This window comes from Betta splendens, chromosome 4 (assembly GCF_900634795.4).
Source record: "Betta splendens chromosome 4, fBetSpl5.4, whole genome shotgun sequence".
NCBI lineage: Eukaryota > Metazoa > Chordata > Actinopteri > Anabantiformes > Osphronemidae > Betta > Betta splendens.
In genome coordinates this window covers 3,113,199-3,181,971 of record NC_040884.2, presented here as the reverse complement: position 1 = coordinate 3,181,971, position 68,773 = coordinate 3,113,199, and the positions used below count along the sequence as shown (strand labels likewise).

Below are 68,773 nucleotides of genomic sequence, written 5' to 3'. Positions count from 1 at the left end.
CACTAAACTCCTCGAGCTTCTCCGTCTCCATTCTGCTGTGAAGAGTCCATCCATTAGCCTTGCACCTCATTGCACCCAGCACCTGACCCAGAAACCGTGGGGGGGGGGGGGGGGGGGGCAGCCGCGGTCTCACAGCGTCCGCGGCCGTTCATTCAATCAGTGCACGGCTGCGGCGCCGGTGCCAGTTATTGGCTTTTAGGCAACGTGCCTGCTCTGCTTTGTGTTATTGATGAGATTTAAATTATACCCAGGGACCATGTTTTATGCTTTAGCGAGTCAGGAGTTAGTTGGCTGTGAGCAACGCCAAGCTACTTTACAGGGACCACGCATTACACAACAAAAGTTTGGGCAGCGAGCGAGGACGCGTTAGCGCCGATATCCTGCACAGGTAGAAGTCTGTTAACGAGCGCCTCCTCAGTCCCTCACCTCATCTCATCCACACGTCCAGCACATCTCCAGCTGACATTATGCAGCGCTGAAGAGGGCGGAGGGGACGCTGATGAAGATGCAGTTCAGCTGAATCCAGTTTGAAGAGCGCTGAGCTGATACTGAAGCTGTGCAGTAACACAAACAGTCTGAGGAACCCGAGGCCCAACCATTAATCATCGGCTCCACGGAAGCAGTTTTCAATCTTGCCCACGAATATAAAGCAGCAAATGGGTTCTTCTAAAACCGTTGTTACATGTTACATCAGCAGACTGAGACCAAGATCAAACCATTCGTCACTTAAAGGAGGAGGAGGAGCAAAACACAAACAGGCGTCATTGCTTCATTTGTTCATGTTCCTCAACCTGAGGACCTCTCGACACCGAGGTGAAAACACTGAGAGCTTTTTACACATTTAATGTCCATCACACATAATATCTGTGTGTATTCTTATTTCCGTCTTATTGACGTCTTCGCTAATGACCACTGACCCACAAAAGGGAAATGTAGCTTCCACCTCCAACACGGCTCATAGATGTGAAGAGCAGAGTCGTGGCCATTAGCGAACGCGTCAATAGAGCTGAGCTGATGGACGGACTGAGAGTTAAACTCCATAGAGCTGCAATGCGTTAGCAAATGATCAGGACAGTCTGATCAATACACGAGGCTTCACCTCGGCCCATCTGTTTGCTCTGAGGCACATGTCTGGGCCCGGCTGCTCCTCATTCACGGGGCACGGGAGGCGTCGCTGCTTGGATGAATTGACTTGTTTAGGAAACTCATTACAGTACTTCAGTTCTGTGCTCAAGATGGAGACTTCACGTCGCCCGCCGCGCGGTGGCTTTGACATGTTATTCTCCAGAGGTTAACAGCTCTCAAGGAGAACCATATTGGATGCCGGCATAACAGCAGTGCAATCCGGATTGGTATTTAAAAGATAATGGTCAGGCAAAAACCAATTAGCTTTGTGCTCTGTGCCTGTCCAGTACTCACAGCTGTTGTCAGTGCAATTACTGGGTCACTGCTGAGACCAGGTGTAAGCCTGCGCCTCCACTTGGCTTAATTCTGTAGCAAAGCTAATTATAAAGATGATTTTTGCTGTGGATTATGGAGGTTTGTCGTATGTCGACCGGACCGAGGACAGAACGACTTCAACGCTTTAATGATTTTACTCTCTTTACCTGAGTGTGTAGTTCCAATGATTGGAAGGTTTGAGTGATGTCTTGTATGTGCCTTTGCAGAGGAGAGGAGAGTGGATGAAGGACAGCGCCCACTGAACGCCCAGCGCGTTCAGTGGCTCAGAACCCGCCGCTGCCTCAGGCTGACAGGCTCTGCGATAGAAAGCGACGGCCTCTGAGCTGGAACCCGACCTGACAGACAGCGCGGCGTGAACTTCCTCCCGGTGCGACACTGAGCCGGACAGTCCATCATTAACCATGTGACAGCTTAATTAAAGGAATCGGGAGACGATGGCTGGAACGCGGCCGGACATTTTAACTGCTCCTTTAACGGCGTCATTATATGAAGCCGAGGACGCGTCTCTCGCAGCTTCGCTTCCTGTTTCCGTGCACGTTTCTGTACTTCGCCTCCACCTGCAGTGCAGTGCATGCTGTACTGTATGCCAGCAGCAGCAGCAGGGGCGTCCGCGGTGGTTCCACCTGTCATCCTGAAGCTGCACGCGGCCTCGGAGCGGCCTCGGACCCTGGCGGCGGCGCTGACGAGCGGCCGCGATGGCGGCGTCTCCGTGGACGGCACCGTCGGAGTCATGGCTCCGGCAGCAGACACCGTTACGGCCGCGGGGCCTGTCTGCAGGCGGCTGAGCTCGCCTCCGACGGCCCCGTTTGCTTCTTAAGCAAAGTCAAATATGTGTTATTGACGTCGCGAAGGCTGCCAGAAGAGCTGAACGTAAAAAATTAGAAGTGTAATCAGGGAGAAAAGGCCTTTTTATGCTGTTGAATTCAGCTTCGCACGTTTAAAGTTCAGCCTCAGCACATTTTTCAGTGATTACATTTTATGGCTTTCCGCTGTAATTCATTATGTTTTAGGGTCATAACATTTAGGCTCCGCTGCTGTGGGCCCTCTTTGTATTCATGACGAGAGGCTCAGGCTGTTTTCATACTTAGTGTTGGATTTTTATGCTCTGGACGTTCATTCTGCTTCGTGACTGTGACTCCTCTATTCATCACATCTGAGGGTCCATCCTGCACGCGTCTCCAACTGCCTCCTCTTCGTCCTCACTCTGATTGTAAATCCGATGCTCCATCTCTTTGCATCACAACTTAACGATTTTGCAACAAAAAAGAAACGATTACAGTTGCAGTTTAGTTGCATACTGTAAGTGTGTAATTTCAAGGAGACGGGTGTCACAGTGACAAATGACAAACAGTGACACACAGAGTCTCAGTGCAGGTACCCGTCAAACCAAATACAATGTTCTCCCAATCCCACCTGTTGTACAAGAAGCACATTGTGTTTCTGCTGCGTGAAGGATCCCTGTCTCTGCAGCCGCTACCTTTTGATTTTTTTACACACATGTGTATATATATATATATATATATATATATATATATATATATATATATATATATATATATATATATATATATATATATATATATATATATATATATATATATATCCATAGCTTCTGTCTAAGTCCTTCTTTATCATTCTAAGTCTGCATCGCTCTGTTGCTGATGTGAATTTTTCATCACAATCCTGGCTTTTCTCTTGCACACACAGCAAACAGATTTCAGGCCTGTTTGCATGATGTCTATTCAGAGAACGCCAGCGCCTTTGGATTAAAAATGAGTGGTTGTAAAACATGTCTGTGACTGAAAGGCATAAATCCTGAGTGGATGAAAGAAAGTCGAGAACTTATTGACCTTGTAGAGATATTATAGTATGTGTCATTATCTCACATTTACTCTGAAGCAACTTGAGCCTGATACAACTTGATGAAGGCCACTTACTGTACATCATCATCCTCCGTATGGGTTAGTTTGATTTTCAGCCAGACCTGAATATGCGTGAACACACAGAGAGGACGTGGTCAGGTTAGAATCCTCTGACCTTCTGGGTGTGAGGCAGCAAAGCAATCAGCTCATCAATAAGTCAGTACCTCGTTGATTTCCAGACATTTAATCATCTCCATAAATAAACGAGCCCGTTGCTGTGAGGCTCCGCTGCTGTTTCCAGTTTCTACAGGTCACAACTGACAGGAATGTCGTAGCTTGGCTAATGCACAGCGAGCGCTTCAGGGCACGCAACAAAGCAGAGGACACTATTCATCCGGCACAAATGGAGCTAAAGATTTTAGAGTTTCTGGCAGGAGACGTGAAGGAGAAGGCGAAAGGAAAGGTCGTCCTCTGGCGTATTTATACCTTTGGGTTGCATCAAGGTCAAGGCTCCCATTCTTTCCCTCTGTCAAATTTATTTTATTAGATGTACTGATATGTAAGGACTTTTTCTTTTGGCCTGGAGGAGTTCAAAAAGGACTATAAATGTTTAGAAATGTTCAATTCCATACATTGTGAGGAAAAAGAAGCGCAGAGCTGCACACGTGAGCAGACGCTCCGCTGCTCTGATCTCTGAAACACGGAAAACGTGTCGGAGGCGAATGACGGAGCTGAGGTCTGTTTTATTCACAAAACAGAAAAGCAGGTTATTTGAAAGAGCTGGCACGCTTTTTATTCCTACGCCGGATGTTCCAGCGGCTGAGCCCTCGTTCCCACGTTCATTCATCCTAACTGGCCTCGACAGCCTCCGTTACGCGGGTCTCTGATAGACGGCTCCACACAGAATGTGACTGAAAACAACACAGAATGCGTTCATGCACACCCGCACAGAGGCTGCGCTGCTTCTGGAGTCCCAACAACCGGACGGTTCCGGTTCCAGTGGCCACAATGAGGAAGCTCCGCCTCTGGCTCTGCTTGTGATGAGCGACACAACACGCAGCGTCACAGCTACACACAACAAACGTTGGGCATCAGTCCTTCACACTCATTAAACTCCAAAGCCCTGAGTTAATTCACTTTGTTATTGAATCAATTGAAACAAGATTAGGATTGAGGTCGACGGTAACAACACTGCGCTCATCTGTAAAACTGAAGAGGTTCTCCAGCCTGATGCCAGAGGAACCGCTGCCTGGTTCTTCAAAGGTTCATCTTTAGAAGATCGTTCTTTGAAGAAGAAGTGTTGGAGTTTTTTCTGGTGGGGTTAAAGATTAATAAGCGAGTTGTGTCATTTTTAGTTTTTCATTTCTCGTGACTGGCTCTGGATCCGTTGACTCAGTGTCTGCGCCCCAGGGTCGGTGTGTCCTGGATGCGTGATGAAGCCCGGTAGCTGCGCCATCGTCTACGTGCAACTCTTCAAAAACAAGAGGCTCAATAAAGTGTGTCGCCATTATTAATATTATCAAACAGATGAAAACGAAATCTGCGCTTCTTTGAAGATCACTGAGAAAATGAAACAACAATTAATTATCATGTTTTCAGCAGCTGCAAACAACAGCAGTGGGATTCCACCCTGACAATCCCAGAATGCAACACTCTGTTTACAGCCTCCCACCAGTGTGAATTAGGACAATAACCCCTCAGAAATGATTCAATTACACTTTTGATAATTGTCTCTACATAATTTCAAATACATTCCTGATCCCAGTTTCTCACATATGATGATTATTTTGCATTTGTTTCAAATAAAACACGTATGTTGTGACTTGAGTGAGGACTTTAATAGCTTTTTACTTATTCAGCAGTGAAAATGAGTCAAACCCCCTGAACAATGTGAACAGACGCGTGTCGCTGTGTCCCAGGACGTGTGCTCGTGCGTTGCCCTGACGATGCCCCGTGCTCCTGCTCCGCTCCACTCTGTTTGATCCTCCTGTCTGCAGCCTCGCTCCTGTGACTGTAGCATCACAGCTGACGTGGCCCCGGCCCGTCTCCTCCTCTGATCTGCTTTGACCTTGGACTCTGTTGTCTCACTCACGAAGATCACGGTGTTGGCAGCGCTCCGGGTTTAATCTCCTCGTCTTTAGAAAGGCTTTTAGATTCGCTATCGGCACCAGACAGACTCAGACTCTTTCTGAAGTCAATTCATTTTTGCAGAGGACAAGAGCATAATGTGAGGAAAAAAAGAAAACAGAGTTTCCCTCTAGCTGAGCTGCGTGAAAGACTACACTTGATGTTAAAAAGGTGCAAAGCTGTGGATTTTAATATTTGCACTTAAATTTAAGCTTTACTCCATCTGTCATGGAACACGGCCCACGTCATGTTCTCACTGGAGCGGCTGAGGTTCCTAACGCTGCACAGAAGGAACCACAGCTGAGCTCCAGCGCTAACAGCGTGTCCACACTCAAAGGACACAGTTTGAGGATAACGACGTCCACGTTTTGGACAGAGATTAAAGCGGTTGGAGGGAGAGGTCAGGGGGTCTCACATTCATCAAGCTGCCCTTTCAACTGTCCCAGGGAAATGCAAGAACGCGTGCGAGTCCACGAGGGAGGACGCGGCATCGACCTGGGAAGGAGCTAGGACGGGTTACAGGAGGTCTGACTTCCACCGCTTCCAGACCAACGAGTCCTGAACTACGTCTGACACCACACGTTTTCATCGCGAGGACTTTTACCAAGGTCACATGAAGGTTAACGTCTGGGCTTAAAAGCACGTCTGCTCCACTCAGTGCGTGTGTTTCCACAGCGGTGTAGTGTGTAATAAATGGACACAATATGATACCATTACCTTTTAAATTACACTTGCATTGATTGTGGGAGATGTATGTGGTTCACACAGACACATATTGACACCGGTTCGTTTTCACACCTGCATTATTCTCACGTGGTGCCGTTACATCATAGGATCGCTTTGCTTTTACTTCTATATAATTACAGCCTGGCTGGTTGAGTGAATGGTGGACTGCACTTACAGTTCATTTTAATGGGCAGTGTGTCTGTGGGTCAAAAAAACTGGAAACAAACTGAAAATCCTTTGAGACTGTGGAATGATTGAATCCAGTTCTCAGTTTTAACGAACAAAATACAGTGAGAAAACACCAAGACGTCCAGAGTTTTTGTTGCCAGTTTATTACTGGAATGATGATGATGCGACAGTCACTTCTCTCTCAGGAGCTTGGCTTTTTGCATCTCATAATATTAATATTTTATTTTATCAAAAGGGTTTTAATCGGACTAAACTGATGCACGTGTGTATAACTGAAAATTATTATCCATATTAAAAGGAATCTTATATCAATATAATCAATATATGTTGCTGTCGAAATACAGGTCAAGGTTGACAGATGGAGACCAACACTAAACCCACAACAATGTTATAGGAGCACTTACGATGTGGCTTAAGCCTCATACAGCATTTCACTTTAATAATATATGAACAATAATGTGTAAACTTTCTTTACACAAAATTTACTAAAAGGTTTTGGGAGATATAGATGAATGAAGTCCATCATTGCTTTAAACTCACTCCATCCCCTTACATCTATAACACATCTCCTTTGTCTATAAACTATAAATCATTCATATTTGCTATTTGCATTAAATTAGTATGAAATTGTGTTTTATGTTTGACTGGGTTTCGTATTTCTGAAACATCACATTTGCCTCAGGGTAAATATTTTCCATTTTTAAAGAAACCCACTGCTCATGTTTTGCTCCCATGGGGCAAAATACGTCCCAATATTATGATTGAGTTTAATTTGAAACTTTGTGTGATGGACACATCCTTATTAGAGGCTGTGTTGATGAATGACTACCTATGATACAAATGCTGACACATAAGACGTGGTCACAGTCTGTGGACGACAGAAATTGCTGCCTCCTTCGCTTCCGGCTCTCAGTCCCCACAGTTTCCCCTCCGCTCTCTGCTCGGCTCCATTTTTCACGTTCTCTTCTCAGCTGCAGCGTCCGGCGGAGCTTCTCTGTGTCAATTAGGCTTTTAATTCTGGGGAAACAATCCATTCTGGAGCAGCCATGTCCCCTTCACTGCATATTACCCCTGACCCGTCCCTGCCGCACAGCTCTGCTGCCGCCGCCGTCTGGGCTGAGCGGGCCGGACCTAACGGGCTCCTGGTTGAGCCTCGGGAGACGGACGGAACAAGAAGGAGATGCTGGATTTGACATCTCGGTCGTGATGGAAGGGAATTACTTCCTCGCTGTGAAGCAGGATTTGATTTACATAAAAAGTTCAGGGCTTAAGTGGGTTTTGTTGCCTTTGAGCAGAGTCGCAGCGGTTTGTTGATGTTACACAAAGAGGAGGAGGAAAGAGGAGAGGTGCCGCCGGCAGCGTGACGAAGCTCATCAGTAATCAAGAAACGTCGTCAGCATTAAAAGCGCACGTTCCATCAGCCTTGTTAGCAGGAAGCAACAGGGTGACGGGATGCTGTTATTCAAGAGTTAAAATTGCCATGACGTGAAGCTTTCATTGAAGAATATGAGTTTTTCATTGTGCACAAAGAGGTGACAAATCAATTTTTTTTTTCAAAATTCAACCCACAACACAATGTCGCAGCCGCGCGAACACACGGACGCTGGAGCGAGAGCGTAATTACGCCAAATAATGTGCAATCACGCCAAGCTCCTCTCTCCCTGTTAAGACCACACTAAATCAGTTTTGTATGAATGTGTAATTATTTTCCGCCGCACAGAGAGAAAAACAATTGGCATCCTGCAATCTGCGTCCTCGTCGGAGGCGCGAGCGTCGGCGCGCGAGCGTCGGCCGCCGGCGCCAAACGCTGGCACGTCGCTGCGTTTCTTCTCCCGACGTCTGTGGGTTCTGCTGCGTTTCAGCTCACACACAATTTGGCAGGAGAAATAATTACACTGGTCTTTAGGTGTGGGATTTTTCATATCGCTGCTGTTTAGGTGTCTCTCTATAACCGTGAGCGGGTCAACGTTTACTATGATATGATTTACTTATATGTAATAGCACAGCTCTGAGGACATTACCACAAATTGTCAGTCTCACATCAGTTCATTCCAATATTTGATAAAGCGCATCTAGGCTGATTAGATCTAGGCTCATGTCAGAGGGAAGGAGCAGTGACTATCAGGGCCTCGTGAACGGACATGACAGGAAAAAGGAGCATGAAACAATATGAGTCAAATATAATCAAATGAAAAGCTGTCAGAAAGTATTCACCTTCTCATCCATCCCATAATAGCCAATATAATAAGCAAGTGATAACAAAACACCCCTGTGGGACGGGTTCAGGCCTGCACTATTTGCAGCATATGAAATGTGACACGACTTTTCATTCTCGTATCATATTTTAAGCCACGATTTCAATTTCACTTCTCCACAATGTGACCGTGCTGTGTAATATATTCATCATGAGGTTATTACAAGGCAAAAGCAGTCGTGGTCCAGACACGGAGAAGATCGTCACCCCGGGCGAAGTCCTTGGACGGTGTTGTGCAAAGACCTGCCTTATACATCACAATAACACATAGAATGGAGCACTTAAATAGGCAGGACTCAGAAACTACAAACACTGTTACCATCGCTGAGCTCACTTCCTGTTCCAGCTTTTATTTTGGCAGTGTACTTCCTGTCCCCTACATGGTCTGAGACTCTCCAGCTTTACAGACTGGCCTCTGGTCTCCTGCTCACCTTGCTCCAGCTTTTCTTATCCTGTTTATTCTTGGATTGTCAGATATCGGACCTTCTTTGTGTTTTCGGACCTGTCTACTCAGCCTCAGGCCCTGAAAGGTCAGTGACATATATCTTGTCTCTTGAGTTTTTCACCTTTCTTCACTCCTTGGTTCCTGCCATGGTTTTGGACGTGTCTCTGCCTCTGTCTGGATTCTAACACCTCTTTGCTTGAACCTCTGGTATATGTCTCTCTCCTTTGCTTTGATTTTTAAGGAACACAAACATAATCTGTGGTTTCTTGTGCATTTCTGTAGGCAAATAAAAAGATTTCTCATCATTGGTTTCCTACTTGGATCATTTTTTTCTTTTGAATACTTCAGCAAATTAACAATTTTATTATGTTTTATTATATAGTTTAAGAATGTTTCACATTTACTGAGTCTGGGTCTGTGGCCACTTGCTGTTGTTATTCACTCGCTGTTGCAGACCTGTGTCTGAAGCGCTGTCCAATCACTTAAGCAGAGAAACCAGTGTGGTTAAGCTTTTCAGCCCCAGCCTAATTTCTGGGGGGCTTCTGGAAAATGGCATAGTTACATTCAGTGTAGTGTTCGTTTGCAAAGAGACTGAGAGTTTTACATGTTTAGTCCATATCACAGTGATGTGAAAGCCTGAAATTACTATTCTACACTACAATAAAAATATACTGAAACAGGTGGAAAATAGACATAAAATAGCTGTCTAACAACACTTTCACCAAGATTCATATAAAAACGTGAATATAAATAAAAGTCACTACAATTAAACTGGCACTAAACATAAAAGGAATTCAAATTGCTCTGCCTGAAGCTGCTTAGCCTTAATACACAATTCATAATTCTAACACCTTTTAAACTCATTAATGAGCTACTGGCAGATTTCAACTCAATCTAATTCCTTTGTCTCGACAGCTGAACTTTTGCTCCAGCGTTGTTCCACTGGATCAGTTCTTTTCTTTTCTCCAGTGGTGAATCAACTGTTACTTCCTTCTGTCTTCCAGCTGAGGCCACAACGAGCAAACGGATCCAGCAAAGCTTGTCTTATAACACACAGAGTTACATTCCTCTAATAAAGGTGAGTAGATGTGGACTGAGATACCATTAAGGTCTCCTTGCACGCTTTTGATTAATTAAACATCCCAAGATAATTCAATTATAGCAGCACACTTTTAAATAATATTTTATGAACATGCTTATGAGGTGGAGTCCACACACACACACACACACACACGCACGCATGCACGCACGCACGCACACACACACACACACACACACACACACACACACACACACACACACACACACACACACACCATCTGGAAAATCCTGGCAAATGTCAGAAGGTCTGCTCTGGGCTGCAGCTTGCATCAAATCTCTTGGCAAATTGATAAATAGGCAAATATTTGAGAAAGAATATGAAAGCAGGCGAGCGCAGCCATTTCGCCGGCTACAACATTATCAGCTGCTGAAATAAATGGAACCAGGACTCGAGTACACACGCAGGTAAGAGATTCACTGGTCCTCAGCCGAGAACGCTGAACACTAGCAGAATTTAAATCCCAAAGTCAGAGAACATCAGAGATCGATCAGAATCATAAAGCCCAAATAGCTAATGTGAGAAAGAGAAGGGCTGGATCAGACCCAGAGGTGAAGATCCCTCCATAAGCCAGACACCAGCACCAGAATCCAGAACCAGGGTCAAAGCAGGACGGTCAGAACCAGACTCACAGCTCTGGACCGATCCAACAGGGTCATGGCACAAGTTCACCCCCAGTTCAGGTGAAGGAACACAGTGAGTCAGAGGTTGGCCCAGAAAGGAGGAACCCGCCAAAATAAAACGCTGCCAATTTGGAAGTCAAACACAAATAGGGTTCTGTTGCCCTGAGAAGACACAAGTAAGTGTCCGGCTGCAGTGCGATGCCAGACGCCCGACCTTGATGAAGTCAGCTCTCGTGCTCTCTACGTAGCATACGTGCAGCAGATCTCTCATCATCTGACCATCTGAACGGCGGTGAGATCTATTGTTCCTTTTTCATCAACTTTTTCTTTTTTACCTTCCTTGTTTTAACACACTCCACAAATGCCAGGCTTTCAATTTAATGCATTATAAGCTACTGCTGTTTTTTTTTTTCAATTAATATGCAAAACAAGGTAGCAGGGCTCTACCTGTGTTCTCCGTGGGAGGTCTGAGCATTTGAAGTCTCCATTGTTGTTGCTTTATTATGTTTACACTCGTGATGACACCCTCATGTCCTATTTCATTACTATTTCTGTGGATATGAGGATAAAGGCGTAAACAATATATGGAATACCAGCAGCTGACGGCGGCTGTGTTCCCTGAGGCGATCGTTTGTGGCGCAGCAATAAACACACAACTGTTCACGCCTTTCTATTTAATTACTGTCGTGTTTGCAAATTTGCGCCTCGTAACAGAGACAAGCAGTCAGAGAAGCGTCTGCGCCTCCTGTAGAGTCACTCGAAGACTCGCGAACTGTAAGTTGTCATCCTGATAAAACGTATTAAACCACTGCTTTCAGCAGACGTGGAGCGAGTGGAGTCTGATATCATCTAACAAGCACAGACACGAGTGTTACACGAGGAGGACGTATCAGAACCGAGTAATTATTCTCTCATTATTCCCACTTTTTGGACGCAGAAATTATGGTGATGGGTGCCAGACGTTTCCTCCTGAAGCTGAAGGATCCTGCTGAGACGTTGGGACGACTTGCAGCGGAGTGTTGACATGTCAGAAAATTGATTAGGAATCCATATTTTCATATTGAGCAGCTGCGCGAGTCAGAGCTGATCTGAGTTCAAGTTTGAGGAAGCAGAAAGAGGAAAAACACGAGCCGGGAGGACGATAACTTCCCCGCGATCCCCGGAGAGGGAAGCAAACTGATTGTGTTATTCCCGACTGTTGGCATTCACTTTAATAGAATGCTATAAAACAAAACACAGCGGGAAGTTTATGCACCATGGGAAGATACTTGATGATCACCATTCTGAGAGGAATGTATGCAGAGAGTTAGTGCTCGGTCTGCACCCCCCCCCAGCTGAGGCCTCTGGACTGAGAAGCCCCAACAACGCAGGGATGTGATGTCACACAGCAACCTGAGGGACGGAGCCCTGACCTCCCACCAACGCAAAGGTCCAACCCGCTGCATCTAAGAATATTGATCTTTGACTGACACTAAATCAGTTCTCTGTTGATAATTACAACATTTCTATTTAAAAAGAGCTCAGTCCTGAGACATTGTGATCATGAGTGGGGAATAGGTTAAATTTTAGTCACATGTGAGTTTATACCTACATAAACCACATACTTTGTGTTGTTTGTACATTCTAATAATCAAACATAATCATGCTTATGCTTTTTTTAAAAATATTATATTGAATAATTTTAATGATCTGTAAAATAAAAGTAAACAACATAACAAGGCGCATTTTTGGTGGAAAGAAACCGGAACACAGGACTATGAACATCTTCCGAGAAGCAACAGTGTTTTGTGGACGCCTTTGTGTCCTGCTCCTCAGCGTTTCAGCATGGCAGCGGTGGAGCGGTCTGGCATGTTCTGAGGGGTAATCAGGAACCTGGCTCTCCTCCCACCAGAGCTGCGAATGCAGTCAAACAGGGACCGTATCACACCCTATTAACCAGAATGACCCAGAACCCAGGTGGTGGAGTACTTATTCATCTCGCTGCTTCTTATGCAGCGCGGTGTAAACTCTGCAAAAGCTGTTATTAAAACACTTCCTGGGGACATAATTGAGCACAGGCCGGTGGATGTGGAGAAAGGCCAGCGCGTTTAGAATCCATTCTGCTGCGCGGAAGCCACCGCGAGAAAGCAACTGTAATTGCTACAACAACCTCTGAACCTCTTTAATTTCCCTACATCCTGAAGGAGCGGCGTTTGCCCCGAGCGCGGCGCCGGCGCCGGCGTGTGTGGGCGGTTCCGGGAGGACCGCGCCGGCCCGTGGGACCGGTCCGTGGATGAAATACGATTTGAATGCCCACGCGGAAATGGGAAATATCACATTAGACGCACGCAGTATATGTCAGCGTGGCCTGGAGACACGGCAGCAGCTGTGATGTATCTGATGGCGGTTCACTGGTTATTGTCGTGGACTCTCCCGCCGCCGTGACGCGTGCATTCATATCACACAGGCTCAGTGTTTTTCCCTCCCAATCCACGCGTAGCGCGGGCGAGGGGAGCCTCGTTCGTCTTCCTCCGCCGCTCCCCTGGTCAAGAGCGAAGCGGCGGCTGTGTCGCTGTTCTTTGTGGGATTTTCTCCAATTTGAAAGACAGGGGAAATCGCTGTTCTCCCCCTTTTTTCCAGCGGAGATGTGGCTCTGACAATAAACCTGTGTCTAAGTGAGTGGTGTCATTAAAGGTGGCGACAAAGATTAGTATTAATGGCATCACCTCGTGTCTTTTGCAGAGCGTGATAGGCCCAATCACTGCGGCTTAAGAGGGCTTACGCTCTCAACGCATGATTGGTACTCCATCAATGATGGGAAGACGTGCACAGAGGTGACACAATATCCTTTTAAATTGCTTTAAAAGCAAGTCTCTCGCCGCATACTGAGCAGCTGCGGAACAAAAAGCTGCATTCATCCGCTCGGTCACATCCTGAGTCTGGGGCTGCGCTGCCGTGCCGCTCTCACATCCAATTAAAAACACAACCGACTTGTTGGCTGTCAGACCTTCAAAAACATAGCGAGATCTGATTCCAGCACCTTCTGGCAGTTGGTTTAAAAGCAGGATTCCTCGCTGAATTATGATCAGCAGAGGAGTTCCTGTGCCCGAACGGTTTTAGCATCTTAAAAGGTCGGCTTTGATCAGCGCTACCGTTACAGATGGAACAATTTGGCTTCTCGCGGCAGCTCCACTGTCTCCCGCAGGCTTCACTCCATCACCACCCAGAGTCCATTCATACATGTCTGTATGAATGGACTCCACGTAATGGGCAGAACGTCAAAGGTGAAGAGGCTCAAGAGGCAGCAGAGTGGGGCTCAACAAGAGAGGAACCCGCTTGTTGCTTTAATGTATTTCTGAAAAAGGAAATTCAATCATTTGTGGTAAAAAGCTGGTACCAGATGCTGCAGTGATATTCAGCCAAACATGACCATCCTTTGCAGCAGTCTGTGTAAATAGCATTTTCTTACCTCAGGCTTTACATCATCTTCAATCATTACTCACTTATTATCTCTCTGCTTCCTGTTGATGTGCCTCACGGAAATCGGCTTGTAGTTCAAATTAGTGGCTGAACAGGACATGGAGACAGTGAGGTTAAAGAACGTATAGGAAACTTATCCAGAGGGAGGAGTTCAGCAATCCCCCTCCTATCGGGGGTCCATCCAGTCATGTGACCAGATTATGGGGGGGTGCCCAAGAGGCTCCCTTTATAATTACTTTACTGATTGGAAAAATAAGAGCCCCTAACGAGCTCTCTCAATCAAGCATTCACTGTTTTCTCCAATGATTATGTAGCGAAAAGTGTTTCCTCTGTTTTTATACAGTCGGCAGATCTCGGCGAACACCTAAATCTTGGCCAGTTTACCAGTTTCACAAACAAAACGACGCAAACACATAAAGTCTGCGCATTCATAAACATGAGTTTCAGCTTCAGCGAGTCCATCACTGAGCACACATGTTGCAGAGGGTGCATGTAATTGCGCTGGGGTGCGAGCGCGAGTGTAATCGTGCATGCACGCCTCCTGTATTTGCATGAGATTTGAGCCTGTGTGTCCAACACAGACGCAGCCAAATCCAGCAGAAAGCGTTTGTTTATTTGCCTTTTTCCCCCGCCGTGGTTCGTCTCATTCTAATCCCTGTGTGAGGACTTATTCTGCTCCGTCGTTCGGATGAGACTCCGACTTGATAACAAAGGTTGGCGGCAGCAGAGGAGCCTCTCGCTCCTCTGCTGTCATGTCACCCATGCATGTGTCACATCCGTCTGCACCCGCGTACACTGGTGGCAATAAGGGCCAGCCTGCAGCACGGCATTGTGGGTAGGTGGGGCTAGAGGCACTTAGCATGCGAGGGACCGGCCCTGTCTGGTTTGTCTGCGCGAGGCTGAGCTTTGATGGAGAACTTAAACAGGTCGCTGTGTGCAGCCGGGCATCAATCCATATCCAGCAGCAGATAGCTAATTTGTCAAACTAGGAATGATACCAGTGTTTACCATAATAACAAGGTGAGCGCTGGATGACTCACTGAATGCTATGTTTAACCAAACACAACAGGGTATTATGTGTATTTAGCATCGAAAATTGCCGGCCTGGTTTCACCGCTGTAGTTTTTTATGTCTTTATTAAACGACCTATCAATTTAAATGTCACACGGCCTCTGACAGCACACGCGCGTGCGCATCCACGCTGGTTCCTCCCCCGTGTGCCACACTGTGTCCATAAATAGCACCAGCAGGAGGCTTCAACCTTGAAATGAGGGTCTTCAAGAAAAAAAAAATCACATTCAAGTGTTGTGTTGAAGCATTGGAAGAAAGCCCTCGTGCAAAATTCATATTGTTTTGCGTAAGGCTGCGACACCGCGGCGAATAAACAAATCCAAACAAGTGTCTGTGATGAAACTGGGCTGCAACGAGGAGCGGAGCAGCGGGAGACAGGGAAGCGGCCGCTCGGCCTCACGTTCTCATCCTCTGAGACGGCCGCTCGCTCACTCTGGGCAGCGCGAGGAGGAGGACGGAGGAGGAAGAGGGACCGGCGCCCCCGCCTCATCAGCAGAAGCCATTCAACGTGTGACAATGCGGAGTTCCCTCATGTGCACAAGGAGCCGCTGCATCCAAGTCCAGTGTAAATGAGAGGAATTATGGCTCACGGTTTGGATGCAAAGAGCAATAAAACTCCCAGTGTTGCAACGCTGCTACCAGTCAAACCCTGCATACACTCAACTTCACTTTATGAGAGTTTCCATTCATCCTACACACATTTATAATAGCATTCACTCAGCGATAAGCACTTAGATAGCTGAGATTTAAACCAATGCTGGAAAGATGTATTTCATAGCTAATCGAAGCTATTTCTCAGTGCGTGCGTCTTCAGCCAAACTGGGACACGGGGAATAAGTGTGTTCATTTTGTTTATTTATCAATTTAAACGGGAACAAAGAACGATTCTTTTTAAAATGTTCCTGCAGTTTAAGTGGATTCACCTAGTTTCCGTGTTCCCACACTCATAATATGTGTTGAGTTACCTGCTGTGAGAAGACACAGTTTAATGTAACCGAGGCCCTGGATTTCACACTGTTTCCACTTATAGAAAGCGAAGAAAATAGCAAGTGAGACCGACAGACTGTACAGAACATACTAATACATGTGAACCACATCACCAGAGCTGACATGTTAACGCAAACCCCAACAGATTCAATGCAGCACAACATTTAAAACAGGTGTGTTCGTATCTGAGGCCTGGTTCTTCCTGAAGCAGACGAAATAGAATTAACTGTCGTCGCGGCGTTTGCAGCATCATTTCATTGACTGATGAAATCTCAAATTTGCTCACACTCAATAATTTTAGCGTGGAGGATTTTAAACGGATTAAATGAGCAAAGCTGACATCAGAAATCCATGATGAATCTGTGCCCACAGGTTCCATGAGGAGAACGTCGCTGACGTCCCTCTGATGGATGTTGTGTCTGAACACAGGCTTTTTTCCACTCCGCTTCTTGAAAAGATTGATGGAACTTGTTGTTGTCTACGCCGTCCTTTGTTGTTCTGCTCTTATTTTACATGAGTTGGCTTCAATGAACCCCATTCGATCACAAATTAAAGTCGAAAAATGGAGATCATCTTATTTTCTGTGAGATTTATGACATTGTTAGAAAATAAAGCTGACGTGGCAGAAAAAGCAAAATTTGCAGTCAAAAGTTCTGGTTCACTCTGGTCGTCTCTCAAATTAATTTAGTTGCACCAGAGGCGAGAACGTCCCAATCTAATTCCTCTGCAGTCGGAGAGATTTTTATGTATCTAGCTGTAGGTTAATGCTCCACTGTAGCCTTCAGCATAATAGCCCCGCATTGTCTCGTCTCCCCGTTGAGTTGTTACTGAACTCATTCTCTATTCACACCCTCAGAAAGTCTTATCGGGGAAGAGTTGTAAGATTGTGGGCTGGTACCAAAGTTTTAATGATTAAAGTGCCGGCAGCAAATTGTGACATGATTCACTTGAGTCGGGGAGAAGCTTTTTGACAAATGAGACAACCATCAGAAAATAAAAGAGAGCAAAGAGACTGATTCAAGTCTTCTCAGAAGAACCAGGGAAATGATGTCGGCAACTTATTAAATCAACTTTGCAGCAACTTAATTTGTGCCTTTACAGTTTGTGGAGTTTCTGTAAAGGCTTTAAAATTCCACGACCTTTATTTTGTTCTATTTATACTGCCTTATTATTCATGTTTCTGCTAATGGCATTAGTTTTCTTAATGCAGAGTCAGGCCGTTCTCTTTTGCGCATCCATCACGCGTGCAGACAACGAGGAAGACGAATGGACGCGCTCCCATTACCTACACATACACCTACAGCTAATATTTACACGTGCCAGCGCTAGATAAACAGTTGCTTAATTGCACTTTTTCACAGCTCATAAAGACTCTCAGTATCCATTAATGTGAGGTAATTAGTCGTAATTTGCATCATTAAAGACAAAACAATAGCATAATCGTTTAGGAATCCTCAGTCACAGCATAATTAGCTCTGCATCTTCAGCTCGGAGAGACGCTGGCGTTTGTGTGAAGAACAAGGGGCGTGCCTCGCGTTCCTCCCCGCTCCTGCGAGCTTCCGTCAGCTCCAACAAACCCTGAAACGTGGCTTTTAATTGCGGTTCTGTCTTTTTTTTTAACTCTTTTTTTCTATTTTAGTGGGAGAATAGAGGCAAGCGACAACAAAGTCCATGCTTTTGTCTTGTGCCTGTGAGGAACAGCAATGGTCTTTGTTGGAGCGCAGAAAGTGCAGATCATCAGCTGCTGAAAAGAGCTAATGAAGGGAACGGAGCGAGCGTGGTGTTGGTTGGTGTGTGTGGACATCCAGCTGCTCAGCACCAGTGCATATGTAGCTACTGGGTACCAGTGGTGACTGTATCTGGGTCCAGTCAATCCAGAAGTGTCAAAATGAAAAAAGCCTCAGAATCCTGCAAACTTATTTAAGATAAGTGGCTGCAAGTTTTGGGAAACGGTCGACCAATTTCCTGAATTTGGACAACTTTAAATCACCCTCTAGACGCAACAAGGGGGGGAAATCAATATAGAGTTTAAAGACACAGCTGTTCACCAGGCGAAAAAGAGTTGCATCATGGGAAATCAGGCACTGCACACTGAGTTATCTTTGCCTGTTCAGTTTTTTCCTCCTTTGTGCGTGTGTTGATTCTGTTTTTTAATCTGCCTCGTTAGCCCCAAACTTCACGGAGGCGTCGTGCTGGATCTCTACAGTCCCTGTTTATCAGGCTCAGGTGCTTTGTTCTCCTGCTGGAACCAACCAGTTTCATCAAACAGTGACAGGAGGAAAAGTCCTTACTAGAAATCATCAACAAAATTTTATAGTTCTATAAACACAGAGTTACAGAGTCAAACCTTTATGTGGTCCGTCTGGTTTTGTCCGTTGGTCTTTCAGCAACTCCCTTTTAGGTGCAGCAGCTTTTCCCTCTGGAGTCGAGACTGAATGAATGCGTGAGGCCCTTATGTTTCACAGCTTAGCCTCACAAAGAGCTAGCGCGCGGCTACAAGAAGCGACACATGCCTGCAGACCACCTACACCGTCACTCATGCTGCACCCCCCCCTCGGCACAGATGGTCGGTCCAAGCGCCGGAGCCGAGAAACTCGGAGGCCACGGAGCGTCGGTCCGAGGGGTTCTGACTTCCCAGCTGAGCTTTTAATATAAGCAACAACGGCCCACGGCCGCGGCGCATAGCGCTGTTTGCCAGAGAGAAAGACAGACGGAAGGAACGAGGCTGGAGACGGACAGAGCAGACGCAGAGACACAGCTCCCCACAGTGGAGCTGCGCTGAACAGGCTGCAAAGAGCCACAGGAAGCACGGGTCTGAAGGCTTCAGCACAACACTGTTCACACCCCCCCGTCCAACGCTCCTATTATTTGATGCAGAACTGGACGATTGTGGCCTGAAGCTCAGAGAAACAAACTGGAGACTAGAAGGTCGGCGACTCAATGCATGGAGCAGCAGGATTAAATGGGAGACAGTGAGAAACACCAGTGCTGTTCCCCTGAACCTCAGCGGTGGCAAGAGTTCAGGGTTTAATGAAATGTGTACAAATACCCTGCGAGATGTGCTGCCTGCATATGTGGTGAAGGCCTTTTTATTTGTGCCTTTCTCATTATTGCCTCAGATCAAACGCTGTGTGCACAGGTGGTGCTTATATTTGCAGTTGGGCTGTGAACAGGCCTCGTCCTGTGAGCTTTGTGCCAAACCTAATGTAATTAGAGGATAGGGCTGACACAGGCAAACAGAGGTGAGGCGGCTAATCAACTCTCTGAGTCTCTGCTCATCTGTACTCAGACGGACGGACGAAGAGAAACAGAGAGAGTCCGATTGAATTGATTCTAAATTGAAATCCCAGACTAAATATGTTCTGAAAGTTCATTACAATTAGATTGATCATTTTTGTGAAGTTTGCCTGGATTTCCCAGAAGTCTTCTGGCTTCCTGCCTCACCTTGAACGGCTGCATATACAGTGTGATGGGAGGACTGTCCAGACGCTTGTGGACAAAGACACGCTGAGGAGCCGGCGTCGAACCGGAGCGCGACCTCTGAACGCCTCGCTCCAGAACCGCCTGATCCGTCTCTTCTCCAGGTTGTGTCCTCACGGGTCCTGCTCTCATTCAGCGCCTGCGTTATTGGTGCGGTCCAACACTGCTGGGTAGTGACGACACAGACGGAGTCCAGTCCAGCCCAGAGGGGTCTGAACGGACCTGGACCCGTGCATTCGTGATGAATCAGGACGGAGGATGATCCTCCCACATCATCTCTGTAAATAGGGCAGGACGCTGTATGATGACCAGGTTCATGCTTTTACGTAACTGCATTTCCTCAGAGACGCCACTAATGTGATTCTTAAATCACTCTCTGTGCATGAAAGCGGCCGACCGCTCAACAGATTTTAATGAAGACCGGCATTTATTTAACGCTTTGAGTTAGTGGAGCTGCGTCGCCGTCCCCGTGGGTCTGTTCTGTGTGAAAGTGTGTCTTTAATCCCACAGAGGGGACGAGCAAAGTCGGGCCAGTGTGTGGAGAATAGTCAATCATCTGCTAAGTATGCATGAGCTGCATTGACATTATTCAAATCAGCGGCGCTGGGTGAAAACTAACCTGTTTCTGGGAGTCTCTGCTGCCAATTCAAATATTTGTAAATGGGGCTTTTCTAATCCATTGCTTACGCAGTGGAGCTTTTTAAAGCTGCACTTGTGGCACCAACACAAAACATACAACTTTACATTAACATTACAAATTTCAAAGTAAACACGTCTCCGCTATGGCTAAATAAATATGTTTTTCTCCACGGACACTAAGTCCCAGTGGACAGAATCTGTGCTTAATTAGCTCACACAGGAAAATGTTAACACAGGCCAGAATTAATAGGGAAAAAGTTAGCCGCATTAGTAGCTAGGTAACAGCATACGAAGCTCCAAAGACGGTGGCGTCATTATTATTATTGACATTTGGTCAAGTTGTCAGACGTATTGGATCTGATCACGTCCATCAGAGCCTCAGGGAGCAGAGCTGCTCTAAACCTTTGTTGGTGCCACAGGTGAAACGCCTCGTTTTAGATGCTCAATTTGTCCACGTTTTGAAGCTAATTGATGATCTGGCCACTGAACATGCCATGAATATGCACGTGTTTCACGCTGTTTGACAGTGACGTGTGAGGAAACTGACCTTGACGTGTCTTTTCCTGGGTTTAAAACAATGATGCGGGTCTCGTCCCTCCCACTGTTACCTCTGCATCTGGCGTCTACGCAACAAAGGACGTGCGAGAACCAAAAACGTGGAGCGCTGAACATTAACCTCTCACACGTCCAGATAGCGTGTGAGCGCGTGATGCCGCGTGTGCAGCAGGTCTGATTCTGCCACGCGTCGTGATGAACGGGGCGCTCGTCGCTTGCGATGCCTGTTTCTCATCATCATTCAGTCGCAGGGCGGCGTGCGGCGCTGGCTGCAGCTGAGCGGGTGATGAATGCCGCTCTGGGCGCGGATCTGACAGGATTTTGTTATGAACACGGTACCGTGGGCATCTCCACTGGGCTCGTTACGGATGCAAATCCCCGTCGCAGCGGTGTTTTATGACACCTGTTCTTGTTTTGCAGGCCGGCCTTGGTAAATGTCCCGGCGAGGACCTGCAAATCAAGAGCGGAAAACGAGGGGTGGGCGGACAGGTAGGCCGCTTGGCTGTCAGCGCCGTCCCTTGTCTCCCTTCCTCCCCCCTCCTCCCCCCTCCTCCCGATCACAGCTCTTCCTTTTGTGCCGGCATCAGTCACTTTCATGGCCTCGTCCCTTTCTCTCGTCTCCCTCTGTGTTAGATGAGGACATTTTACCCAAGCTCTGCTGATAAACTGGCACCTGCTTGTCTCCAGAGAGTGTGATGCTTATGGGAAATGGGTCAAAAAATGAATAAAATTGAACATTTTTGGGAGCATACGTCTTGTTTCTGAGTAGAAAGTATGTGGGGATGACACCAAAGATCACGGAATGCTGAAGAATGCTGCAGCAGCGTAAACCTGGAAAACGAGTCAGCAGTGAAAGTCAGAGTGACTGATGGTCAACAAACACAAACAATTCCATCATTGCGTTGCTTCGTGTCTCGTCTTCTCGTCTTTAAGGGAGAAGTGGCCTGAGGGTAAAATCTGAGGAATGTCAAGTTTTGGGCAAAACCGAGACGAATGACCGCCAAGATTCAAGGCGAGTCCCAGACAGGAGGCTGGAATGGGCCTTGGGGCGGTGTTCAGCCCGGTCGCTGCCCATCGGGCTTCGCTTGTAAAACCAATCCTTTGGACTGTGGTTCCAAAGCTCTCGCCGTCTTCCTGAATCGTCACTGCGGCGGAAGAGGAGTCGAGGCCTCAACGCTGAGGTGAGACGTGCCTCCGTTGGAGCTGAACTGACTGGGAGGTACCGAGCTATGTGTGCAGGTCCGGGACGCGCCCGGGCCTGGGACGTGCCCGGGCCTGGGCCCAGCGTGCTGGGACCTGCTCCTGCAGGGTAGGTCCGGTAGCGAAGCAGCGCCGGAGCCCAGACTCCCACAGCAGCAACGACCAGGCGCTCAGGAGCATGCGGTAAGTAGCAGCTCGCGTTCAGCTTCACGCCTCCAGATTCGAGGCCAGCGTTTTCTGGCACAGAGGATTTGGATTGTGTTGAACATGTTGAATGTTTTTCTTCCCGCGCCGATCCGCCTTCAGTAATGACTGACTCCTCTCTGTTGCTAAATCTGGGATGTGTGCTGCGGATGGCTCGCTTTTGTCTACTAGTTTGTGAGCAAGTGCTTTTGAAGGAGCTGCTGTGATCTGAGCTGTTTCATTGGAAGTTTCTCCCTCTGTTTTTTTATTTTGCCTCTAGTTCTTTTCGTCTCCCTTCGTTCCTTAAGAAAAGCAGAAGAAAGGCGAGCGAGGCTCCTTTGAGCTTCGACCCAGAAACGAAGGGACGCATTAGGACGTCGCCTTCCTCCTCATGACTTGCCCCTTGCTTCCAAAGCCTCGCTGTCAAAGCTGTCAGAACTTTTGGCCTTTGGAAAGTTTTTTTTTCCCCCAAAGAAACTACTTTTACGTAAAACGAGGAATACCCATTTAATGTATTAGCTGCCGGTGACTGGTGCTGTTATCTACAGTACCGACTGGGTCGGTACCAGTAAGCAGCCAACAACAGGCAGCGCTACAGTTAGCAACGCTAGCAGGGACGAGGTTCAGTTCCCCATGTAGCTACTGCACCGCGCGTGGGGTTCAGTCCACATTAAACCTGTGGCTCAGACACGACTGTGATCTGAACCCACTGATCGTTGTCATGATGTGTGTTTGTGTAACTGTGCGTAGGAGGAGATCCGCGTCCAGGGGACGACACTGACGGGTCAGACATTCTACATCGGCTAAGATGTGAGTCACTGCTCTCAATTTAGGAACAATGACGGCGCGGTGTGTCAGATTTTGATAAAATCACCACATGATTGATGTGTATCACTTAATTAAAATGACATTCATTGAAAATGTGGTATAAATCATTAATTATTATATTATTATTTTAGATTCAACTCCTGCTTGGATTGTTCTGTCACTTTAAAGCAGCCTCCCAGCAGGTGCTGCCGGTCTGAGCTCTGAACCCTTGCTTTTCCAGGGCTCCGGTTGATGTTTCGTTGTGGGGAGAGTCCATCGACCGTCTGCTGGGCTGCAAAAGTAAGCGCGCCCCTGGACGCCGCTCCCTCACGCGCCCCTTCCTTCCACGCTGCCTCTTTTCGTCCTCTGCTGCTCAGCCTTGCGCATCGGTGGGATCTAGGGTATATTCTTCCTTCATCAAGTTCATCAAATCCATTTGGAGATGCACTTAAGGAGGAGACACTGGCAGAGCTCAGGGCCTGATCTGAGCTGCCAGCAGAGACAGCGATTCCGCCCCGCTCCTATTCATTCCTGAATCCTGCGCTCCTCCTGCTGATGGCTTTCACCCGACCGGGCTCCAGGCCTCTATTTGAAAGCGACTAACGGGCCAAACAGGGGCCTCTCTGCCTCTTTTCCACCGTTGCCTCCTCCTCTTTCATGGCGTTACCGAAATGAATTGAGCTGATCTGTAATATTTCAGGCTGCTGTCTGCTCCGTCAAGATTATCCGCCCGCAGACAGATACAGTTCCTCTTCTAGCCCACTTTCCCATTGAAGAAATGCACCGATACCTGACACATAGGTAAACCGTGGAAAAAAATATTATATCGACGTAATCGGTTGCTATTCACATACTATCACGTCCTCTGTGACGGTAGAGAGTGGGCTCTGCTGTGAGTGAGCGCTGAGTCCAGAGTGATTTGTGGACAGGAACACGAGGCCTCTGGACATATTTTGTTCCCCGTCAATTACTGTCAGAGCAGCAGCTCTGATTTATGTAAGGCAATTTGTGTGAATAACACCGGTGCTTGCAGATCCGGTAGCGGTTTCTGTGAGCTGCCGCGCGACCCGCTACGTGTTTGCCACCGGTAATGGAGGTGAGAAGCGTGAGGGGATGAGGAAGTTAGTGCCGTTTCACAATGCTGAAGTAGCACGCGTCCAGTCCGGTCCGACGGGTCTGAGGTTAAAGAGGTCCTGCAGACAAGCAGCGCGATACCTGACAGTTTGCTTCATCATCGCTTTGCTCACCGATTCTGCTGAGCAAGCGAAAACGGCTCAACATCAAGGCCCAGTGTGCAAGATCTACAAGAACCACAAGAACCACAAGGTTCACAGAGCTACAGCTTCTTCACATCAGCTGATATCAGCATTTTCACATATTAGAGAACTCATTTCCACACGCTGCATAGCGTGGGCTGGTATTTAGTGACCAAAGCATGCAGCGATGCTGGAGAATCCAGCTCCAGCCTTTTTCCTGCCCGTCGTCATAGCAGAGTATTTTGTTACAGGCCAAAACCCTGTAATTAAGGTAAAAGGGAAGGAGTGTGACGGAGCCGTGGCTAAATGCGTAGCCTCACTTCAGTGCAGCTCCAGTGTGTGAAATGAAGCGGCCTCGTCTTCAAAGCGCCTCTGTCCCTGTGTGCAGCCGGCCAGCTGGTGTTTGAAGACTTCCTGAGGACGCAGTACAGCGAGGAGAACCTGCTGTTCTGGGTGGCCTGCGAGGCCTTCAAGAAGATCGGCAGCGAGGCGGAACTGAGGGCCGCGGCCCGGAGGATCCACGCCGAGTTCGTCCGAGTGCACGCGCCGCGGCAGGTAACAGCCCGGAAACAGGCCCAGCCCCACTATTTCAACATGTGCACAAGTTGACCAGCAAACATAATGTAAAAATATCTCCAAACAGAAATAACTCTCGTTTGGAATAAAAATTGCTGTTTTTGAACACAGATAAACATCGACTGTGAGACGAGGGAAGAAATCGGTAAAAATATCTCCCAGCCGAGGCCAAATTGCTTCGACAGGGCGCAGAGACTGATATACGGCCTGATGGAAAACGACTGCTATCCACGATTTCTGAAATCAGAAATGTACCAAGCTCTGCTGGAACAGGCGGAGCAGCGATGAAAGCAATGTGAGCGGGAAAAAAAGCCCGTCCGACGTCTCCTCCAATGATTGATTCTGCACTTCAGACGACTTTTCTTAGAATTTCAGCTTCGCCGAAAAGACGCTTGTCTGTCAGAGGAATCAGGAGTGAATGGAGACACGCGGACTGACGGCATCTGAGGTCCAAACATGATCCAAATAATGTATTAAGTCACTTCTGATACTACCTGTATTTGATTTTCTTTTTATATTAACAAAGGGTCGTACTTCATACGACACCACATGTCAAAGGTTGTGTTGAAATAAACCTGAATATTTTGAGTAACAGCTCTCTGATATGTGACTCGTCTGTCAGTTCAATGTCTTAGACTGTTTCAGTCAGTTCGTCCTCTCGTTGCCTGGTTTGTTTGTGTTGGATGGATCGTACGTAAAGGAGACAATAATGTGCAAACCCTCAGTTCAATAAACCAAAGCATTGGGGTTAGTATGAACTCAAGTCTAACAAACAAAGGTGACATCCCACTTACATAAGCTCCCAGCTGCTGTATTTCAGCCCAGCTTCATTTACAGCGGACGCTGCTGACTTGCACAGGTCTAACTGGGGCATGGGTCAGACTGGACCAGCGAGCTGGACCTGCATCAGGAGCCGGGTTCCGTAGCCGTAGACGAGGGTCAGACGGGTCGCGTTCACTTAATGGCACAGGCTCCATGCGTAGGAGCGCAGGACCTGTTGCCATAACACAGTGAAGCCTGTGAGCCAAACACTGGCTCCATGCGTACGCGCTGTGCTGTATACACTGAGCAGTATACACAGAGAAACTAATGATGACAGCGGGTAACTTTCCACATAGATGCAGCAGATTAACGAGCCGTGACTCAGAAATCGACACAATCGGGGTCATTTAGTGAAACTAATCATAAAACCAGCAGCAAACAGTTTGATTATTGGTTATTTTCTCCTCAGCTGAGTCAGACTAAAGCTGAGAGGAGGCTGGATGTCAGACTCATTCAGGTGGGATTCCCATGATGGGAGCAGGTGGAAGCTGAAATATTTCCCCTGCTCCTCTGTGATTTAACGTCATTCCAGAAGGGGATGTTTACAAACGGGAGAAAAGGGCAGCGCTCAGCTGGGACTCATCACGTCCTCCATAGGACGGGATATTGATCATTTACCACAGCTGTATGCAGCCAAGCCTCAGCTGAACTGTCCCACATGCTCGTCTTAACGTTTCTCTCTCTCACATTGATGCAGAAATGTTCCAGCACACGTGCTTGCTGAGTTTCGTCCCGTCGACCCTGCAGCCGACGGCTTTGGACAGTTATTCCAGCAGCAGCAGTAAATTATTGGCGCAGATGTGGAAAATGACTCACACACTGTATGCGAACAAGACTGGGCTAAAATCAATGACCATAGTAGGCGATATTAAAATTACCCCGACTCCCAGACAGAATAAATCCAGCCTATACAGAGACTGCAGCAATAACATGGTCATGAGTTTAGCCGTAATAAACGTGTCTGGTTTAAGCAACGAGAGGAGATCCAGCTGTCCTCATTTTCATCATCATCGTCATCACTACAAAGGCCAGCGTGCAGCTCTGTCACGTGTGTCTCTACCTGACACTAACCTGTCATTCCAGGGGCTGCATGTCCTCTATTGTCCACTAGGGGTCATCGCTGTGCTACTTGCTTAGTCATAGCTACCCCTCACCTCTATCCCCAGTTGTTTAACACTTCATCCGATGCAGGTGTTGCAAATAAACATTACACTAAAGTCTAATAATGAATGGTGCCCAACTCAAGCTTTAATTCAGTTTATCACCCTGTTATTCGTCTGCAGTAAGTGATGCTGATCTCCTCTGCAAAGCAACCGCTAGTGGCTGCAGTCATTATGACAACATACACTGACAGGTGATATGTTTGACGTGTTATGACCTTGAGCTGCGCAGCTTTACCGAAAGGACGGAACAGTCTTGATCGCTTTCCAGGAAGTGAAAAGAAGAATTTTCCAAATCAAAGTTCCACGTCGCATCTCTTCGGCCTCAAAGGAACGATCTTCTGTTCTGAAGTCACCCAAGGCATTTTTATATTATTCCATTTCCCATGTTCATCCAGTTTCACCCTCTTTCCATTCTGTGACACAAGGAGAAAACTAAGACATTAGAGGAACATACTGAATGTACTATACTAAATGTAAAGAAATCTATTCTGTGTGATGAACAGAGCCCCTGTGACACAGCGTTTGCTTATTACTGTGGGCACGAATAAGTGGAAAACAACGTGCTGAGGGAGAAGAAGATGGAGACGCGATGAGGACGGACGGACGGCGTGGAGACGCCTCGCAGCAGCGATACCCAGCAGGTTTACGTAATCTGAGACGATGCCGGCTTCAGGCACAACTCGCAGACGCCCGGGTCTCTGCTGACTGTCACAAACTCCTCTGACTCCCAACTGTGGAGGAGGAAACTGTCTCCAAGCAGAAAGGCCCAGATTAGCTGTGACAGAGCTCCGCGGCTCCGGACGAACACGACTGATAGCGTCGACTGAAGCGGCAGCTCAGAGGGGCTTCACCTGAGAAAGACGCAGGACTGAGTGTCAAACACGAGGGTTCCTGGAATAAATGGTTCTAGTAATGGGTTTAGAGCTGTTTCTGCACATCACCACTAGATGGAGACAAACGTATGGTCTTCGTGTCAGAGCTCGTGTGAAAAGTTACTCGTGAAGCTCTGGTAAAGTGCATTTTACAGCTCAGACATATTTGTTTTTTGTCAACAAATATAAAAAACCTGAAATACTATAGTACATAATAATCTGATGCAATACTGTAAAAACAGGTCCATTATAAGCAACCTGTTTATATCACCACCATTAGAACCATCAGCAGCTTGGTGGGGAATAAAAAGTGGATCCCGCGCTGTGATCAGCACCCGTGGATCAGACGCGTCTGTGTGTGAACGGTGGAGCTGCACAACAGGAACCTCAGTGCGACTTCCCCCTCATCTGCTGCCGCTCAGCAACCGAGAGCTGTTTCACTTCCACCCGGGCGTCTGGCGAAACCCTTGCGACACGACTGCTCCGTGCCAGGGTCCAGGACAGCGTGAGGGACCAGTGTCTGATGACAGAGCGTCGCTGCACCTCTGAGCGTCGCATCCTTCACACTGTGGAGCCTGGAAGCTGCAAAAAACAGCGGCCTCTCCACTTAGAGCAGAACCTGAAGCTGCTGCTGCTGAAGCTGCTGCTGCTGAAGCTGCTGCTGAAGCTGCTGCTGCTGAAGCTGCTGCTGCTGAAGCTGCTGCTGCTGAAGCTGATGCTGCTGCTGAAGCTGCTGCTGAAGCTGCTGCTGAAGCTGCTGAAGCTGTTGCTGCTGAAGCTGCTGCTGCTGAAGCTGCTGCTGAAGCTGCTGCTGTTGCTGCTGCTGAACCTGAAGCTGCTGAAGCTGCTGCTGCTGAACCTGAAGCTGCTGAAGCTGCTGAAGCTGTTGCTGCTGAAGCTGCTGCTGAAGCTGCTGCTGCTGAAGCTGCTGCTGAAACTGCTGAAGCTGCTGCTGAAGCTGCTGCTGAAGCTGCTGAAGCTGTTGCTGCTGAAGCTGCTGCTGAAGCTGCTGCTGTTCCTGCTGCTGAACCTGAAGCTGCTGAAGCTGTTGCTGCTGAAGCTGTTGCTGCTGAAGCTGCTGCTGCTGAAGCTGCTGCTGAAGCTGCTGCTGAAGCTGCTGCTGCTGTTGCTGCTGCTGAACCTGAAGCTGCTGAAGCTGCTGCTGAAGCTGCTGCTGCTGTTGCTGCTGCTGAACCTGAAGCTGCTGAAGCTGCTGCTGCTTCACGTCTCACCTGGTCACGTGTGACCCTGTGCACTGCTCCACACATCAGGGACCACGGTCCTATGTATTCACCTGGGAATCATTTTAATAAACACACACACATGAACACAGTACAAGGACCAGAACACAGACTGAGTTCAGTCTAATTCTCTACAGCAGCAGAAATGAAAGTGTCACACTTCTCTATTATCTCCAGCTGCTTTGCAGCGTTTTCTGCATTTATATCTCACAACGAACTTCCTTGACCGACGGCCACTGAGCTATTTCACAAATTTCCGTTGTTATGTAATGATATCAAACGTTGGTGTGATACAGTACGATGATGAAATACGGATGTTGCTGACGATCAGGGGGAATTTAAAGAAAATGCTGCGAAATGCAAGCGTTGATGCCTCTTTGAAAAAGGGTCTAAGAAATCTGACCAGAGACGTGTTTTTATCATTTAAGTGTTTTTGTCATTTAAGGCACCGTGAGGATAAAGGCTCCTGAAGACACACAACGAGCGCGTGTCACTCAAACCAGCGGCTGCTGCGTCTGCGGTGCCTGTAATTAATCTTCGATTCACCTTTAAGCGCAGCAAGAATCTGGTGTCCGTCTGATGAGACCAAACATGGATGTGGAGGAAACCTTGTTCATTTTGGCTGGACCTCGTTCTGATGCTCATTTATCCTAACGTGGCCATGACTCATAAGGTTTTGACTCGTTCACGCTGTCACTTCGGGACAAACCGTAGTCTGGTTTCACGCTGTAGCTTCAGCTGATATATAACAGTCGGAGCTTTTCTGGTAAATCCTGAAATCTACTGGAAGTGAGATCAAATTACAAAAAGCCTAAAAAAACAGCCAACCTGCCTGCCTTTAAATAAAACTATAGAATAAATTAGCTTTTTTGTGCCTACTGATACTTTTAATGACAATCAGTTACATTATTACTTCGACTGTTCTGACATACGGGACTGTTCTGTATCTGTTTATGCTGAACCGTGTGTCAGCGATGACGTTCACCTTCGTGACAGGCTGCGTTTTTGCTGTTCTGCTGATCAGATCTGAGAAGCCACTGATCAGTGACGTAAATGATGGATCAAAGTTTTGCACTTTGCATTAAATATTATACACGTATACGTATGTGTCTTATAAGATGCTGCATAATGACGACTCCCAACGTCAGGAAGACGTCAGGACTGTGAATTATTTGCAGATGAATTGTTCTTTTGCTTCAGAAATGTGACGGAAATTACGTCCTGTGTCACACTGTGAATGACTGCACAGGCCAAACATGTAGAACATCAAACGTTTACATGATTTAATCTTCGGTGCAGGCTAAACATAGAAAAACCTGACACATTCTGTGATAGGAATCAGAGAAACCACGCTGACGCCTGCACTTCCTTGACTTTCTGGTGTCTGGAGCCTTTTTTATTCCATTTGCTTTGAACAACAAGAAAATGTGAAAAACTCAAACATTTGGTTGATGCCTGGAAACTTTCTTACAAATAACAAATGGAGAAACCCGTTTTTAAAGTGCAGGTCATTTCAGGACAATTATTTGAAGAAGCTTTTTTAAAGTCATGATGCCACTAATAACACAAAACCTGTTTCATGAGCAAAATGAGCCGCAGAAAGAAAAGCTGTGAACCACGAGCTTTTACAGAGCGGCTGCTTTTAGAGGCCTTTAAGGCTGTAAGTCCAATGAGGACGAAGGACACAGTGAGCACAAGGTGTCCCACATGACCTCATCAGCAGCAGGTTGAGCTACGCGCCTGTTTAAAAGCAGGACATTTAACGTGTGGGCGTAAAATCGCCTCCTAACGACAGAAACAATCATCACACAACTTAAAACATGATGATGCGATGTTTGGTAGAAACAGCACACGATGCGGTTCCACTCATTTCTGCTGCAGGTGGATTGTGATCATGACAACTGCCTCCACGCATCAGCCGAGGTTTTCAATTAGACTAATTACAAAAACAAGGTCGCTGTCGTCCAGTGAGCGGAGCCTCACCTCCAGAACCTGAACTTGGTTCAGGCCTGTTACAGTACTGGATCAATAGAGACAAAGCAGGTGAGGCGACCTCTGCTCCGCCGCGTTTAAATGCTGATGCACCGTTTCTGCTGAGTCGTGGCCTCATTAGCTGTGTTTGAGCAGGATCTGCTCGGAGCAGGCTGCGTCCGCGGTCTCGGTAGAGCGGCCCCACTGCCTGTGAACGCAGCTTTGCATTCTGAACCCTCTCACGCCCCTGATGAGACGCACGCGGCCAAGCGTGCGGCGCGAAGGGCGTCGGCCGCTGGGAACTCAACTCCCTCACGTCGCACGTGCGCCTGCTGCCGCTGTCGTCGCTCTCATGTGGAAACTTTGAAATTAACTCACTTCAGCTTTCTCGTGGCCACAAACTTAACATAATAGTTGGACCCCTGAGAGGCTGCCCCAACACGCACGCACGCGCACGCACGCACGCGCACACACACGCACGCACACGCACGCACGCACACGTGCAGCCCCGCTTTGAGCAGCGTGTTGTAAAGGATTCTTTCCAAACTTCAGCGCGGAGCATCACTCGAGCTTTTGCAATGAGGAACTGTGGCAAAGACATTTACATACGTGACTCTGAGTCAAAGAAATGATCAGACAAATGTGTTAAAGCACAGCAAATGTTGAGTCCGAGACATTTCAGCCAGGAGCGGTTCTGAAAAGCGTCTGGGTCACTGGGTGAGACTCAAAACTCATCCACTGCATCCGTCTTGACCTTCGTAGAATCATTCTTTTCTAGTTTGGTCATTTCTGTTTCTATCTGAAGATGCTGCAAATGTATTTTGATGCTTTAATTGACTTCTGTTTGAACTTTGTCCTTGATTCGTTGCGACACAAACCTGTGGTGGCGTCAGTGAGGAGGAAGAACCGAGTCAGTCTGACGTGACTCCTCATTGTGTGTCCACTGATTTGACTTAAAGTCAATTACTGGTCACCAGCTCGTCCAAAATAGTCCAGTTTAGTAAAATCAGTTGAATGTTTGTTTGTCGTTTAGATACTGAGTAATGTCTTTACATATCGTCATAGGATTCAGCCTTTATTAGTGGGGAGCTCTGAACTGGGACCCGTCTGGACTCTGGACCAGTGTCTCCAGGAATGAGAATGACCACTTTCCAGGATTTGGAAACACAAAAATCACTAGAATGTGAGTCAAAGAGTGTGAGGGGCCTGAACAGCAGCTGATTGCATGTTGTAATCCAGAAGGCATGTGGTACCTGTACCAGCAGGCCCTCAACGTCACAGGCGTTTCATCTTTCCTGCCCTGGAACAAAGACAACGGTACCGTTTCCAGACGCCAGCGCAGAGTTCCGCTCCTCAGGACGTCACCAGGCATGTTAAAATGCCCAAACTTCTGCTGTCAAGGATTCGCTTTTACGAAATTAGGGATTTGGTGCAAAATGTGAAGCAGCCTAGAAGGTGAGTAAGTCTGAGACTCACGGTGCGAGATGAAGAGTGAAACTCTGAGTGAGTTTCAAGCCTGTTTTTTTTTTCCACCAGAACTTCATTGGACTTCATTTGTTTTCTAGGACTGACATAGTTTGTAATTCAAAGAGACGCAGGAGAGATTTTCAGGAACTTATGGTACAAAACACAGATGATATGACCTCTACAAAACACAGGTACCGTACGTTCCATTGTTCTACGCATCCCAGTGACAGCTGATTAACGTTATTTATCGCAGATTTCAGACGAACTGTGACCTCCACCTCAACAAACTGCTGAAGAAGAAAAGTGAGAGCCTCCTGATCACTTTCACTGTGTTGATGAGTGTTTGCTGAAAGATAAGTAACCCAAACGTTCCGTATCTACAGAATATTTGGCAGCGTTCCGCACGTTCCTGCAATCGGAGTACAGTGATGAAAACCTGGAGTTCTGGCTCGCGTGTGAAGACTTCAAGGCGACGTCCTCGGCCGAGAAGCTCCGCTGTAGAGCAGAGGCCATTTACCAGGAGTTCATCCAGCCCACAGCTCGCAGAGAGGTCAGTGTGCGTCGCTAAAACGCAACACGCTCAGCCTCGTGCTCGAAGCGTGGAAGTTCCCATCAAAATATGCAAAGCAAAATAAGACAAGCGACTGAAAACAGAATGTACCAGACGTTTGGCCCCAGAGGACGTCCCGCTCGTAAACGCTGGTTAAAACCAGGCTCAGCGCTTCCAAAGCTCAACTCCTCTTTAATGCATTAGTTCCAGCATTAAAACCAAACTGTGACCATTTCAAGTCTGAGCTTCTGCAAAAGCAATGAAATCTCTGAAATTATAAAGGGAGATACAAGGAGGCGTGAAAATATGAATCAGTAAATATAAATATGTAAAGAGGACGACAGGTTGAGGTTTGAGGAAACCAGGTGAAAGACAAGCTGTTAAATACGAGATCATGAGCCCCAAACAGAAACCTGCGTCTGACCACTGGCCAACATCTGGCAGCAGCAGAGGCCATTTCATGGCCATTAACCATTTAAGACGAAAGGTTCGCCTGGAGGAGGATTTTCCCAGGAGACGCCACAGACTGGTTCCAGTACGGGACAAACTCCTTTGATGTCTTCACAAATACACTGTTTGTCCTGTGATAAACATCACGAGGTTGACAAATATCTGTTCATCTTAGGGATTAAAACATTTTAGTAAACTTTATATAATTCTATATGTTGAGTTTTATTTGCTTTTCTTCAGATCAACGTCGACTGCCACATTAGAGAGAAGATCAGAAAGTCCTTGGCTAAACCCAGTCGCTCCTGCTTCGACGAGGCCCAGAAACACGTTTACCTGCTGATGGAAAGCGATTCCTGCCCCAGATTCCTACAGTCCGACGCCTACCTGAGTCTAAAGCACAAATCCAGAACTCTGTGGTACATTTAGAGGGAAACCAAGCTATTACTCTTAAAACACTGTATCGGGACTGTTTGTGTTGTTTTGTTTTTCCTAATCTGGTTGAATGCAAAGTTATTTCACGTCGTATGAAAGTATAAAACCAATTAAGTGCAACTTGTTTAAACAACAAGGTGTCGAGCTGCACAATGGTGTGATGTTGTACAGCTGCTGATGCATGTGAGAGCAGAGTTTAGGCTTTGTGTCGACTGAAAGCTGCTGCAAGCTGAGGTTCAGTATTCAATCATTCAAAAGATAATGATAAATATAATAAATGTTCTTTCTGACATGTAAAGTTCATTCAGTTCTCTCAATCAACTTTGGAAACAGTTCTGCTGATGATTTCCATCCCCACTAAGCACTTCTTAGTATTGAGCTTCCACATAGTCACAGCTCTGACAGGTTTTAGGTTTATATTTATCTGACTGACTGAGTAACTGGGCACGTCGGCATGATCAAAAAAGAGAAGTTTCCACAGCTCACCGGCGAGGAGATTCTGTTTTTGGTCACATGTCTGATATATCTTCTAATTAGGTGCAGAGGAGACTCCACACACCAGCAGTAAGGTTTACCAAGCTGGAAAAAAGTAACCCTGCCGTAACCCTTGATCCCGCTCTGCTCTGTAAATGGCCCTATTCCTGAAATCTGTGCCTTAAAAAGGAGTCGGGAGGCAGCTAATAATAACTCTGAGGCTTAAACGACAACACTGGAGTCATCAGACAACCTGATGCGTAACAGATCAGCCTGAATGTGCTGCCTTGTTAGGGGAATAATCTCATCACCCACAGACAATGATGGGAGAGAAGGTGCAAATAAAAGTGCTCTCATGGTGCTTTTAGTGTCATTTACTGTACGTTTAATTCAAGTTAGTTGCATTTAGTGTTTCAGTTTCACTTCTATGGAATATCTGCTGAACTCAATGCAAACATTTGTGCAGCTTTAAGTTGTGGATCTAATTCTGGTTGACTTCATAATTGGGTTGATTTCGTTGAAATTCCTTTGAATAAAAGGCACAAAATTAAAACCACCTGCTGGCGTTGGTGCCGAGTCCAACTGGTGGCAGTCGAACAGGAGCTTTTTTAGCATATGCTTTAAAATATTCTGGCCTCAAAATCACAAGTAGTATCATAAAAAGTGTGATTGGAAGTTTCTGGCCGAGCCAAAGGTCGTCGTTCTATCTTCTCCGTATCAGCTGGCATTGGCAGATAAGTTTAATTAAGCGTTGCTGTGGTGCTGAAAGTGCTAACGCAGGCATTTACTGTTGCACATCGATACCATAAATGAAAACGTGGCCTCGTCCATCGTCACACGTCAGCGGCTGATGGTCGGAGGCCGTTCCCGACGAACCGCTCTCACATGTCCCGCATCACACGACCAGCCACGCTTCACACTCAGCACAGTCTGCCGGAGCGGTTGCCACGGTGACGAGGGGGAAGCGAGTACCGTCGCCGGCTCGGCGGCACTTCCAGCCCCTCGGCCGCCGAGCACACGTGCAGCGGACGGACAGCAGTCGCTCGGCGGCGCCTCCGCGCTCATAGCCGTGTTTGGGCAGAAGGCAGAGCGGAGTCCGCTGAGCCGAGCCAAAGGGCATCAGGTGCTGAGCGCGTACGTCCAGGCAGGAGCTCCCACCTCACAAGCGCCTGCTTTTAATTATGGGCTCAAGCTCCTGTGTTTTCTTTCCTCCGGCTCTGAACCTGCGATGACATCACCAGCGTGACTTACTGGAACAGAAACTAAACAGCATTTCCATTTTGTAGTGAAAAATACATTTGCATTTTACTTTCACACGTCTGATGCAAAAGTTCCAATTTGTTCTTAGCACCAAATATTTATAAAGAGAAGCCACAGAGTAATTAAATCCTTGTCCGGCTTTGTTTACCTAAATAAGCCTTAAACCACGTTGATTTCAAAATAAAATGCTGTAAACAGAGGTGACATGAAGAAGGTTTAGATTCATTTGTCTGAGGAGTTACTGGCACAACATCTGGAAACCACTGCAAACCCATTAACCACATGCCTTCCCTGCATCCAATGGGGGTCGACTGTACCATGTTGTTCTTCATATGCATCTGTCTCAGCTGAACAGGTGCAGCGGGACCAGGAACACCCAGACACTCTATTCACAGAACCATGTCTCAGACCTGCTTCCTCCTGACGCCTGCCAAGAATTTGCCCTGCTTTAACTGTAGCTGTTCAGTGACTAGAAACCCCTTTGATTTCCACTGTGCAGCAACAGGAGAGTAACTGGAGCAAACAGAATGGTTTGACGCATGCCGTCTAGACTTCGTTGGGCAAGTTGTGAGCCCAGACTTCCCAGTGAGACGAGGAAGGGCGACTTCAGCTTCCGTAGTCTGTTGATGCGTCGTTAACATCCACCTCACACACAAATCGTGTTTCCAGACCAGAAAATCCCTCGTTTACTTGACTTATCAAGCAGTGTTGTCGGTTTCCTTTTTCTCACAGACTTTTGTGAATTTGTAGCGTTTGAATGAAACTAGATGATGGACTTTCAAATCCCGGCCTCCACATCCGGCGAGTCCTCGACCCTGTAGTACGTGTGATATGACATTCGGACTACTTCGCTGACTTCCCCGTCATTGCTGCCTCTGTGTGACAATCGATTTGTAGTTTCCTCTTTTAATGCGTACGGCTCGTCTTGCATCAATCTGTGATGGGACTGGAAAATGTCAAACCGCAGGAAGCCGGGCCGCGCTTAGCAGCCTTCACTTTTTAGCCCAACACAAGGACATGATGTGATGATCAGGATTTGCCTATCACAGTTACTGTCATTTGCATCTGTGCTGCCGGACTAAAAATAATGCGAACACAGCATGCTTTCAGCCACTGCTGTCCGCTTTGCTGATGCACTGAAGAATCGGCGGATCGGCAGCAGCGGGGGGAAAGCAGAGGCGCAGAGACATAATAGGGAGCCGGAGTCCTCGGAGCAGTGCAGCGAGTACGAAGAGGTGGGAGGAGAGGAGGAGCGGGGGGAGGGGGAGGAAGGGGTGCTTCCTCTTCAGCCCGGGCTCAAGAGCTGATGCATCCCAGCAGCCCTCGTCCATAGCAACAGGAAACCTCGCTATATAAAGCGCCGTCGCAGGGGAAACCTCACAAGTGTCTCGCAGCCGCAGCATGTTCAGGTCCGAGAGCCTGAGAGCGAGGACTTAACAAAACCATGCGCAGCTCAATCGTCGAGCCGCTCAACACACAGCGCTTCATCATGGACAGTGATGACAGGAAGAGAAACAAGAACATGTGAGTGAAACCTTTGCTGGTTGAAAGGCTGCGCTTCCAGTAAATACACTGAGCTGCTGCTGGGTCGGGTGAAGCTAGTTTTTAACGCTAGAGTAGAAACAGACAGTTAATTAGTGACGGACGCTTTCTAGTGTCTCCTGAGAGCAGCTGAAGGTCGACACCGGCCGAAGCGGACCTCTCCTGTGTTCTGATTAGGAACCGGCCCAGAAACATAGATTCATGTGTTTCTTCTTTTCTCACAGTGGAAAGAACTTCATGTGCCGACTCCAGTGCATGTTCACACATCCCTCCGGCTCCGAGAGGTGAGGATCCTAATGTTTTGCATACATCTCCGTTTTAAAATAGGCAGCCTGCTGCTATGATTTCCATCTATGGCCTTATGAAAGGATTCAAATCAACCAGACACCATGTTTGCTTTGGCGCAGAGCGCTCACGCACCAACATCTCCCATGCTTTGACAATTTTGTCTGAACCCGATAAGCCCGTCGCTGTCCTTCACTGGGACCTCGCAGACCTCACGCTTCACTGAGGCCTCATTCTGCCCAGATTTGATGCTGGTTCACTAATCCGCCTCGCGTTTTCTCCCAGTAGGCTAAGTTTAGAAGATACCCAACAATGGTCACAGTCACTGGAGCGACTTCTGGAATCTAAATGTAGGTTTCTTCTCCCTGGAGGACGCAAATCCTGATACAATATGAAGTTATGTCTGTGGGCGAAGCAGAAGCAGAAGGAAGCTGCTGTTTGTGGCTGGTGCTCAGTGAGTCGTCTGTTCTTTCTCTAGACGGACTCGCCACCTTCCGCACCTTCCTTAAGTCCGAATACAGCGACGAGAACATTGAGTTCTGGCTCACGTGCGAGGACTACAAGAAGATCAAGTCCTCCTTCAGGATGTCCTCCAAAGCCAAGAAGATCTACGAGCAGTTCATCAAAGCGGAATCTCCCAAAGAGGTGAGTTCAACTCAAGCTAGCGCCGTTGTCGCGCATGGGATTATTAATAACACACATCAGGATCTGCTCCTGGTTTAAACCTCCACGTTCCTGTTTATGTGCTGGTTCCAGATCAACATCGACTATCACACCCGAGAGCAGATCAAGAGGAACATCAAGACTCCCACCATGCACTGCTTCGACGACGCTCAGAAGATCGTTTACGGGCTGATGGAAAGAGACTCGTACCCGCGGTTCCTCCGCTCGGACATTTACAGAACTCTGCTGGAGAACCTGGCCGCCGACGCCACCAAGGGATGAGCGCGTTCAGGGCGAAGGAGAAAAGACTGCGAAGCCGAAACTGGAATGTTTGAGCTCCTTCAGGAGGAAGGACGAGTGGCGCACGCAAGGTGGACACGCACGCACGCACGCACACAGACACACACAGACCTCAGCACCAGAAGAAGACGCCGGCACCGAGCACCAGTCGCCTCAACAAGGACCCTGTAGCGTGTGTTTGCACGGGACAAGTCTGCCAGCGTTTGTCTTGAGCACTTTGACCATGAATGAATCACCAGAGACGCAGAGCTGCGTAATCGACCATGCAACCGACCTCCTCTGGGCCTCGTGTGCAAGTGTTTCCTGTGCAGATGAGACGCAGCAGTCGCTGCACCCGCTGCGAGAGAGAGTGTGTGTGTGTGTGTGTGTGTGTGTGTGTGTACGTGTGTGTGCGTGTGTGCGTGCGTGCGTACATGTGTGTGTGTGTGTACGTGTGTGTGTGTGTGTGTGTGTGTGTGTGTGTACGTGTGCGTGCGTGCGTGCGTGTGTGCGCGCGTGCGTACGTGTGCGTGTGTGTGTGTGTGCGTGTGTGCGTGCGCCTGTGTGTGTGTGAGACGACGTACTAAACCGCAGAATAAGCTGCTGCAGTGATCGCCCTCCGTCAGCAGCTCGGAGGTCAGAGACTCCGCCGACGGGCGACTCGGCGCCGATACGTCCTCCAGCGTCTGCAGAGGAACACTTGGTTCTGCAAGAAGCTTCCTGGGAGCCTTTACACCAGATTCATAAATTTCCTAGATCGGATTCATGCCGAGTTTTACAAACTTTTTGTGTTTGTTTGTTAGTTTTGCATTCAGGCTGACTCAGCATATTTAAGCTTATTTAACACAAAGTCTTCTTCAAAGGCTTCTCTTCCAGTTAAAAACACAGCATGGCTTTAATTCACATTTCCGAGCGGGATGTGAAGCGAACCCTGCGCCACAGCAGCCCATTTATGGCCAGTGACATCTACTTTAATTCCTCAACACACGACCGCTGGCCGACGTCTGAACCAAATTCTTAGCGCACTGAAGTGTCAACAGTTGTGGTTTTACATAATAATCTATTGGAGTGGAAACGTAGACGTAGGATGATTCACGCTGTACGATAGGACTTGTCTTGTATATCCTGAGAAAACGCCTTGTTACTGCCTTCAAGCACGTTTGAATGTATCCAAGCGAGTTATTAGTTACGTTAACTTAAAAGGAAAACGTCGTATTATTTATTGTTGACTGCCACCAATTGAGTTCAACATTTGTTGCAGTGTTAAAGAGCTTGTTATAAAGTTAGTGATTTGAACGACATTAAATTATTTGACTTGGACGCACGTGGTTTGATAAACACTTTTGGCTGTTTGTGATCTTTGAGTTTCACTGAAACAGATCTTAAAACATCGCTTTAGACGAATTCATGCCGTCTTTGCATAATTACTGACTGTTGTATATTCAACACAAATACTCCACTGCACATGCATGGAAACATATGGACGGTGCCAAGTTCTGGTGGGTCTATTTACGCGGTTGTGGAGCTACAACTTCAGCGCCGCTGACGACACTCCGTCCTCCGACGTGACAGAGAAGATACACAGCGTGGCTCTAAAGGGCTCTTGCTTTAAAACACGTGCATTCGAACCCAGCCTGCATTTACAGTAACTACAGTAAATCTTTGCTTGACAGGACAAGTGTTATGTCCCTGGCTCTGTTTCAGTACCGGTTTTAGGTCCAAGTCATTACGTCAAAGCACAAATTCTCAGGTATGACACCAAATTCTGGGTATTTGATCTATTGTCTATTCACCTAAAACCTAAGAACATATATGATATTTGAGCTGCTGTAAAAACAGGAAGGACACGACTTCCGGTTTCTATTGAAATCAGTCATTGTGAGAAATGAGATTTCGGGGGAATGAATCGGGGGAACACGGCATAATGAAACACTGCACTGCTCTGAGAAGCAGCCATGAGGCCGCAGGCAGCTCTGATGCCTTGTTATTGATTTGTTCAGGCCAAAGTGAAGTCAACTGCTCGCCGTCTTCGAGCGAATGGTCCTTTAAATGCAGGACGTGCAAAGGCTGGAAAGTTCAGCGAGCACCGTTTACTGACCGCATGCAAAAAGGTCACGTCCTGGTTGATTCAGGAAGTTCCAGCATCTGGACACAGATACATAAACACCGAGCGCGAGGATGTTTTTGAAGTAGGATGTCGTTCAAACCGGTTCCAAACGGAGGTTGAGCTCAATATTTACAAATTCTATTCGTTTCCCAGGTGTTGGTTCATCTGAGCATCCAAACAAAACCACCGAGAAACAGCTGCTTTCATTCCCAGACATGAAATCCTCCTGCTGACGTCCCAGCATTCACCTGCACTGCTAATGAATGAAATGCACCATCGCTCCTCAGTCTGGGATCAAGAACACATGTAAAGCTCACATCACCCACACGGACCCGACGCGGAACGCAGAGAACGTCTCGTCAACGTCACCCATGTCCTGCAGCGGCTCAACGTAACTGCATACGTTTGCTTTCACGCTGACGTGAACATGACTCAATAACAAACACGGCATTCAAATAGGAGTGAAACATGCAGGCGGCCTCATTTCCCTGTTCCTCTGAACGCCGTCGGTCTGACAGGCCTCATTCGCACACATTGACAAACATGTTCCACGGGTTCTGAACTGGGATCACACTTACTGGACGTCAGGTGATGATCGGCCGCAGCCAAAGCAAATAAAGCTGCATCAGCTGCGGCTGAACGCGCAAATAAAGCGTTCACTATAGAAACACGCTTCCACGGCGTCACTCAAGGGTCCTCCTGGAGAATTCTAATATCTGCCTTTGAATAAGGATTGAAGGCGACAGACAAAGTGATGGTGTCAGACTGGTGACAGCTTTGCTTTGGTTTGGTTTAGTGGGAGTCACAGAGTCGTGCGTTGAACCGACCTGCAGAGTTTACCGATATTATGATGTTGGATGTTTGTTCAGTACCTAAAGGTGCACAGTGTGTGTTCACGCATGCAGGTACCGGCTCCTGGTCCGACCGGTACCTGCCACTGTAACGACCCGGTATCAGCTTGTGGGTCAGCTTCAACAGAACCTTTGGCTAAAGCTCGTCTCCACTGCAGCTCCTTCTTCCTCTGGTGGAAACTTGGATTCCAGACGTGTGTCTGAAGTTCTGTCGTCTTGTGTGATCAGGAACCCGTGACCCGTGAATGCAGGTCGTTTCCGCGTCGACCTTCAAAGCAGCAAAAGAGGAATCAGCAAACAGAAGCAGGTAAATGCTCAGCTGGAACTGGGTGCTAAACGTGAGCGCGCGGTCCCGTGACGCTGCCGTGTGGATGGATGTGGGCGCGTCCGACAGCCGCAACGTGATTAATTAAACTGCAGCAGCGGCGTTCGAGGAACTTTGCCCCACGGTGCTGTTGGACTTCCTCGTCCTGTGCGTTGCTGTGGCGTGCACACCCACAGAGGGCACAGCTCATTCTGCTGTACCAGCGAATGGGGACACATTCTTCAGAACCAGGTCTGTTTTCAGAGGATGCTCCTCTTCCGTATTTGTCCATGCTGAGTCCCCGTGTGCTGCACAAATACGCTACAATACTGGTTTCAAATTTTACTGAGAGGTCCTCCAGTTTAAAATCTGCCTTTAAGCACTAACTCACGCACAGAGACGTGTGAATAATAGAACAGTCACTAACTGATGAAGGAGCTGGGGCACAGATCAAAAGAAAGAAGACTCCGAATGGTTCTGAGCCATTGTTTTCCTGCTGCTTCTCACTAAAATACAAGCAGTAACATACAAGTCTATAGGCTTAAACTGGACTTCCCTGCAGCTGCAGCAAATACCAAACACACGACATCATCACAAGTGTCTCAACTCAACTCAACATGTCAACAGCGCGTTTATTCTCATCTACGAAGACATTTGCAGGTGGTGTTTTTGTACTGAGCAGCTTACGTGTCTGAGCTGAACATCAAAACACAATAAATGAATAAACAAATCAATAACCAGTTTGTACGTACAGTGTAGCGTCATCACAGCTTTGCCAAGTTTCCGTTTCAGAGAAACGTGTGGAAATTTGCATTTATGTCAATTGTCTTCGGTCCCGGCGGAGCAGCAGGAAGAACATGGGCCCAGTAAGCAGAGGGTTCGACGCCCCATCTCACCAGGTGTGTCCTTGTGCAATGCACTTCATGCTGCATTACTATTAATATATTAGATACAACGTGACCTGACACTGGATCTATGAACACTATTCCACTAACTGATGCTGCAGTTCATGTCCCAAGTTTAAGTACGTACTTGATGCCCATTTTAGTTTAGGAAAGTACAGCACACGCTGAACTTTACTGCAAATAAACACAAGCACAGAATGTTAAACAAAACGACTGAGCCGACGTGTTACTATTTCTTATTCACATTTTTATCCTGCTTTAAGTATGGGTATTTAGATTAAATGCTTAATTTTTAATTAGTATTAAAACACTGCCACAAAACAGGAGCAAACACAAATGTAATATAGTTTAATGACAGTGAAGTGAAAGTGAAAGGGACCGACAGTCGTCCTTATAATTAGTTTGTTCACAACAATTAATTATCCGTCTGTCACGCTGACGCTCATGAGCACAGACTAGCACTCAGCTCAGTCCAGACGCGAGCTGAGCTGCCTGCTGTCGCACCCGGCGCCTCCGTCACCGTTGAAACGGTGCTGTCATCCCAGCATGCTTTGCAGTGCTGAGGCGCAAAGATAAAATCAGCTCGTCCTGTTGCAGCCTGTCTGAGGCTGTAAAATTCAGGAAGAGGGAGTTGAAGCTTTGGCTTTGGCCATTGTCAGTATCTGTGTGCTGCTGCAGGAGAACGTCTCACTTTAGTGTTTAACTCCAGCTGGAGGACACCCAACGCGAAAATCCATCAACTGACACAGATAATTAAGAAAGTCTCACTGTGTCTGTGAACGTTCTAATCAGATCCAAGAATCAGCACTAATGACAAGCGCCATCAAACACGTGTCTGAGTCTTAGGTGAGTTTAAAATTAGCTACAGCCACATTCCTACTGTACACGCCGTGCACCCCCACGCACCTGGTGAAGGCATCCACTTCCGCCTTCACTACAGTGACGGCATCACTCGTTCACGCCACAATCTTAGGTCGTGTGAATGACAGACGGCGCCAATGGGGCACGGAGGCATTGGAGGCCGGCTCATCCCCGGTGTCGAGTCAGCAGCAGCAGCAGCAGCAGCAGCAGCCTGTAAGGACCTGGAGGCCGAGGCTCCAGGAGCCCGTTGGGCCGCACTCATTATGAATGATTCCAAACAGATTCCAGGCCAATTAGAAGTACTGCTCCTCAGCTCCTACACTAACGCTCTAACGCGCCTTCCACAGGCCTCTGTGGGGAAGATCAGGCACGCGTGGGCTGAGACCAGGTGCAGATCCTGCCGGGGTTTTATCCCACGTGCGTTGGAGGAACTGTAATCACGAGTTGCAAACCTCGGTGCCAAAGTGAAACGTCACGTTCGCAGCGTCTGCGTTCGCGCTTTCATCGTTCACCAACGTATTCGCTCTGACTGAGACGCTGTAGCAGGTGTGTTGCTCGTCCTCTGAGCTTGTGTCGCAGATGTGGAGACAAATGTGCTGTGATGGGAACCTCCTCCTGCGTAAAGGCCGTCTGCACAGACCTCATGCTCAGTGGAAACTTGGCTCTGCTCTTCGTCCACTGCTGAACAGACGTCTGCTTACACACAGTCTGCACATCATAATAAACACGAGGGGAGAAGGCGGCGAGCGATGATCACAACACAACAAGAGCAGGTGACGCAGACGCGTTGGGCTCAGGAGTCGCTATCGTTGCATCTCGTGTGCCGGTTCTGGAATATGATGTTGATACCAGTGTTGTTACTGGAATAAGGCCTGCGCCTAACTGGTAACAGTCAGCGTGAAAGGTAAATGCAGTAAAACACTGACTGTTTGACTAACAAGCTGGGGCATAAATGCTTTTACACGCTGGTACATTTAGTTTGGTACACGACAGTTTGTTTTTAAAAATAACAGTAAGTCACGCTGCGCTGGCCCCTCTCTGTCAACACACAGTTTGATTATTATGTTTCTGTGTTTGCTTCTCCAAAGAACATTCATTACAAAGGTCATTAAAAAAAATTTAGTTTCGATAGCAAAGCTGTCCGTTAAAACAATGACTGGATGGAAACAGCGGGAGCGGGCCAAGTGGCACAATTAATGTACGAGCAATGAAACTGGACCTACGGGTTTGAGCTCAATGATCGAGTTTGTTACTGTGGATGTAGTGATAATGTAGGTAGATCCTGGCACTTCTTCACGTGGCCTCATTTTGGTGCCACATGAACAGATGACACCTAGAGCGAGGATGCGGCAATGGGAAGTAACAGCAACAATGTGCAGGGCTTTCCCTCAGAATGCAGTGGAAATCTGAGAGTTTTCCAGCAGCATCACCACTAAACCTCTATTCAAATAGTCAGAGAGTGACGATGGCGCGAGACGTCAAAAAGCGTCAATCAGATCCTGAGGACAAGGATGCACTAAGAATTCCTCCGGCCTCTAATTAACCAAGTGTAGCGAGAACATTATGTTTGGAAGTCGTCCGTTGTTCAATCTTTTTTCATTGTTTGTTCCAATAAAAGATAAATAACGCATATGGGCATTTTATGGGTATTTCAAACAGATGGTGTTTTCTGCTGATGCCTCCACACCGGCGCCTCATTTAACCTGACTTTATTACAGACCTGGAAATGATCAACTCCTTATCTGAACCCTGTGAGTCTGACTGAACCCTGCTCCTTCAAGGCTTCTCAAACTGAGCTGACTGCAGGGTTGCACCTACTCTACCAAACAGGACTGTTGGCTCCTGACGACAGGTTGGAACAGTCAAGGAGAGGAATGTGAAGCGCAGCCCAGTCAGTTCCTTATGCAGGAAAGACGACACTGACTCCGTGTGTCAGCCACTCGTATCTTGACGTGTCACTGACAGAAGCGCTGCTTCACCAAACCGCACCCTGCGTGAGTCATTCATTAAATATACATGTTGCAAAAGTGTGACAATGCCACAACTGTGCATGAGGAAGGCAACGGGCTCTTATTTGATTAGACGACCAAAGAATGTTTTGCATTTGTTTTCATATATTATAATGCATCTGGATCCAAATCTGAAAGCAGGTGCAATGAACTAAATACTTTCAAAATTTAATTTTAAGGAAGAATGATAACCCCCATTAAAGTCTCATCTTGACCCCATGCTTAAACTGGGAGCCCTCATGGATTCTCATGGAGGGAAGGTTTATGCAGCAGAAGCCTATCAGCGCCTCAGGCTCTTGGAGTCATACCAGGGCAAGTGCTGTGTTTACACAGGAAGAGCCAATCACGTTGAAGACCTGTCGTTCCAGGCCCCACCCCCTCCGGAGAGACTTTAAAGTTGTCAGACATGTTCCAAAGGGGAGCACGTCAAACGATGACACAGGACCTGGCCGTGTCAGGAAGCATGGCACACACAGACTGCATGACACCTGCGGAGCCCAGCGCACACAGAGGCACCATGTGAGTGAGCGGGTGCTGGTGAGGTTGGAAATGAGGCTTGAAATCGCACTCACGCTGATGGACCAACTTTTTCTCTTAACAGGAGGAAAAACTGGAGGAACAGGATAAGACTTTTCCTGAAAACCAACCCGTCCAAGTCAATATTGCACTTAATGCAAAACAGATCCTACAGGTAAGAGCCTGCAGTTTTATTATAATGCGTATAACATCTGGTTTGTGCTGCATATAAAATACAGTTTATGTAGTAAAGTTTGATTTTAGTATTTAGATGATTTTTAATAGTCACATTAAACTTACAGGATAGATGTTATGTTGATTCTCTACTGATGGCAGGATAAAGTATTTCTCATAACTATAATAAATGATCCTACATTTAATGCCTTAAATACACTACAGTCCAATAGGGAATCATTGGTAGAAGTTAACTATGCATTTGTCAGCATTTATTGTCATTATCTTCTTTCTGTGTAACTGTATCACCACCAGAGTCAGATCATGGGTTTAAGAACAAAATGTTACTTAGACTTTTTATTTCCAGCCTCGCCTATAATTATCTCCTGCATCATCTCTGTTCTCTGCCCCTCAGGCCAAGCACTGATGACGTGAACCAATGGGCGCAGTCGCTTGACAAACTCCTCGGTCATAAATGTGAGTGTCACTCCCTGCGCCATCGGTGCCCAGTTACGTAGGCGCGTCTCAAAGGTCACACGATAACAAGCGACGGCGCTTGATTGGCTTCAGTCGGAGAAGCCGTAACGGCCTCACGTTTAAAACGAGTGGACGCGTCCCAGTGTTTTCTGCCCCGCCATGTCTTTAATGCTTCGCTCTCTCTCGTCTTTCTGCGCAGATGGCAAAACTGTGTTTTGTGCTTTCCTGAAGTCGGAGTTCTGTGAGGAGAACATTGAGTTTTGGAACGTCTGTGAGGATTTCAGGAGCCTCAAGTCGCAAAAGGAGCGCGTGTCTAAGGCCAGTAAGATTTACGAGGAGTTCATCAAAAACGAAGCCCCTAAAGAGGTAATTACCAGCAGGTCTGATCACACTCAGAACACAGAGACATTCAAAACACCAGGGTTCCTGACATTTCACTCCCCTCCACAGATAAACCTGGATTTCAAAACTAGGAACGCGATCACGCAGAGCCTCCAGGAGCCGAGTGCCACCACCTTCCAGGCAGCTCAGCAGAAGGTTCACAGCCTCATGGAGAACAACTCGTACCCACGCTTCATCCAGTCCGAGCTCTACAAAGAACTGTGTGCAGCTGCCAGAGGGGAGAGCAGGCACATTTAGTCCTAGTCAAACTAGACACCCACCCCTGAAGTCATTTGTTTACTGCGGTGACGGAGGGAATAGAACACGGATAATGTTCACTCCAGGCACCGCTGCAGAATAATGGGCCTTCATGCAAATCCTGGGCACAATCATTAACGGCCAGTGTGGAAAATGTAAAACTGAAGCCATTTTTAGCGTCCGTCACTAATGAGTCCAACTTCGTTGGATGATCGGATGGTTGGTGCAGGTTGCACTGCAGGCGCTAACGGAGCATTCGGGCCAAATCGGACCCCGGCCGGTTTCCTTCGCTGGGCCGTCACCTGAGCGTTCTCGGCCTTTACAGATTGGTCTTAACTTATGCAGCCTGTGCTGATGTGAGGGAGCGCTGAGAGGCCTGTCATGTTACACGGTGTCGACGCACAGCCTCATTAACTTGAACTTGTACAGTTGTATAGACACTGAATTCACCAAGTGGCCTTATTGTATTAATTAAAATAGTTTAAATAAATGTAAATATTTCATGTTAAATAACAATATTCACAATTCCCACTGTGACTGCATCATGTGTTGTATACAATATAGATTGTACGATGTGCTGAATGTGAATTTAAGTGTGAGGCAGCTGGACTGCCAAATAAAATGTGTAAAGCAGTAGATGTTGCTGGTTGTCTGTTTCTGAAAAATCCCACCTCATTGTTCAAATGTGTTTGAGTTTGCATGTTTCCATGTTCCCCGTGTGTGGCACTGATGAACCAGCGACCCCTGCCTCTCGCCCAGTGGCAGCTGGGACAGGCTGCAGGACAAGCACAAACCCCCAGGAAGATATGCAGCTCAAAGGACGGAGTGAGCTCCATCTCTGTGTAGTAGCATCAAGTTCACCTTTTAACTACATCATCATGATGATCAGACAAGTCATTTAAATCAACGATATCTCACAAAGCAATACATTTAGCATATTAGCAACATTTAGCTACGAAAACGCTGCTGCAAGGCAACAAAGGCATCGCTGGGGGTCGATATTTAACCCTAATCTAACCCTAACACTGGTAAATCCGAACCCAGCACTTTCAACAAGCTCAGACAACTGATGGGGCTGAGCAGTAACTGCAGTAGACTGACTATGCTAGCGCCCAACTGCACCTGGAAATGACGCCAACGAGAGTAGAAAGACAGAAATTAAATCCAAGATAAGATGGACCAACTGCTGGGGACTCGTTAAGTGAAAGCATGAGCTGCTTTTTACACGGAACTAGCACGTCAAAGTGAAACAGTCTCATTGTCAAACTCTGCTGTATCTCTCACAGATCAGACAAATCACAGGTATTTTCCACTGGCTGTTAATTATGTACGTCAGGAATGCAGTTCAATAAACGAGTATGGCAATTATGGACCTGCACACACAGAACACGACGCACAACAAAGACAACATTCCTGGTCTTATTCGAACATTCCTCTGTGCAGCTTTTGGGGTCAGGTCATGACAGACGAGTTCATGCTGGCTCAAGATTAAAATTTTAAGTGTGGGAAAAAAACAGAAAAAGAGAGAGAGAACACGCTGACTGACAAGCAGCCAGTGCTCTGTCGGCTGCATGTCCGCTCTCTGATACAGAGCTCGCTCCCAGCCTTGAACTCGTGCTGGAGCTGACGGTGGCCAGACACCGGCTGACAGCTGACAGCTCCGGCCCTCTCCTCGCACCTCCTGTCCAGGTGTTTTACACCAGAAGTGCTCTGCAGACCTAAAGGCTGGACATGGACCTTAAAAATACATCAAGGCCCGATTCCATGTCCAGCTACAGAAGACCACGAGGGGCCGAAGTCACGATTCTGCTTTATATGATGGAACCGTAGAACTTTTGGCCCAACAGAAAATGTTCGTCACAGTCTTGGTGATTAACCTGTAAAATAACATCCATCAAACATTTATTAAAATATTAGCCTGAATGCTCTTAAGAACGGTGTCTAGGTAAGGAGCCGCTGCTTTAATGGGCCTCTGACGGTCTTTCAGACACTGCGTGTGATAACAAGCTGTACAAATAAACTTTTCTTGACCTTCAAAGTAAGCCTACACAGCACACATTCCATTACACCTAAGTCTTTTGGCTATTTTTATGAACCTTTCACAGACTGGTTTTGTAGCTACTTCTACAGCAAACAGTATTTGCTGGGGAAGCTCAAGTCTACATGCAATGGAACTATTATACCACAGTATTACTGTACACTGGACCTGGATCACCGTCACTGTAAAACTTTGTTTGCTCATCCAAAGGTCCTGACATCACACGGGTCAATAAAACAGTCATTATTCTCTCTCTATGAACTAGCAATAAGTCTCCTGGGTTTTTATTTGTTGTCGTGAAGGATCTTGGCAACGGACAACTGGGAACAGATCCAAAAAGAGGAGGTGTGCAAGTAAACGCTTGAGCCAAAAATAGAAAGGGCCACATTCTCGTTGGCTTGACTAACTCCACACAGCTTCAGGCTCCAGACGCACTTTGCGTCTTACGTCCGACCAGTAAGTCGGCACAGCCTGTTTGTGCAGCACAGAAGATAAACTGAACAAATTACTGATGTTCAAAACATTACAACACACATGTGGTGCTACAGGAAGTTATCCAAAAATCACACGTCAGCAAATCTGTGCCAGTCCTCCCTTTACGATGCACTTAAAAGGCTTTGGCAGCTTGTTTTACTTTGCTCTAAAATTAAGTTTTAAAATGCTTCAATGCACAAATCTAAAAGTTCCATTACATTTATAATTGTTTTATTTACATTTCGCCAGATTCTGTAACGTCATATATTAATCTAGAAAACTCAAAAGAAATTGTAGTAGGTGATGTTCAGTAATGTAATAAAAACACCCTTCATTATTCTCCTGCTTCACCAGTAGGTGGTGGTAAATATCTAATGTCTAACCGTTGAATATACGGAATATGGAAAATGGTCTAATTTACTAATGTATTGAATAAAGCTTTCTTTTTTAATTTGACAATGACACCAATCAGTTCACAAACATCTAGATATTTTATTATGAAAATAAGAGAAATGCTTAGAGCACATCTTTCCTTCTATCATGCATTAGAGCAGATGGACACACATGTATGTTGGCCGGACAGTCGTTCTGCTACACTTGCGGTGCAGTTCATTATGTCTGAATGCTTCAGAGAATGCCACAGTGAGGAAGTGCTGCAGACCATCTAAAAAGGTCATTAATATGAAATTCACAGACGATGCGAAGTATCCGTTTGTGGCTCACTGATGAAAGACTGACTGTGGGTTTGTGGGTATGCTGTGTGTGCAATTAGAGGCTTCTCTTTTGAAGTGTGTGTTGTGGTTCACTTGGTCTCCTGGGCTTTTTTGGCGCTCTGTTTCTCCTTTGCCTGGTGAAACAATCCCAGAGTCACTGTTGTTAGTGTCCTGAATTTACATATAGTATAGAACAGCACTGAAAAACTGTGTTAGTATTCTGCTCTTGTCCTTGCTTTAAAACATGTACGCACACACGCACGCACAGAATTTAAAAACAGCCCTAACTTCAGTTACAGTCATACATAAGTGACATGCCTGCAACAAAGTTTGCCCTCTAGTGGAGAGACATTTGCTTTCTATTATCATGACTACATATGACAATTATAATAATTCCAAATATATACAAATTACGTACATTTTTTTGAGGACTAAAATGTCCCAAAATCTAGCGAGCGGCACCCAAGCATCTCTAACAATAACGAAATTTGCTTAGTAGAGACATAATGTTTCAAAATGTCACCATCTTACAGACACTCATAAAGTGCAAGTAAAATGTAGAAAGTCACAGCAACAAAAGTAGAAAGTTACCTTTTCCACCAAAGGTATTAACTGCTGATACTCTGCCAGAGTCTTCAGTAGCTCCATGATGAAAGGAAGATAGTTGTGTTTCCGTCGAATGTTTTCAACCTGCAAGAATAATCATAAATTAGAGGGAAAGTAGGTAACCTCCTGCTACTGATTGTACTCCAGTGTTATAGAGAGCAGCGCTGATTAGAAACCTACCTTATATCTTTTAAGCTTCTGATTTTCCTCTTCAATAAGGAGCTGGTACTTGGCAATTTCTGACTGGATGGAGCTAAGAAACGTGCTGCTCTGGTCTGTGTCCATTGGTTCATCCTTAAAATTTTTTTTTTTTTTTTAAAAGAAAGAAATTGTGGCAAAAGTGACAAAAATTGTATGCATAGTATGTAATATATTAATATATATTTATTTATTTATTTATTTATTTATTCAGTCTCAAATTAATTATTATAATTCATGTCTGTATATTATAATATATTATATTATTATTATTAATAATGATAATAATGATCATAATAATAATAATAATAATAATAATAATAATAATAATAATAATAATAATAATAATAATAATAATAATAATAATAATAATAATAAATTGTTACATATAGTCCTTGCATTTTGTTCATTACCCGTCTTTTAAATAAAGATCGAACCAACTGTGTTGTTTTGGTTTTGCTGACCTCCAGTGGTTGAAGGTTTCACACTGCTGCAATAATGCAGATGTGAGCAAAAATACAGGTGATACAGGTGAATAGCTCAAACGTCTTACAGAAACTATGACCTTTTTTTGGACAATTTGTTACTCTAGTTTTTTGACATACCCATTAATCCATTCATTACACTACTTCCGTGAGCTGGAACATTTTCCTTCTACTTGTAATTATGCACATCATATCCTTTTCTAGCTTCTTAGCATGGACAAAGCAAAGGAATACATTATTAACTCTGCACTTGATTCAGCTCTGCTGTTGCAACGCACCTCTGTCAGCTGAGTCTGTAACTCTGATATTTTCCTCTCGTATATCATCTTTCTGTCTGACACAATAGCCATTAGGTTGAAGCGGATCTCTCCTTCACTGTACCTGAAGAGAGAAACAGTGAGAGTGTGTAATAAAAGTTGATTGAATAAAGACAGACTGCCTTAACAAATCAGGGGTAATTTAGGTGTCAATACAAGTCCAATGTTGTACAGTAAGAAAATAATCACCACTCATTTTCAGAGACTGTGAATCACATTGTGGATGTATATTTACGGAAACTTCGACTCAGTTAACCAAAATTTAGCCTATAACAAATGTGCAAAGATATATATATATATTATTTACTTTTGTATCCTCTTCTCAATAACTGGCCGAACAGCGCTGATCCAGTCATCCTGATTGCATGCACCTAATGAAAAACGGACAGGGATGAATTACACTGGGTCCATGACTTCTCTACCCAAATACATTGAACACCAGTTTAGGTAGAAATGACCAACAAGAAACTTTCAACATTAAACCCACATCATTTTTGTTGCCAAAAAGAAAACAAACCAAATTGAGCTTCCATCTTACCGAGGTCAATTGGTCCCTCTCGAAGTCCATCCAGCTCATATAATCTGCCATTTACAGGAACATAGCTCACAAAGTGAAACGCATCTTCATCCTTTGCTGACGATTTAGCATCAAATTCAAACATCTGCTGTCTGTAAATATAAACAACATGCAGTTATATAATTACGTAAAAAATAACAAACATTTCCCACACATTTGTATGCCTTGAAAGTGAATATGCTACCATTTGCACAATAGTAAATGAGCGTTTCTGCACTGTAGTAATCACATTCTGAAACTCGGCAAAGCAAAGTTGCCAAAGTGGTGTATGAGTGAAAAGCATACTCGCCATTCAATAAATAAAATCAGCAGAGAGCAAAAGTAAATAACCAAAAGCAAAATAAACAGACTCTTCCACTGAACTAATTGCTAAACTAAACCATTCAAACACACCTGGAGTTGATGTGAGCAGCAGCTTACCTGGCAAAGCCGTTGTGAACCTGCCGGATCACTTCAGAGTTGCTCAAAGCCAAACCTTTCATCTGAGGAGGGCAAGAGAGTGTTATGAAGGTTAAAAGGAAAACCTATATATTTAGTTCCCTAATAAATTTAGTAAGCTATCAGCAAAATTAGTGCTATTCACAGTTAGATATAACAGTATAAATATAGGATAAATAGAAAGATAGTCTAAAGAACGGCTGATGTGGCGCATCTATGTCAAAAAAGCTATTAGCATTAGCTGGACAGGTACATTTTTGAACTAATGTACACATGTTATTTTTTTTACTGGAGAAAAAAAAAAAGACATACAGCAGCGTCAAAACTCTGTGAAAACTCTCTGAACTCAGTCAGTGTGTCTCCAACCAACAAGTCAGGGTGGGAGCAGTTGAGCAGAACACTGACTATCGCTTGGGTGGCACAGGCGTTGTTAATGACCTGAACAGACAGGAGGAAACAAAAACACACACAAATTGTAAGCGTTTAAAACCAAGCACGACTCAGAGGTATCAGTTTAAACTCATTCAATTTATATTGTGTGATGGCAAATAAATATTAAATGCAGAAAATGTAATCCATATGTGCATCTTTTTGTGTATTAGCTTCTGATTAAACAAATAGATTTAGAAAAATTAAGTTAATTTAATTAAAAAAAAGACATATATATAAAGAATATAGACACACACACAAAACTTTATTTTTTGTTTCTATACAAACAAAACTTTTAAATGAGTACAGCATAAGAGAAGTACATTGGAGGATGACAAATTTAGGCAAATGATTTTTATGAAAGTATTACTCTTGGAAACTTACACACCTCTGTCTTACTTACTGCATGCTTTAGATGGTTTGCATGTGCAGAAAACACACATACACACACACACACAATGCACTTACTTGCTTTGCAAAGAAGATATGATCAAGCCTTGAATCCTGGACAATAGATCCTGCTGGCTCTTCACCCGGCTGCCACTTGAACAGGAAAATCAACCCATGAACTGGTCTGGAATGGAGCAGACAAATTAAAACCTCTGCATTTTATGGAACCAAGTCACATAATGAAATGGTCTTTACAAACATACTTCAAGTTGTCAAAGTTCTCTGGCTCCATACTCCAAATTTCCTCAACCTGGGCTCCTTTGCAGCCTGTAATGACAAGTAAAGCCGCACAGATTCATTCACACCGATAACCCTGTTTAATCTACATGGGCTTTAATCATTGATAATAACGGGTGTCTTATATGAACAGTTACGCTCTCTGAGTGAACATGTGGGATGTCTTCATTCATAAAGTGCATGTGTTTTCACGCGACGTTGTTTTGAACGCTGAGTAATGCTAGCTAGTTAGCTTGTCTAATTAAATTAGCTAACACTGCTCAATTATTATCCAATTATATGCAACCTTCTGGTGAACATGTCACTTAGGTGGCTGTTGAGAATATATGGCCAATTTAACGTGCCTGTTGTTTAATGCGCGCGTCTTCCGTTTCCACAGGTATTCAAAATCAGCTAACGTAGCAAGCTAGCCGCAGACGTTAACGTTAGCGTTACTGCACATTGAATGAGCAGCTAGCGCTGCGCTAACATTACGACTCACTCACCGAACCCTTTTATCAGCTCCGTGAACACCCCGGGGTCGCTCTCCATCAGACACCATTCTCCTGCGCTTCCAGCCATTGTCCAAAATGTTGTTTATTTAATCCACCCTGCACATATATGAAAGGCTAATGTCCTAGCTTAGCAATACAGGCTCTGGTCGGGCTAATTTAACTGGAGTGACCTCATCGTGATGCGCTACAATGAGGGCAGCGAGTGAGTGCGCATCTTAACTCAGCGTACACCGGAAAACGGCAACCGGAGTTTAACACTCAATACAAAAATAGTGATGATTACATACACTCCTTTGTGCATGTACACGTTTGCAAAACGTCCTTAAATAAAATGTAATATCCGTAACTAAGCTCGCAAATAAGTAAACTGATTTAAGTCAAGGCCGCCCTGCTGTGAAAAAGCGGGACAGGACGTTGGAAAATCAGGCGCGAGAAGCAAATAGCGGATTTTAGAGCATACTTTAATGATATATATACACATTCAAGGCGTTAACAGATTTAAGACTGTTGGCGTTACATAAACAACTCTTTGTCCATATGTTTATAACAGTGACCAGCAATACTATGTATTATTCATTCATTCAGTTAACCGCCAACCACTTTGAAAGGAAAGACATTTAAAACATCACAACTAATGTTAAACTCCAGGTTGGAATACAAAAAATACAAAATAGACATTATCCCATATGCAATCTGACAATAAAAAATCAAAGTACTTAGAACAATATGTGAATTACACAATTTGTCCTTAATCAAACATTAACATTAATATAAACAATATTCCAGAGCTCACTAAAATTCAGTTTCATGAAATAAACATCACTTTCTTGGGAACTCTTGTTTTTTATGGTTCCAAAAAATAATAATGCAGATGTATGAAAAGTAGCTCCACTACTCACAAGATGTTTGCATCCCAACTATCAAGTATCAAATACAGATTGGCAAATAAATAACATATTCACACAATGTGCAAACTGCAGCATGAGTTCAAGAAAACCTTTAATAAATACAGCATTAAAAAGAATTACAAGAACGGTTAGTCATTTAACAGACTCAAATTGTCCACTGCCCGAGCCTTCGGAGCCACTAGCAGCACAGCAGGGGGTACACTGTTCAATAAGGGGCAACAACTTGCCTTGCTGGTGGAGTTGCTTGGTGTCAGAGCCACCCCCAATGCAGTTTCCATTAACGAAGACTCTTGGCACCTTAATGCACAAATCATATGACAACAAGAGAGCAGTGCAGATCGGTCAGAGAAAAAAGTCTTCTTTTATGGTAGTGTTTTTATAAGTGCTCCCTTTCACCATATTTTTTAGTAATAGTGTGTCTACAGTAAAACTAAGTGTCATATTTTTTAATTTCCAGAAAAGATGTAACTTTCTCTGGTCTTTATCTTGATTCAGATTCAGCTGTAAGACAAAGACATATTTCTTTGCTGCAGTTCTAATAATACCACAAATCAAGTCAACCTAAATTTAACTGTAATGCAGTGATGCCAGAACAAACAAGATGTCAGACGGCCTTGCATTGAATCTTTTTTATAAGATGCTAAAATAACAGGCTGTGGAGTTATTAGAAATTCTGCTCCCAAAATAAAACATCAAGTTCTAACCGTTCTGGCACCGGTCATCTGAGCTAGGGCCTCCTGCAGACTCCTCCCATCATTGTGCTCGTCCAGTTCAATCACTTTGTAGGTCGCGCCAATTTCATTGAACACGTTCTTGGCCATTCTACAATAAGGACAGGTGGTCTTGGAAAATATCACCACACAGTTCTGCGACACCACCTCCTGAAACATAGGACAAAATAGGATTTAATGAAATATCAGTGTAATGCCTGCATTGTTGAAGCATATTGCACTGTATTGTACTAGGTCTCAAAGTATTTACCAATTTACCTTTAAATCCTGTTCACTTTGAATGATAAATGCAGCCACGTTTTAATGCTGTGCTAAGTATTTTTTTTAGATGTTGCTTTTTACGCAGGGAGTTTTAGATAATGTGTTTTTGTCCATTTCATTAATTGCATTATCAGGACATTTAGTAGTTAATTGCAAGCGACAGATCAACAAGTGTTTGCTCACCTGAACATACTGAACACAGGCGGTGCTGGTCAGACTTCCACTGACTGATGATGAATAATTCCCCATCCTAAAAAAAAGAAAGAACTGATAATATTGGAGCATAAAGCAGTCACAATTTCAGTCTACTATCAGAATCTACTCGCTAAAACCACCCAAGAAAATGACACAAAACAAATGCTAACAGACACACATGTCCACGCTTGTGCAGTAACCTGCGAAATGTAGAGATGAAACAAGAAAAGACGGGTGGAAGATAAAGAATTAGCATCAAAATAAGATTTAACTGAATGATAAGAGCTGATCTAAACATAAACATCTTGTCGTGCACTGCTGGTGTCCTCGCTACTTCTGTTTTGCTTTAATGTTTGTATCGTCGGGTGAGCAACTGTGTTAAAGGTTTATGTGCTGGGTAATCCGGGATTAGGTTTACACACGATCCTAACTGACAATACCAATTAGTTCAGGTTTAATGGGGGACATTCGATTCACAAAAACTCCAGATCTGTCGAGCTTCCGCGTCAATGTGAAAAAAAGACATGGTTCCTAAACAACAGCGGGAGACAATCAATAGTCTGATCAACGTACTGTTAATTAGGTTCAGACCTATCTGAATGTGACACCGCTTCTTAGGACTGAATTTAGATTTTTGCTACCGCCGACCGCCAGGGATTAGCAAAAAGTTAGCATGAACCTTTTCAACGTCTGGGAACGTAAAATAAGGTCCAGCGATGCAGCTTTTGATACGACGGGTGAAACGTCTTCACGAGTGAGTCTGGATGTTTCATAATGCCATTCATTTCATAGCTAGCTGGAATGTGTGGAACGACCTTCGGCAGCCGCTCCATGCCGCTTTAGGAAGACATCCAACCCGGGGAAGCATGGAGAAAAAAGAGCATAGAGCCAAAAAGTAATCAAGCCGCTGGCCCGGGTGAAGCATGTGGTTAGTGCACAAGACGTTTTGATGGTAACCACCACCTTGGCTGTTACTGCCCGTTTGTCACTTTCGTCACTTACATGCGCTGCGGATGCCCAAAAAGCCTACCTTGTGTTGACCGGAAGTACAACTGACGCAAATTACAGGGGGAACGTAAGGTTGTACGTCAGCACACGTGTCAACGTGGTTACGTCATGGACACGTCTGCCGTTTGCGCAGATTGTAATGGTACATTCCTGATACTAGTCTGATCAAAACATTAAACAAATATTTAAACTAGCAGTGTAGCATTTTTCATTAGTGATGTCTATCCACGTATCTTTTATTTATAACTTTTCATTTACAACTTTTAATCGTAATCAGCGACGTAATTTAAAACGTTATTTCTGTCTCTTTTCTGCTTTGTTTCCTTTCTTTTTTTAGTCTGTTTTTTTCAGTGCATGTCATATTTATTGCCTCTTGTTAGACTTGCTTCCACTCTTGCTTAGTCTTTCTGTTGTTTGCTTTATTGTTGTTGTCTGTTTTTTGTGTTCTGTTACTGTGTTTTGGACCTCCTGCTGGTATTACACGATGGATAAGAATATTTTATATTACAAGCAGAGTTTACATTTCATATTTACCAGATATGATACAAAAATTGTCCTTGTCATACTTGATGTTTTTTTTTAATTATTCCAGTCTTATCCTGATTTATTTATCTATCTGGTTTTGACATTGTACAGAAGTGTGTTTAGATCCAAGAGATAGCACAGAGTACTGGTAGCATTGGTCTCATGGCACAGACTTCAAATGCAGATTATTTCTTCCTTGATCCTCAAAGAGTTTTCATTCCTCCTCCTTCTTCAAATGCAGGTGGAAATCCATTAGTTCAGAATTAGCTGTTTCCAATTTACCATGTTGGCCCAAAATAGAGTCACAGGCTAGGAAATCAATCACTGATCTAAAGATGTGTGATGAGGCAGCACAGAAGTGCTAAACTTCAAATGTCTTTTTTTTCAAAGCCAACTGGAGAAATGCATCAGTTCAAAATTGATTCACACCATCAAAGGGATCTGCAGTGTTGCCCTGGGGTGGGTAATATCCTGACACAAAGCCAGAAATGTTACGAAAGACTGGAAAATAGTGTTAGGCTTCAAATGCCTGCTCACAGCACAGATGCATGTGATAACAGCCAAGAAGGATTTGAGAAAGCAGCCTGAATGTCCATCTGATCCGTACAACTGCAGTAATTCTGGTCAGATGGAGGTTCAACATCACACTGAAGTATTTTCTCTTTTAGGGAGTGAAACATTTCCCTTCACATTAGAGGAAAGTGCTTCCCATTGGAATTAGATAATGTGTTTGGATTATTATGTACAATGTTAAGTTTATTTTTATTTTTAGATCAACCTGACTCAACCTGTATCAAGGTTATCAAATGCTCCCAATGATTTATTATAGCGAAAAGGGAAACCTGATTTGCGCTGGCTGTTGAAATCTGGCTCAGTCTCATAACAATAGGCATCACCACAGCACAAAAAATGCATGTTGTGTCATCAAAAATATGTTTCTGGATACAAACAAAAGCCCAGCGCGTACCATGGGACCAATTAAGCATCACAGAGGCACTATGAGCTCATTTCAGTTCAAATGCCAAACCTGTATTTTACATTTCCAAACACATGTGAAAACAGATCTGGAGGAAAGTGCAAAGCCTTGACAATTGTCTAAACCCTTAATCTGACTAGAATTTTAAAAACATAGCACATGTTCCTTTACCGGCAAAGTGTCTGTCTGTCCTCATGTAAAACACGCTGGTAATGAGCCGTGGAAAAGCATTTCAGGCTGCAGTGAAATTTTGACATGCGGAACTGGCAACTGTTGACAAACAGTTGTCGCTTTATCAGTCTGTTGGATTCTGGACAGACATCAGGTTTATGGTATTTATGACAGGAATCCCACAGTTACTAGCTTCATGGTCTCTTGGCAGAGACATACGCTCATTTGCATAAACACATGTATTGTGTCTACCCTTGTATATTTATTTGTGTAATATTAGACAAGCAGCATGAGGCAAATGATGCTATAATCATGTAATAGAAACAAAGCCAGCTACCAGTTTTTGCGCCAGAGGATTGAACATGTTAGCTTAAGGTCCTATGATGCATTTTAGATGTCTCTCAGAGAATGTAAGATAAACTCTGCTGCAGCTTCCCAATGAATCAAAGAGGCCAAACAGGGGCTTTGTTGAAAGGGAACAATGGCCACACCCCTGTATAGTGAAGGTGAGAGAAAAAGGCAGAGCGGATTTAAAAAAAACAGATAAATGCATAAAAAATTCTAAAAATGTACAATGAATAACTGAAACTGAAGCTGTCATAATTATGATAATCACTATCATTTTGCTTCCAACTGTTCAAGCCTGAGACAGATGAGAAGCACAACACCTCCACCGCTTGTTTGTTTTTTTCTGTTTATCTCTTTTTATTATCTAATAGATTTTGTTTTATCAATAATCTGATCATCTGATGTAGTTATATGTATTTTTTCTATCTTTAATAAAGAATAAATGCGACCTGACACCATGTCCAGGTTGAATGTAGGAATATTTTGCAGGCTGGAAAGTGACTTGATTGTGGATGACAACGTACAAATGAGGTGAATGAATGAGAGTTAAAGGTAGCGACGGTATTGATTGTGGCCCTGCAGTGAAGCAGGCTAAACCAGGTACTGTACATTACAGTTGGAAGAGCATCACACGTTGATGTGTGGCCTGTTGGAATCTTGACTTACTGCAGTGACACGTCTGGAGCCTTCTTGATTAAATTCATATTCTGTGAAAACCATCAGTACAAGTTCTATTGAGTCCGACGAGTCAAAGGCACATCTGCAGCAGCGGGTGCACGTCTGCAGCCTATTCATTTACTTCATAATGGATAAGTAATATGGCGCTAATGTAAAAGATCACACGTAACAGGACCCAGACACTGTAGGACCTGACAGGCAGCCTGTTAGTGAGGCCAGCCTGAAGTTAAAGCTCATTGTGTACAAATCCTGCAGTGAGACGACGGCTGCATCATTTCGGTCGATATCCAAGCAACTGTGGGAGCCTTTCTTTGGTTTGGTGGGTGATATTACAGTGCAGAGTTCACGCCCATGGCTGCAGGCCTGCTGAGCTGAGGGTCGTGTCCAGGTGCCAGGTTGGCTGCTCTTAGCTGCTGTTAGCGTTCTGTGTTCTGTCCACAGTGTTGCATTATTCATGAGTTGCTTTTACGTCTATTTGAGCCTTCAGCATTTTGTTCCTGAGTCTGGTTCTGAGAGGCTGAAGAGCAGGTTTTAGCGACAGCAAACAGCCACGAATAACAGCAGACACAAAATAAAGTGGAACAGCTGGGAGACGACGTTTTTGTTTTTGAGAAAATGTAAAAAATGAGTTATAGCAGCTTTAAAAAGCAGGTCATTAATCTGAAAACAGGCCGAGTGCTGTTTGCTGAGGATGATTCGTCTTTAGAGAAGAATGAGCAGCCTCCGACTGAACTACATCACACATCTCAGTGACAATGAGCGCCTGGTGCCTCACGTTGACAAATCAGAGGCAGCGTGGGGTGAGTGGCTGGCATTAACGTGGATGCTTTAACATTTCATCGGAAAGTCAGTGAACACAACGCCCACAAGTAAGATTACAGGCGACCAGCACTTTATTGAATGAGCAGCACACATCAGTAATCCTGAGCCTCAAATCAGCCAAACACGTTAAATAGCAATGTTTAATAATATTAACCTTTAAACACAATACGCTTCAGCTGATACTGGGCTTCTGTTTGTAGCTGTTCACACTCCCAGAAAGAGTAAAGACACATTAAATTGTCTCCATGCATAGACATTTTCTCTAAATGTCAGCTGATGAATAGTCATATTTTTGCAGGGCATTGTTGCCTTTTTGAAACCAAACTCAAAATGAGTTTGAGTTTCACAATTTGGACAAAGACATTGTGGACACACGTGTGACGGTGCGTCTGATTATGTGTTAAGATGAATGAAGACTGATAGAGAACCGCTCAGAGCTACGAATCCCAGTGGAAGGCACCCCCCCCCCCCCTCCCACACAGCTGGACGGCCACAGCATGAAGCAGGTGTCATTTCAGAGAGTTGCAGACGTTGTCAGAGTCAGGGAAGAAGGAGAGAGGGTTTCTGGAGCTAGAATTATATTCCAGCTCACAGCTCGGGTCCTCGCTGGCCTTTGAGGACAGTGGTTGGAAATTGGATGAGCAGGCAGCAGCAGAGATCACATTTTCTAATGGAACCTGCAGGAAAAAAGCAATGCTCTGATTTATTTATTTATTTTTCTGTAAAATTAAATGATTATATCATTTTTTTACCAGGATATTGTTCCGGCTGTTCGTTTTTGCAGCCACTCTGCACCTCCATTTTCTCTACAGTAACCGTTGCTTTAGATTAAGCAGCTTGATACTAGTGAAAAGTCTAAATTGTCTTTTCAATTGATCAAAGCGTAGCTCTGGGCTGTAGCCTGATTGAGTACAGTGGAGTTTCTGCTTAACTGGCAATTGGCAAAGTGCATAATTACTCATTTTTCGTCAGTTCATCAATGAGCTAACACTAAAATCTATAGCACTTATCATGCGGATAAGTAAAATGTGTGTCCACGTGGCGCCTCGGTCAGGGACGGAGCGGGAGCTGCAGCCTCCCCTGGTTAAGTGTCAGTCAGGGCTTGTTGCAGTCACAGTGACCTGGGTCGGCTCCAAGTCTGGTTAAAGTGGGTCCTCAGGGGTCGAGACGAACTCAGCCCTGAAAGTGCACATGCGAGTTTAAAAAAGTGGGATTCTTTAAAATTAAATGAGCCCATCAAATGGACTAAATGAGAACCTAGGAATAAACCTCTGATGTCTTCAATATTAATCTGCTGCAGCAGTAACATAAATAAGTTATATAAGTTAAGGCGCTTTACCAATAATTCTCCTTCATTTAATGCCGTCAAACAAAAGCTTGTTTCCAGCCTCCCGTTGGTTTGCTCGCTCTCAAACGGCTTCATTTCACATTCAAGGCTTAAAGAAGCTGTGCGAAGGAAACGGGCATCACTTTTGATGGATCAAGCCCGATGCTGCTGGAGGCCGAGGACGTTCCCCTGCATCCGCGCTGCTCTTGACTGCTTATCCCAGCACTGCGCTCAAAGGCAGAGTAGCCTCCCAGCACCCAACAACAGATACTACGGCTGCAATATATTTTTCAGACAGATCAATTTATAGCGCCATCACTATTAATCATTGCGGTGGAAGGGACGATTGCCTAACTCATCCAGAGCCCCCTTAGAAATGTAATTCTCCCACTGCCTCGAGTGCTCATGGGGCTTGGCTGCAGACGCATTCCGCCCAAGCTCCGGCAATAAGCTGTGTTGATTTAATATCTGGCGGCCGCGTGCATTTTCCTGGACATGCAATCAGTCCACGCGGTTCTGCAGGAGGCCGTGGTGAACCGGGTCGTGTGCAGCGCCATCAGCCTCCCCTCGCGCCGCCGGCTCGCCAGCGGGGCGCGGCCGGCGGCGCGGCCCTCTCTGATTACACCCGCGGGCGGCTCAGGCTCTGATTGGCTGTCAGGGCGCGCTCCCTTCGCTGTTAGTGTTTGGAATCTTTGACCTTCATGCATTTGCTTTGTGATGAATTGTTTCAAGGGATTTTATCAAAGTATCTGCTGCTGTGAAACGTGAATAAACATTCCATGCGTAGAGAAATAGCGGCTTTGTTTTCAAATTTTAATGGACGTCCATTAAAAATACATGTGGTTCACTTAAAGGTTAAGCTGAAGTATATTGTATAAAGAACTTGATGTTTCTATTGTGGCTTCATCTATTTGCCTGGAGTTGAACCTGAATCTGATTTTAGGATTTTCATGGCTTGGGTGCAGTTTTTTATGGTTCAGCTAAACAGTGAGCTCCTCTCCCTCTCGTGCATCATGTGAAGCTTTTCAACTTCTCTGCTGAAAGGTTGGACATGGCTCATGTCAGCGCAGACGAGAGCCAGCGGCGCCGCTGACATTTGTTTCAGGGAAGGTTACGACAACGTGTTACGCCAGTCTCCTCCTGACTGCTGTCAGCACCAATTGCTGTTTTTGTTGTTGTGGTCGAGGGGATGAACGGAGGGGTTGACACAAATTGGATTGGTGACATGTCAGGTTAGTGTTTGGAAGTGGAAGATGGACAGGTCCCAATTCTTTTGACTGTTTTTAAGTGTGCGTGCTCCTCGTTGTTATTCAGAATGGACCCTGGCCGCTCTGTGTTCCTGTGAAAGGAGAGGCGAACGCCGCGTGTTTCAGTGGCTCGAGGTCGGAAGAGATTTCACAGCTCCTTGAGCACAGTAATCCTGGAGCTCTTGATACAAGATGGCAAATAAAATGGCCCCCTGGAAGATGCTGGAACACTTAAGTGAACCCTACTTCCACTGATCTATATCGCCCCGCAATGTGGAGTGTTCTTGTTTCTGGCAAATAAGGTCAACAACACCTCAGTATACGGCGTTAGACGCTCTCAGCTGCTGAAATGCATTCACATTTTTAATCACACGCTCCCACGAGCTGCACATTCAAATGGTAATTCATGAATACAATCATTAGATGTTAAATGAGCTCGATGTGGTGCAATTTCCCACTTTGTTTCTGCTTAGACTTGATTGACAAATCAAAGAGCTGGGATCAAACACATATTATTCTCTGCATTACTCAGGTCTGGAACACATAATCACTTTAAGCTGAGTGGAGCCATTAAAGTGTGTTAAAGTATCACAACCTTTTTCTTTTCTCGTACTTGACTGATACTTTAATAACACAACGTACAGCAGCAGTAAGTGTTGGTAAAATGCTTTCATAAACGAGAAATGTTTGACAGACTCATTAAGTCTTTGCATATATCACACGCGTTTGCTTCAGCACTAAACATGCAGAGATCCAGGTTTTATTGCTTCATGCCTGTGCTCCATCAGAAACAGTCAAACAAAGCGTTTAGTGCAATCCCGGTTTTACACTGTAGAGGGCAGAGTTGCTTCGTTTTGTTGCTCGGCTGCAGAGACAGAACTTGACAAACAATACTGAAGGCTTGGACTGTTCAGGATCTAATAAGGTAAAAGTGTAAGATGCCGTAGTTGTCCATCATCATCATCATCATCATCATCATCATCATCATCATCATCATCATCATCATCATCATCATCGTCATCATCATCATCATCATCATCATCATCATCGAGTCAATAATTCTCCTAACATACAGGGAACCCATCTTGTGAATTTCATTTCAAATTCAACCTCTGTGTTGTGCTCACAAAGAAATAGGAAACAAGACATTTACTAATAGAATTATGCACAAAATGGGGAGAAATGCAGCATTTATCTCCAATAATCCTCAACCCTGAGGCGCAGTGGGCCAGAGTTGATAAGTAAGCGGCCTGTCACCGCTGCTGTTCCCATGTGGGTGGCCTGCAGCAATCACAGGCGACGTCCTGTTGGCTGCGGACGCTGCTGATCCATCTTTCCCCCCAACTTTCCATTTTCCTCCTCTTTTTCTCTCCTTCTCTGTCCTTTTTTTAAGGCTCCTTCCCTCGGTGCAGTTTTATCAGCTGACTTCAGGGCCCCCAAGCTGAGCGCCAGGTTTCTGTGTGCGCGGCTTTATCTGGAGCAGGAATTATGGTGACCTTGCGGCAACTTAAACACTTTATCAGAAGCCCAATAATCTTCTTCGTGGGAAAGCGAATCAGCAAAAGTAGATAAATAAAGAAATGCGGCGCAGGCCAGCAAGTCTCTGTGTCAGAGCTGAGGGTACGGTGGTCACACACATGCTGGGCTGAATATGCTCTTTATAGCATCAGCTTCAACCATCCAGCCCTTTTACACAGGAGGCAACACATTTAACTGAGGAGTGACATATAGGAGAAACGAGGCCCTACAAAACAAGGCATTATTATGCATATAATTTATTCCCTTTGAGAAGAGAATACGTGACTGACAGCGGAGCCTTTCATGCTGCAGCAGAGTTGTGCCTGTTATTTTTACGTGCGGTTGAGACGAGCTGAGTTTCTACAACAAGCGTTTGATCGGGACGAGCGGTCGACAGTGTCTCTTCCTCGACCGGCGCTTCTCTCCACTTTTCCACAAAAGGTTGGGCTTTGTTACGCGTCCTCTGATAATAAACCATCTCGCAGGCAGTTCCCACTGCAACGTTCCACTAATCCCCAGCTTCACTTTATCTGCCTCAAAGACCATGTGCTGCACTTTGGCTTGTTGATGCATGGGCTGCAGGGATAAAGTGTCTGCACGGCAACAACGAGCCCTTAAACAAGTAGCCTCAGCGCAGCGGCTTTTAGCTCCTGGTCTGTTTGAGCTGTTCAGGATGCATCAAGCTGGTTGTTATTGTTATTAGTAGTTGACCTCTGATTCTGTGGATGTGGGATGTTTTTAACTGGACACTCTGTTTTAAAAACAGAAGAGGAACAGCTCCGTCAGATGTGTTTGCATGTTTTTTGCATGAGTTAAGAGATTTGCACGGCACAGACACAACACAATCCAAAGTATTCTGGCTTTTATTTCCCCCCAAATGTCTGGTCCTGTTTTTTAAGTTAAATTCTAGGTTTTCATAATCACGATGCATCAAGCGACCGTGATTATGAACAATGTGCCACGCGGTGCTGCCCTTTGATGGTGCCATTGAAACATGGTCCCTCAGGGCTTCGACCAACAGTTAGCACAGAAAACAGCAGAGCCTCAGCTTTCAGCTGCTGGTGGAGCCACATCACCCACACCCGCATCGCAGCAGATCCGCTCTCCTCCTATGACGTCAACACTAATAGTTCGTGATCAGTTTGAACTCCAATCAATCACGCCCGGATCCTCCTCGACGTTATCGGGACGTGTGTTATTCTTCTTCATTTATTGTTTTCTATCGTCGCATATTCTGCCTCCTCCCTGCTTCTGCATTCCACCAGCCCACTTTGTCTTTTTATGCATTTCTTCATTCCTGCTGACAGGTTTTAGAGTTGTATTTATGTTTGTGTGCTTCTCCTCTTTTTTCTCTATGAACAGAGAGCAGACAGACAACAAGGCGAAGCAATTTCCCCCTGGGATTAATAAAGGTCTTTGAATGTTGAATCCCACACAGTGACTCTGTAAAAGGGGCATAAATATGCTTCTAATTACTGTCAAAGCTTTGCCAGACTCCCCGACCCACCAGAGACGCCGTGCATCTTCACGACAAGCAAACTCATCTTTATTGTAAAATCTTTGCGGCGCGAACGAAGCAGAGAAATTATTTTTTACTGCACACAACATTTGATGTCATTGATTTCATTTCCCTTTTCTTGCAAACCTACTGTATGTGGGTTACAACCGGCAGCACATGCAGCATGAAGGTCCCCACAATCAGCAGCGAGCAGCAGTTTAAAATTGAGCATGAAAGCCTGCAGTGTAACAGTGTCGCCTTGCAGACATGGCAATATCCAAATCACTACACGCTGTTCTCTTTGATCCCTCCCTCGGCTACGTTACCCTCAGCCTCTCTGTGTGTATTATTATATTTCCTCACCCACCATATCGTCACTTTCTCTCCCGCGTTGCCGCTTCTCCTCCATCATTAATATTCCCTGTCCCTCACACGGCATAACTCAGGGAATCAATCACCGGTTGCCACGGTGATGAAACCACCCATGCAGGTGTGTGTGTGTGTGTGGGGGGGGGGTTCACGCTGGCTGTACCTGCTCACCACCAGTCAGACTGGTGAGGCCTGCGCTGGTGATGCCGCTCTCCTGCACTGCCCTGCATTCGGAGTGGCTTTGACAGCTGTCTAGTCGAGATGCTCTCACCTGCCACACTTGGCTTCCTCTCAGCTCTGTGCAGAATAATGACCAAATTCAAAGGGGGAGGGAAAAAAAGTATGCGCAGAGCTGTCAGCTTTGTTTTGTTTCTTTCTAGTTAAAGACACACTTTGTGTGAAAGCTATTTACTGAAATAGCTCTGAAGCGTTAGCGGGATGTGAATAAAAGACGCTCGGCTCTTCAGGCTGTCATTGGAAAACAGGGTCTTTGCTGATGTCATGTCTGTCAGTGCTTAGAGTTTAATGTGAACACTACAGAAAAGCTCGAAGGTTTCTCCCAGAGGTACGATGCTAATTGAAGTCACACGACTCTGGTGCGGCCTGGCTTTTTAGAGAGAACTGAATCTAACTGCAGCAGAAGCAGTAGAGTGGAGCAGAAATGCAGCCTGAACCTCAGTCCTTCCTTCCTTCCTTCCTGTGACCTGTGACCTCCTGCGACCCCTAAGCTCCACCCCTGCATCCTCCTCTCCTTCCAGTGGTTCCAGCTCCTTGGTTTCTGTGCTTTTCACCAAATTTCAGCTTAATAACGGAGCAGATAAATAGCCTCAACATGGAACAGTGTTGTCCTCCCTCCAAACAGGTGCCTTCATTATCTCTGCAGAGTGTGAATGGTGGAACAATGGCTACTGTTGTAAATCACATGCAAACATTGACCTTGGAAAAGAACTTTGCGTTTTATGGACGTTGCTTTGCATAGTGATAACAAGACGCGTCCGAGCTGGAAGAGACAGTGTCAAATTCAGACGTGTTCAATCCTTCACGTTCTGTAGGACGATGCTCATCAGGAAATACAACCCAAGCACTGATATGGTCCAATGATATCTTTGTGTTGATTAGTTAAAAAAAAGAGTGAGCGTAGATTCTTGTGGGCAGATAACAGACAGATTAAAATCACATCCATTCTGGTCTTGATGCCTGTGGTCGTGTGATCGTTTATTGATCTGCTGAAATACCCTCCTATTCATTAGAACGCGTCCGCTGGAGCTTTCAAAGGAGGCAATTTAGCATCCCGCATGATTTTGGAATTTTTAAAGCCCTGCTGCTTTGTCAAAAACCAGGAAATATAAATAAATAAAAGCAAAACAAACTCTCGGACCGACCGACGCAGTCTTTTGTTCCTGGAGACAAGCGAGATTGATG

General features: G+C 45.6%; 6 protein-coding genes across 14 annotated transcripts; 4 read left to right on the top strand and 2 right to left on the bottom strand.

Annotated features, from left to right (window-relative positions):
• Positions 1 to 22,221: 22,221 nt before the first annotated feature.
• LOC114854758 (regulator of G-protein signaling 8-like) lies at positions 22,222 to 25,593 on the top strand. Of its 2 annotated transcripts, XM_029149435.3 has the most exons (5): positions 22,222 to 22,360; positions 23,111 to 23,170; positions 23,409 to 23,467; positions 24,812 to 24,978; positions 25,111 to 25,593. In XM_029149435.3, coding segments are annotated over exons 2-5 (405 nt in total). In that variant the 5' UTR covers positions 22,222 to 22,360; positions 23,111 to 23,168; the 3' UTR covers positions 25,288 to 25,593. The 2 variants fall into 2 exon arrangements, with proteins under 2 accessions (XP_029005268.1, XP_055364460.1); XM_055508485.1 differs by lacking the exon at positions 22,222 to 22,360 and having other exon boundaries at positions 22,370 to 23,170.
• Positions 25,594 to 30,894: 5,301 nt separating this feature from the next.
• si:ch211-117l17.6 (regulator of G-protein signaling 21) lies at positions 30,895 to 34,259 on the top strand. 3 transcript variants are annotated; one of them, XM_029148664.3, is made up of 7 exons: positions 30,895 to 31,140; positions 32,134 to 32,251; positions 32,331 to 32,523; positions 32,634 to 32,726; positions 32,789 to 32,838; positions 32,919 to 33,085; positions 33,776 to 34,259. In XM_029148664.3, exons 2-7 carry the CDS (start codon positions 32,203 to 32,205, stop codon positions 33,959 to 33,961), a joined length of 738 nt encoding a protein of 245 aa, XP_029004497.1. In that variant the 5' UTR covers positions 30,895 to 31,140; positions 32,134 to 32,202; the 3' UTR covers positions 33,962 to 34,259. The 3 variants fall into 3 exon arrangements, with proteins under 3 accessions (XP_029004497.1, XP_029004498.1, XP_029004499.1); XM_029148665.3 differs by having other exon boundaries at positions 30,896 to 31,140; positions 32,334 to 32,523; XM_029148666.3 differs by having other exon boundaries at positions 30,906 to 31,140; positions 32,134 to 32,523.
• Positions 34,260 to 36,988: 2,729 nt separating this feature from the next.
• On the top strand, positions 36,989 to 39,790 carry LOC114854365 (regulator of G-protein signaling 21-like). 2 transcript variants are annotated; one of them, XM_029148669.3, is made up of 5 exons: positions 36,989 to 37,225; positions 37,468 to 37,527; positions 37,817 to 37,878; positions 38,007 to 38,173; positions 38,285 to 39,790. In XM_029148669.3, the coding sequence occupies exons 1-5, from the start codon at positions 37,146 to 37,148 to the stop codon at positions 38,471 to 38,473; spliced, it is 558 nt and encodes a 185-aa protein (XP_029004502.1). In that variant the 5' UTR covers positions 36,989 to 37,145; the 3' UTR covers positions 38,474 to 39,790. The 2 variants fall into 2 exon arrangements, with proteins under 2 accessions (XP_029004502.1, XP_029004501.1); XM_029148668.3 differs by having other exon boundaries at positions 36,992 to 37,225; positions 37,814 to 37,878.
• Positions 39,791 to 45,875: 6,085 nt separating this feature from the next.
• On the top strand, positions 45,876 to 47,949 carry rgs2 (regulator of G protein signaling 2). The gene is made up of 5 exons (XM_029147869.3): positions 45,876 to 46,026; positions 46,109 to 46,198; positions 46,613 to 46,674; positions 46,874 to 47,040; positions 47,125 to 47,949. Exons 1-5 carry the CDS (start codon positions 45,914 to 45,916, stop codon positions 47,311 to 47,313), a joined length of 621 nt encoding a protein of 206 aa, XP_029003702.2. The 5' UTR covers positions 45,876 to 45,913; the 3' UTR covers positions 47,314 to 47,949.
• Positions 47,950 to 50,297: 2,348 nt separating this feature from the next.
• On the bottom strand, positions 50,298 to 54,967 carry uchl5 (ubiquitin carboxyl-terminal hydrolase L5). Its single transcript, XM_029147868.2, has 11 exons — positions 54,761 to 54,967; positions 54,242 to 54,305; positions 54,057 to 54,162; positions 53,472 to 53,597; positions 53,142 to 53,203; positions 52,683 to 52,813; positions 52,452 to 52,515; positions 52,106 to 52,208; positions 51,325 to 51,438; positions 51,130 to 51,228; positions 50,298 to 50,672 (listed from the first exon to the last, which is right to left on the bottom strand). Exons 1-11 carry the CDS (start codon positions 54,834 to 54,836, stop codon positions 50,628 to 50,630), a joined length of 990 nt encoding a protein of 329 aa, XP_029003701.1. The 5' UTR covers positions 54,837 to 54,967; the 3' UTR covers positions 50,298 to 50,627.
• Positions 54,968 to 55,211: 244 nt separating this feature from the next.
• glrx2 (glutaredoxin 2) lies at positions 55,212 to 57,969 on the bottom strand. Of its 5 annotated transcripts, none has more exons than XM_029147873.3 (4): positions 57,895 to 57,969; positions 56,853 to 56,919; positions 56,382 to 56,558; positions 55,212 to 55,974 (listed from the first exon to the last, which is right to left on the bottom strand). In XM_029147873.3, the coding sequence occupies exons 2-4, from the start codon at positions 56,916 to 56,918 to the stop codon at positions 55,810 to 55,812; spliced, it is 408 nt and encodes a 135-aa protein (XP_029003706.1). In that variant the 5' UTR covers position 56,919; positions 57,895 to 57,969; the 3' UTR covers positions 55,212 to 55,809. The 5 variants fall into 5 exon arrangements, with proteins under 5 accessions (XP_029003706.1, XP_029003704.1, XP_029003703.1 ...); XM_029147871.3 differs by having other exon boundaries at positions 57,867 to 57,917; XM_029147870.3 differs by lacking the exon at positions 57,895 to 57,969 and adding an exon at positions 57,680 to 57,860.
• Between the last annotated feature and the right edge of the window lie 10,804 nt (positions 57,970 to 68,773).

What these genes read in the sequence shown, in the direction of transcription:
- LOC114854758 (XM_029149435.3), top strand. An exon ending in CCGTCTGCTGGGCTGCAAAA is followed by an intron (nt 23,468 to 24,811) that starts GTAAGCGCGCCC and finishes CCCTGTGTGCAG; the next exon opens with CCGGCCAGCTGGTGTTTGAA. An exon ending in GAGTGCACGCGCCGCGGCAG is followed by an intron (nt 24,979 to 25,110) that starts GTAACAGCCCGG and finishes TTTTGAACACAG; the next exon opens with ATAAACATCGACTGTGAGAC.
- si:ch211-117l17.6 (XM_029148664.3), top strand. Translation starts at nt 32,203, where the DNA reads ATGAGAATGACCACTTTCCAGGATTTGGAAACACAAAAATCACTAGAA. An exon ending in AACACAAAAATCACTAGAAT is followed by an intron (nt 32,252 to 32,330) that starts GTGAGTCAAAGA and finishes TACCTGTACCAG; the next exon opens with CAGGCCCTCAACGTCACAGG. An exon ending in ATGACCTCTACAAAACACAG is followed by an intron (nt 32,727 to 32,788) that starts GTACCGTACGTT and finishes TATTTATCGCAG; the next exon opens with ATTTCAGACGAACTGTGACC.
- LOC114854365 (XM_029148668.3), top strand. Translation starts at nt 37,146, where the DNA reads ATGCGCAGCTCAATCGTCGAGCCGCTCAACACACAGCGCTTCATCATG. An exon ending in AGGAAGAGAAACAAGAACAT is followed by an intron (nt 37,226 to 37,467) that starts GTGAGTGAAACC and finishes CTTTTCTCACAG; the next exon opens with TGGAAAGAACTTCATGTGCC. An exon ending in GCGACTTCTGGAATCTAAAT is followed by an intron (nt 37,879 to 38,006) that starts GTAGGTTTCTTC and finishes TTCTTTCTCTAG; the next exon opens with ACGGACTCGCCACCTTCCGC.
- rgs2 (XM_029147869.3), top strand. Translation starts at nt 45,914, where the DNA reads ATGTTCCAAAGGGGAGCACGTCAAACGATGACACAGGACCTGGCCGTG. An exon ending in ATGCAAAACAGATCCTACAG is followed by an intron (nt 46,199 to 46,612) that starts GTAAGAGCCTGC and finishes TCTGCCCCTCAG; the next exon opens with GCCAAGCACTGATGACGTGA. An exon ending in CAAACTCCTCGGTCATAAAT is followed by an intron (nt 46,675 to 46,873) that starts GTGAGTGTCACT and finishes CTTTCTGCGCAG; the next exon opens with ATGGCAAAACTGTGTTTTGT.
- uchl5 (XM_029147868.2), bottom strand. Translation starts at nt 54,836, where the DNA reads ATGGCTGGAAGCGCAGGAGAATGGTGTCTGATGGAGAGCGACCCCGGG. An exon ending in GAGAACTTTGACAACTTGAA is followed by an intron (nt 54,163 to 54,241) that starts GTATGTTTGTAA and finishes GCTCCATTCCAG; the next exon opens with ACCAGTTCATGGGTTGATTT. An exon ending in AGAGGGACCAATTGACCTCG is followed by an intron (nt 52,516 to 52,682) that starts GTAAGATGGAAG and finishes GTTTTTCATTAG; the next exon opens with GTGCATGCAATCAGGATGAC.
- glrx2 (XM_029147870.3), bottom strand. Translation starts at nt 57,789, where the DNA reads ATGCTTCACCCGGGCCAGCGGCTTGATTACTTTTTGGCTCTATGCTCT. An exon ending in CCTGTGTTCAGTATGTTCAG is followed by an intron (nt 56,559 to 56,852) that starts GTGAGCAAACAC and finishes CCTATGTTTCAG; the next exon opens with GAGGTGGTGTCGCAGAACTG. An exon ending in AGATGACCGGTGCCAGAACG is followed by an intron (nt 55,975 to 56,381) that starts GTTAGAACTTGA and finishes TTGTGCATTAAG; the next exon opens with GTGCCAAGAGTCTTCGTTAA.